Below are 70339 nucleotides of genomic sequence, written 5' to 3' on the forward strand. Positions count from 1 at the left end.
ACCTGCTCCTAACCCCCACACTGCTGATTCACCTTATTTCTATCCCTCAGCACCCTGTGCTATTCCAACCCTGGGACCCCCACAGCCCCATCCCAGCTCTGCCAATAACCCTATCCTGACCCACAGCCCCCAGCTATCCTAGCCTTGGGCTCCCCATCTTAACTCAGTCCTGACCCATGCCCTCCTGCTATCCCAGCCCTGGGCTTCCCACATACCCAGCTCTGGTGATGCCCCTCAGTCCTGACCTGCAGCCCCGCTGCTACTCCAGTTTTGGATCTCTGCACACAGTCAACTCTGCCACTACCCTTCAGTCCAGCCCTGCAGCCCACCCTCCACACCTGCACTGATCCAGTCCTGGGCCTCAACCCATGCATGCAGCTTCCACTTCCCTTGGGCTTTGGGTGTTGGAGAGAGGGGAAGTTTGGGTTTGTCTGAGCTATCTTGACCTGCACGAGCTGCCCTGCATTTCCTCAGGTCACTAGGAGCAGGACGTGGAGCTGAGTTCAGTGGATGGTGGTCCGTGCCTGCCATCCTAAAGAGTCTTCCAACGTGTGTGTTTTGGGGAGAACTAAACCACCTTTACTTGTAGCACCTAGAGAACAAGCAGCCTGTAGAGAGGAAAGGTGGACTTGGAGTTAACACACTGGCCAAAGACTCGGGGGACCTAGGTCCGCTGCCTAGGTTTGCCACAGATAGTGCAGGATTTGGGTGTGTTGCATAGTTTCTTTGTGCCTTGCTTCCCTTTCTATAAAACGGAAATAGTGAAAGAATGCTTCCTTTTACTTCTCTCTTATCTATTGTGCCTAGTACACTGGGTGCCTCTAGTTGCTCCTGTGAGGATAATAGCTTTCATTTAGTCAGTCATTTGCTTGCATGTGACAGATCCCTACACTTCATAACACAGAAGCCGTGGCAGCTGATAGGGCCATTGCCCCTTTTCTGCCAAGTGGCTAGTCAAAGTTTGGAGCCCTCTGGGCCTAGAAATTGGTGCTAGCCAGGTGTTTCTTTGATGCAGCTTTGTTTCTTTACAAGGAATGTTCGAAGTCCTGTGTCTCTGAACGCACAGGGAAGCAAATAGCAAGAAACAGCTTCTTTTGCTCACAGCAGCAAGGACACTCTTTTAGTCTGCTCCCTGACCCAAAAAAACCTCTTTTCTGGTGTCTGCCAGGGTCAGCCACCACGCGTTCCGCTGCTCCTTCAGGCTGTCTGCCTCTCTCTCAGGGTATGTCTACACTACAGCAGCACTACAGTGGCACTGTACTCCTGTAGCGCCATAATGTAGATGCTTCCTACATTGACGGAAGGGGTTTTTCCATTAATGTAGGCCAGTGGTTTTCAACCTTTTTTCATTTGCGAGCCCCTAAAAACTTTCAAATGGAGGTGCAGCCCCCTTTGGAAATCTTAGATGTAGTCTGCGGACCCCCAGGAGTTTGGGAACCACAGGTTGAAAACCACTGATGTAGGTAATCCACCTCTCTGAGAGGGTTGGTCTTCTGCCAACCTAGCTACATCTACACTGGGGGTACACCTAACTATAGTACTTAGGGCATGACATTTTCCACAGTTCTGAGTGATGTAGTTAGTTCAACCTAAGATTTAAGTGTAGACCAGGCCTCAGTCTATTCTTGTCTGACCTCAGTTTCTGTGTGATCCCTTTCTTGCTTACACACACAAACATGCACAAAACAATACTCAGCCAAAAGCTGTGGAGCGGCTTCATATACACCTTTTGTCTTAGGTGGGGCTTATACTTAGAGTTATGTTAACTGAAGGGTGAGTTCACACCTACCACTCTCGATGTGGTTTTAACTCTATCCAGCACAAGGTTTCACCCAGCTCATAACAGTATGTATTAGCAGATGCAGGAAGACAGATACCAAGGGTGTGGGAAATGGGAATGCAGGACAGACTCCCAGGAGAAGTAGCCTATACCAACATGAATATGAGGTGTATGCAAAAATATGCTGATGTAAATAAGCACCTGCACTGTTATCTCCTCCAGCCTCCTGTCCCTCAGTGCTGCCGAGATTAGAGGGGGGTAGAAACTGGTTCCCAGTCTCTAGCATTTGGACTCCCTACATCCTATCTCTGTCAAAAATGCTCCAATTCTTAGCAAGAAGGCTGCCCTCAGCAAGCGTCTCAGAAACACTGAGGGTATCCCTCCTGTGTCTCCATGTGGCCCTGTGCCAAAAAATTAAAAATTCTGTGCCAAAAAATTAAAAATTCTGCACACAATATTTTACAATTCTGCAAAATTTTGCATATTTTATTTGTCAAAATAACACAATATAATCATGCCAGTTTCAATTATTCTGGTAATGTATTTCAAAATACCTGTCAATGAGTGTCTGTAATAATAATACAAACAACAAAAAAGATTCAGGAAATGTTTTTTGACAAATAGATAAATAGGCATATTACTACAGAATTTTGAGTAATAATTCATTTAAACTACAATACACAAAAGCCATCCCTGAAGGGGATTGGATTCAAGGAGCTAAGGAGGAAGTAACTTTCTGTCCAGGCTGAGACTTGATTATGCAAGTCATCTCTTCTCCCCATCCTGCCGGTATTCATCAGTGGTGCAACATCCTGCTAGAGCAGGCCTTGGGGCAAATACATCTCCTCTCTTCCCTGACTGATGTGTGGTCCTCCCTCCACCACAGTCCTGAGAAGTGAGTTTCAGTGGGAGTCCGAACCAGCTCTCCCCCATGGCACTAAGCAGACCGGTGGTCCCATGCCCCAAGAAACAGAAGTATGAAGATCAAGACCAAGTCGCACTCCAGCCTTCCTAGTGCTCCCTACCACCATCAACCTGGGCAATGATATGGAGGCAGGAGGTTGGGTTCTGGTCTCTCCTATGGCAACTTCTTGCTGCCAAGGTATAAAGCCCCCAACATGGCACTGATTCCTCTTCTTGCATTTCCTGAAATTGCCAGTGGATAGAACCAAGCCTGATCCTCCTGGATTTAATGAGATACTGCAGCGTTTAGTTTGGAAACAGCCCTTAGGGTCTGATCCAGAGCCTATTAAAGTCAATGGAAGGACTCCTATTGACTCCAGGGCCTTCTGGCCAAGATTTTCAAAGATGAGTAGTGATTTGGGATACCCAACTTGAGACAGCTGATTTTCAGAAGGTGGGTCTTCAGCACTTTCTGATCAGGCCCCTTTAAGGCATCACAAGCTGGATACCCCAAAACCACTAGTCAGCCTTGGTCCAACATCCTTATTCCCATATTCACACCCTCACCACAGACCCACACGATGGCAGGAGAAGGGTTCCTCTCCAACCATCAATGTTTGTTAATGAGAGAGGGGCTAATAAGCGATACAGGACAGGGGAAGTGTGGTTCATAAGGAATCAAAGCACTCACTCGGTTAAATACTCTTTTGAAGCTGCACAAGCCAGCCACAGGATCGTGTTGCAGCACTGACAGGAAGCTGAAAGCCAAGATGTGGTTGTGCTTGACTTTGTTACAGTTACACCCCTGAAGGCTTTGGCCCATACAGGTTGACAGTCAGTTCCCATTGCACTTTTTGCAAGCGTCAGGGTGTGAAACCCACAGCAACGTTTTTGTCTTGTTGCAATCACAGCTAGAGTCACTCTGTCCAGACCTGAGTGGTTCACAAAGGCTTAGTGGCCGAACACAGCCAAATGTAAACAAGCCTGTTCTGGTATCCAGGACAAATTCCAATTAGAGCTACGCTCTACCCTCTGTGCAAGAAATTATTCTTCACTTCTCCTCCTAAAAACAATTGCATGATGTTGTAGTGCGCTGTTAAACAGCTACCATGATCCAGCCCAGAGGTGGCTACATTTCAGTACTGGGTTCTGCATTATGGGGCACAGGGTGCTTGCGAGAATCATCTGGGGATATCTCACTAAAGCAATTCTCTGCCATTGCTGGGGCCTTGGGCATTGGTACATCTCGGTTCTCCTTTCTGTTCTCTGCCCGTGTGGCATACAATAGTTTAGTCTCCTGCGGGCTGTAATGCTTTGGTCTAATTCTGGCTGTTGGGGGGGGGGGGCAGCGGTGACTGGTGGTGTTGGTATCATGTAATATACAGTAAATAAGATTAAATATCCCTTCTAGCCTTCAACTCTGAGTGATAACTTGGATTTTGTGGTGTGTTTAAAGCTCTATAAAAATTACAAGTTCTCACTTTAGATCCTAAGGGGTTTCCTGGTCCTGCTTGCAAGCTAGGGGCCTCTGTAGGGACCTGTGAGAGTCAGTCCACAAAGAGCCAGCCTAGAGCAAGGTGGATGTGTTGTGCTTCACTGCATGGGCGTCAGGTATAAGAGGCCTGGGGAGACTAAGCATCCCCTGGTCATGCAACAAGGCAAATACTGCGGATGTGGTGTGGTCACCTCCTTTTGGAGGCGTGCCGGCCCACCACCTTTGGAGCACCGGAAGCAAAGCTCCCTAGAAGTGGGGTGGCCACTGGGTCCCAGACCATGGCCCTGCTCATGCTCTGTCCAGAGGCCCCACCCTCGCTTGGCCTCTTCCCCTGAGGATCCCCCACCCGCCACTCACTCCTCTCTATTGTGGGGAGGAGCGAGCAGTGGGCAAGTGGGGGCACCTCAGGGGAAGAGGTGGAGAGAAGCAGGCGGGTGGGGGGTTCAGGGGAGGGGCAGAGTGGGGGTGGGAAGAGATGGAATGAGGCCTTGGTGGAAGAGGCAGAGTGGGGGCGGGGTCTCCGAGACAGGGCCATGGTCCGGGCGCCAGTGGCCCCCCACACCTCTACGGAGCTTCTGGCCCTCGCGTGTAAGCTTATCCAAATGGAAGACTTAAGTACCACCTATGCATCACTGCCTTATGGAGCAGTCTGCTTTGTTTCACTCTGGTTTTGGTTCTTGTGTGTTAGGATTCTGGAGACTAGGAAATAATAAGTCATGTTACATTCATAGGTGCTGAAAAATTAGTGGGTGCTCTGCAGCCAAGCTCCCCTCCCCCCCCACCTCCTCCTCCTTCTCCTCCCCGTCCCCTGGGCACTCCACATCCCCGTTCCTCCACCTACCTCCCAGCGCTTTCTCCTGGCCGCCGCCAAACAACTGTTTGTTGTGCTGGTGTGCTGGGGGGTGGAGGAGGAACAGGAACGTGGAGCACTCAGGGGAAGAGGGGGGGCCAGGACAGGGATTTGGGGAAGGAGTTGGAATAGGGGCAGGGAGGAGGTGGAGTTGGGGCGGGGACTTTGGGGAAGAGGTTGAAATGAGGGCGGGGCAGGGGTGGGAAGGGATGGGGCAGGGGCGGGGCCGCATGGAAGGGGTAGAGTGGGGGCGGGGCTGGGGGAAGAGGAGGGTTGAGCACCCAGGGGAAAGCGGGGAAGTCGGCACCTATGGTTACATTGCAACCTTCCAGCAAGAGTATTTTATGTTTTTAGCTAATTTGCCTGTGTGTATGCTGTGAAACACATTTGGAACAGGCACAGAGACACAGACAGCGAAGGGGGAGAGAGAACAGACAGAGACACACAGGGTATGGCACCTCTGCAACCATGGGCAGTGATTCCAGTTACTGTAGACATACCTGAGTTAGCTTTAGCCTAGCTAGCTTGGGTACTGGAGCAGTGAAGCCATGGCAGACCCACGAGTTATTACCCAGGGTTCCAAGCAGGCACTGCTGCAGCTTCCCACCTCCAGTACCCAATCTAGCTAGATTAAAGCTAGCTCAGAGATGGCTTCTCAGAATATGCGTACTCTGCTTGAGGAGCAATTGCACCGCATGACTGCAGTACATAACACAAACAGGCTGGTCAAGATGGAGGGTTGGGCACAGACATAAAGGGAAAGAGAATGTCTCCCAGCAGGCCTGCAGCCTCCAGCCCCCTGAGTGGACTGCTGTCATTATCGCCAAGGTCACTTCAGCCCCATCCTCTTCCCAGGTTATTGTCTCATGTGAGCCTTGCAGCAAGGCCTTTGCCTGCCCAGCCAACTGGCCTCCTTCCCCAAGAGAGCCCTGTGCAAGGCGTCCTTCAGGCAGTAGATCAGGGATTTAGCATGGCAGTCACCACTGTATAGAACACAGAGGCCACTTTGTTGGTGCCCAGCGAGTAGCTGGAAGTGGGGCGCATGTACATGAAGGCTAGGGTGCTGTACAGCAACCCCACAGCTGTCAGGTGGGCAGCACAGGTAGAGATGGCAGGGTGCAGACTCCCAGCTGAGGGGGCAGATCTTTAGCACAGCAGCAGCAATGGAGCCATAGGAAGCCAGGATGGTGGAGATGGTGGCCACCAGGTCGAAGTCCATGAAGAATAAGATGTCAGCCTGAGTGGCCCATTGTTACTTGTGAGAGCTGGGTGGGAAATCGTTTTTCCATCCTGCAAATATTTTTCAAGAGTTAGAAATTTTTCCCCGCCTTGAATCAAGACAAAAAGTTATAATCTCAAAAAAAGTTTGCAAACAGAAAAACTAAAACAGTTCATTGCAATTTCAACTTCTTTTCTTTTCTTTTCTTTTCTTTTCTTTTCAGTCCAGTTAGCTTACATTTAAAAAACAAGTCATTTTGACGTGGAAAACCAGGATTGTTGTGCTGAGATCAACTGCCTATCATGCTGACCAATATTTTCTCATTGTTTCCTTGTGCTTCCCTATCTGTCTGCATCCATCTGTTGTCTCTTGTCGTATACTCACCCTGTCAGCTCTCTGGGGCAGGAACCATCTGTTGTGTTTTGTACTGCGCCTAGCACTATAGCGTCCTGGTCCACAACTGGGGCCCCTACATGCTATTATAATAAAAATAATTTGTGACTTGCGGGCACCTTTATCTGTGATACTTCTGGAATCACATGATGAGCTACCTGCAATTCACAGTGTGTTTGTTATTACAGTGCTACTTGATGTGTTGTGCAACATCTCAATTTTTTTAAATTCAATAGTTGTCCACTAATAATGGAGGATCATTCCCACTTAATTCGAAACGATCTGTACCAATTTTAAACCAAAGGCAATCAGAGATTCCTGTTTCCTCAGCTGACTGCAGATTCCACACTAGGATACCTTATCTTCAAAGGGGCATTCCTGCCTGGCTGCAACATGGCATCTCGGGCTTTGTTCTTATACTTCTCCATACTCAGAAGAGCACTGTGGATAATGCTTAGTATTTGTGATCTCACGCTGTGTGGCATCATAACAATGATGTCCTTTGGACAGAATCCCATGAGATGCAGAAATTCCATCACTGTATTCCCAATTGGATTTTGTGTTTGGAAGGATCTGGGGTTTTTTACATAGTCCATCCATCTAGAATTACCCTCTCATGTTCTGATAAGATTCAGGCTTTGGCGACACTGGCGCTGTATAGCACTGCAACTTGCTGCGCTCAAGGGTGTGAAAAAACACCCCCCTCAGTGCAGCGAGTACAGCGCTGTGAAGTGCCAGTGTAATCAGTGCCTGCAGCACTGCACGCTCGCTCGCAGTGCTGCAAGCTACTCCCCTCAGAGAGGTGGAGTACATACAGCGCTGCGGGAGCTCTCTTGCAGAGCTGGCGGCGCGACTACACTTGCGATTCACAGCACTGCCACGGCAGCGCTGTGAAGTCCCAAGTGTAGCCAAGCCCACAGTCATTTATCTGTGCCTCTGGGTTACCGAGCTCTGCCCTCAGTTACTCTGAGTCAGAGCAAGGGGTCTTCTTAAAAGTCTCTTTACAAATCACAGACCCTTCTGCCCCTGAATCAATTTTAAATTTAACAATAGTACTGCAGATTTTGAGATTAACAACCCAGCCTGTTCATGAGACAAACACCTACAAGATCTTTATTAAGCATTCTTAAAACTACAATACCCACCTGCTGAAGTGAAGAAACAGATTGACAGAGTGAGACTGGTACCCAGAAATCACCTACTACAGGACAGGCCCAACAAGGAAAATAACAGAACACCACTGGCCATCACGTATAGACCCCAGCTAAAACCTCTCCAGCACATCATCAACAATCTACAACCTATCCTGGAAAACGATCCCTCACTCTCACAGACCTAGGGAGACAGGCCAGTCCTCGCTTACAGACAGCCCCCCAACCTGAAGCAAATACTCACCAGCAACTACACACCACACCACAGAAACACTAACCCAGGAACCAATCCCTGTAACAAATCCTGTTGCCTACTCTGTCCCCATATCTACTCTAGCGACACCATCAGAGGCCCCAGCAACATTAGCCACACCATCAGTGTCTTGTTCACCTGCACATCTACTAATGTGATATATACCATCACGTGTCAGCAATGCCCCTCTGCCATGTACATTGGCCAAATGGGACAGGTTCTACGTAAAAGAATAAATGGACACAAATCAGACATCAGGAATGGTAACATACAAAAGCCAGTAGGAGAACATTTCAATCTCCCTGGACATTCAATAACAGATTTAAAAGTAGCCATACTTCAACAAAAAAACTTCAAAAACAGACTTCAAAGAGAAACTGCGGAGCTACAATTCATTTGCAAATTTAACACCATTAATTTGGGCTTGAATAGGGACTGGGAGTGGCTGGCTCACTACAAAAGCAATTTTCCCTCTCTTGGTATTGATACCTCCTCATCAATTATTGGGAGTGGACCACATCCACCCTGACTGAATTGGCCTTGTCATCACTCATTCTCCACTTGTAAGGTAACTCCCTTCTCTTCATGTGCCAATATATTTATGCCCGCATCTGTAATTGTCATTCCATGCATCTGAAGAAGTGGGTTTTTTACCCACAAAAGCTTATGCCCAAATAAATGTTAGTCTTTAAGGTGCCACCGGACTCTTTGTTGTTTTTGTGCATACAGACTAACATGGTACCCCTCTGATACCTGTTCATGATGCTTTCTCTGGACACAGATCTCTGGAAAAAAAAACAAGGGAAGGTGAGTGAAGTCATCTCCTTAATTCTTTTGTTGTACAAACATGTTTTCATTGTCATTGTTTCTTGGTTTTCTTGCACGTTTCTACTAGCTGAGCAGACCTCACTTGCTCTGAGTCTGCCTTTGCCTCACCTACCCCCTTTTTCCCATGGGAACTCAGCGCTCTTAAGATAATGCTTCCCTTTTCCCCATGGGAATGTTTTCTTTCCTTCTTCTCACATCTGCTTCCACTATTTTCTTGCTGGGTGATTTGCATTCACTTATTGTGGCACCACCCTGACTGAGCCATTTCTAGTGACTATTGCCAGTTCCAGGAGGGCAGAGTTAAGGTTGGGGGGGGTATCATGTACCATAACTCTTAATTTCTTAGTTTTCAGAGGTTTAAATTTAATCTCTCTCCATGATCTTGAAGGGCACGAGGCACTACTGAGCAACCTTAACACTGCAATAGCAAAGTTTTTTGGCAGTTAATTTTCACTAGCTCAGGTTGCTGTGCTGGTTGGATTTGCCTGGTCCAGTGTTAGCTCAGATATTGGCTATGTTTGTTCTGAAAGCTCCTTGCTGAAAACCCCAGCTACTAGACAATCTCTGCTGCACAATGTCCTTGATCATGGATACCAAAGCCACAATGCTCTGCTTGTTTATGTAGAGCTTGGGCAAAGGCTTCCATGTTTTCTCTGCACCCTATTGTGAAAGCTCGTCTGTTTGCGTACAGCGTTCCTTTAGAGAATGAAATGCTTGTCAGGCTTTTGAAGAAGGATGTGACACATTCTTATTTCCTTCCTTGGCAAATGCAAATGATTTTCAGTCCCCATTGCATAAGCTAAAACAGATCTTAGTGTTACCCTTCTGTGATGCATGGCTAGAAAGGGTTAAACATCCTGCAAAATAAATAACCCTCAAAAGACACTGGGGAGATAATGTTTGTGTTTTTACATATGTATGAGTAGGGTCCGACAATGTAATCAACAGTCCCTGTCTATGCTGTATTCTGATAATTCAGAGGTCAAAAAAAGATCCTTGCATTTAAATTAATTGTAAACAGGGGATATGTGGGTATTCATCTCTCTTTGAAATGTCCTGTGAATGGTGGAGGAAAAAGCAAATGGCCTTATGTTAATTTGTATAGCTAAGTACCGGTGATGGACCTCTTTCAAAGTCATCCTATTGACCTTTTGTTCCCTGAGGAAATCCCAACTTGTTAAAAGACATGAAACTGTATAAAAGATCCTTGGGTCCTGATTCTGTCATCTCAGATCTGCTTAGACTTCATCAGGGGAAGTTTGAGTCAAAAGACCGAGGTCCCAGTTATGCTGGTACGCCCTGAATATGCGATTTGGACATTGGACTATGACCTATGAACTGAATTCTAAAGGAACTCTTTGCAACTACAAAGCTCACCATCTCTGCTGTGAATCTGAACCTCAATGAATTGAACTCATGTCTGTATATATATTGATCTTTTAACCGTACTCTTTCTCTCTTTTGTTTTTTAATAAATTTTAGTTGAGTTAATAAGAATTGGCTGTAAGTGTGTATTTGGGTAAGATCTGAAACACTCATTAACCTAGGACATAATGTGTCTAATCCTTTGGGATTGGTAGAACCTTTTCTTTTCTATGATGAAATAAGATTTACAAAAATTTTCATCATATTTGACATGCGTATCTGGATGGAGGCCTGAGGCTGGATCACTTTAAAGGAACTGTGTTGTTTGGACTTCTGAGTAACCAGTAAGGTAATAAAGAAGCTGTTTTACGCTGGCTCGGTGAATCTAAGTATTGGAATATCCACCAACTTTTGGGGGTTTGGCTGCCCCATTCTTTGCAGTTCACCCTAATTGAGTGACCATAGCTGGCCCCCACTAGGACCCCGGTCACACCTTCTCTGGGTCGCTGCTCTTTAATGGGGTCTGGAATCCAGGGAAGAGCTCCTTGCACTCATGTCATTCCAGGGACTCATCAAAGTCTGGTGGAGGATTTGCATTTTCATCAACCTCTTCTTTAGGTTGCTTCAAAGTGAGTTTGATATCTGGCACCATGTCATGTGATGAGGGGAAAGAATCCTGGAAAGAGTTGCTTGGTTCAAACACTGAACAAGGAACTTTATTAGAATAAGGGAGGCAATATCATCCCTACAGCTATCCTGTCCCTCCCATTGCTTCACTGCAATGCATCTATGTTCCCTAGCCCCAACTCTCTTGCTAGGCTTCCTCCTGCAGAGTTAAAGAAATAGTACGTGCATCCTCACCTGTCTACCATGAGCCCAGTCATATGACAGGAAGAGGGAAACATCCGTAGATCTAATAGTCTTTCCAAAGAGACCCATGTGGCAATATTGCCGACTTTTAACGACCATGTTGCTTCTTAACCCTGCAAGACATTGCAGCACAGTTGCAGGAGAGGAAACCGCTCTTGAACGTCGTCTTTTTAGATCAGCCCTAATGTGCTCTGATAAATCTTCCTAATTACTCATTTTATTAGTTGATTTAACTGTATTGCTATGGATCGGACTCAGGGCTCTAACCCCACTTTGACAGAGAGAGAAAAATTGACCAAGTTTAACTAGCGAAACCAGAACAAACCCCTAATGCAGATGTAACCCACTGATGAGAGTATTACAGGGTCCCAACGCGGTACCTGATCAACAAAAGTTATGAGCCTCACACAGCCCTAGTGTGAGAGCCTTGCCTTGTTAGCTTAAACTATAGCAGCTGATGTTCTTAATTCTGGAGGTCCCCAGTTCAATCCCCAGCATGTTGGCCAAGCTGGCGGTTGCCACTTGAACCAGTTTAACACTCACATTGGGATTTGCCCATGCAGGTTAACTCAATGTGTTAAAAGCAAAGGATTAAACCAGTTTAAATGCATCTATACAAGCAGATTGCACTGATATGATGAGATTGGTTTGAAATAGATGAAGCTAAGCCAATGCAAGCCACACAGAAATGGGCTCTAAGTGCCTGTAACAGAGTGGAGATGGGCAAATGAAACAGATATCCCTAATGAAAGGCTCATATATTTCCCATCTATAACAGCCTCCACACATCCCTCACTCCCCCTTTTGCGAGAACCCTTGGGACATAGATGAGCCTTCCAGCATGGAAGGATTCCAAATAGATCAACAGATCTGGGGGCTTGAAGATCCAGGAAGGAGGAGCATGTCCCAGAATTAAGGACATATTCTGTGCACACCCCCTTCCCATTTAGACCAGTGGCTAGTGATATCAGAGGGGAAGGTCCCAAACCACATACGGCTTTAGAGGTCAAACACAGCCTCCTAAACTCCCCCTGGAGCCTAGTCAGAAGCCAGTACATCCTGCACACTAGTGCGCTGGGATGCCTGCATGAAACATCACTTGATAAGCAAGCAGCTGCATTCTGCACTAAAATTCAGCTTCTGAATGGTCCCAAGACTCAGGCCCATGTTGCACACATCACAATAGCCCAGTCTTGCCTTGATAAGGGCATTGGTAGCCATTGCCTTCTTCTCACCCAGTGTAGAGAAAGGTTTGTAGACCACAGCTGCTACTCAAGCATCCAGCAGCAGCTAACAGTCCCACAGGTTCCCCCGTGGCCACAATCCTCCAGTCAAGGGGGTGATATAATCTTCACTTCTTCCTACAGCTGCTTTTCCCACCATTTGAGCACGACTTCAGTCTGATCTGGGTCCAGCCTCAGCCAGCAACTGGCTGAGTAACTCAACTGCATCAACTTGCTCAGAAAAAAATAGAGACACAGAGCTTGAGGGTGTCATCAGCATATCCACTGCACCATTGCATCCTCATAACAGCCTTAGGCCTGTCCCCGCTAAGCCCCCACTTCGGACAAGGTACGCAAATTCAGCTACGTTAATAACGTAGCTGAATTCGAAGTACCTTAGTCCGAACTTACCGCTGGTCCAGACGTGGCAGGAAGGCTCCCCCGTCGATGCCGCGTACTCCTCTCGGCGAGCTGGAGTACCGGCGTCGACGGCGAGCACTTCCGGGATCGATCCAGGATCGATTTATCGTGTCTTAACCAGACGCGATAAATCGATCCCAGAACATCGATTGCCTGCCGCCGGACCCTCCGGTAAGTGAAGACGTACCCTTATATACATATCAAACAGAAAGACAGGGGAGAGAAAACTGAAGGACGCCCTACAGGAGAGACCCCTCAAAGCAATGAACTATCAGCTGATAGGATCCACTGGGCACTTCCAAAAAAAGGGGAACAGAGCCACTCCAGTGACTGCTAAGGACCACAGATGCACCACTGGAAACTCATGATCAGTGGCAACAAAGGCATCTGACATATCTCAGAGGATCAGTACAGATCACTGATCATCAGCTATTAGTGCAACTTCTCAGCCTTATATTGGCCTCCAGTCAGAGGAATTGGAGTAATGCAAATGATTAGCATTACTGCATTCCAGAAGCCTCCATAGGCCCCAAACAGGAGCGGGACCCCATTGTGCAAATACCCACCTGAAAACCCAGTCCCTGCTCCACAGAACTGACACTCAAAGGGCCTGGCCCAAAGCCTGTTGAAGTCAGTCGAAGGGCTCCCATTGACCTCCAGAGTCTTCGCATCCAACCCTAAGAAAGCTGAGGACTCCGGGCATTGTCAGAGCTGCCTCACCACAACTTTCTTAGCGAAACCTGATTGTCCACATCACATGGTCGGTGTCTGGAGCAGAGGCCTAACAGTCTTCCAAAGGGCAGCAGCCCAAGGACTTTCTCCCCATGTGCTGGATTTTGCCTGCTGTCCCTCACCAGCCAGGAAACTTGAGTCCAACCCTAGATCATAGCCCAAAGCTCCCCCAGCACAGGCTGAAACTCAAGCAGAGAAGACCTGGCATTTCGTCCCTCCAGACCTTGCTCTGCCCTCATGCCAGGAGACTTCTCAGTCTAGATCTGAGCCAACCTATCCACCACATTACATGGAAAATCCTCTCAGCAGGACACAACTGGATTAGCCCGATGGAGATAACTGAATTAGCCCAGTCCCCATGTCAGGCCCTCCCTCTGGGATTTCCACCATGGCTTGCTGGAGGCAAATAAATCATCCCTGGCCTCTGTTACAGCCCTGGCTGAGTTCCCTTCTAGTGGCTGATCACCAATCAGCTCTATTGGACTCAATGTCAGGATTCCCTGTGCTTTCAAGCCTGCTGGCTCTGAGCAGCCTCCTGATACTGTCTCTAGCTCTGAGCTTTCACGCACACTCCCAGGGTGCAGATGTCTTCTCTGGTGCCCCTTTTGGCATATGAAATCCCACAGTCCTACTGCCCTCCAACCCAAGAGCAGTGCTGAGCCCCCCAGGCCTCCCACCAGTAGCTTATGCATGCTGTCCCCAGAGTTCTGCCCCCATGTACCCTCAGGAGTTTAACTCTTAGAGGACACATGGCAGATAAAGCAAGGAATACAAGCTTTGCAAAGGAACTTCTTAAACACAGACCCTGTAGTCTTAGGGTATGTCTACACTACGAAATTAGTTCGAATTTATAGAAGCCGGTTTTATAGAAATCGGTTGTATACAGCCGATTGTGTGTGTCCCCACATAAAATGCTCTAAGTGCTCTAGTCGGCGGACCGTATCCACAGTACCGAGGCTAGTGTCGACTTCCGGAGCATTGCACTATGGGTAGCTATCCCACAGCTATCCCACAGTTCCCGCAGTCTCCGCCGCCCATTGGAATTCTGGGTTGAGATCCCAATGCCCGGATGATGCAAAACAGTGTCACGGGAGGTTCTGGGTACATGTCGTCAGGCCCCGCCCCCTCCGTCACAGCAACGGCAGACAATAGATTCGCGCCTTTTTACCTGGGTTACCTGTGCAGACAACATACCACGGCAAGCATGGAGCCCGCTCAGCTCACCGTCACCATATGTCATCTGGGTGCCGGCAGACGTGGGACTGCATTGCTACACAGCAGCAGCAGCTAACTGCCTTTTGGCGGTAGACGGTGCAGTAGACTGGTAGCCTTCATCGGTGATCTGGGTGCTGGCAGCTGTGGGGCTGGCAGCTGTGGGGCTGGCAGCCGTAGGGCTGCATTGCACCAGCCCCTTGCCTTTTGGCAGTAGATGGTGTATTACAACTGGTAACCGTCCTATTACAAGTTGGATCATCGCACATTAGCAGAATCTTCCCTGAGCAGCAGATTGTGCAATAGGCCTGAAGGCCATCGTAATACACTAACTGCCAAGCGCCCAGTATTTGCTGCCAAGCACCCAGAAAGATGCCGAGGGCTATCAGTCATGCTGCACCATCGTCTTAAGATGTAAAAAATAGATTTGTTATGTATTCATTTGCTTCCCCCACCCTCCGTCAAATCAACGGCCTGCTAAACCCAGGGTTTTCAGTTTAATCTTTGGGGGGACCATTCTGTGTGACAGTTGTTTGAGTTACTCCCTGATGCACAGCCACCTTTCTTGATTTTAATTCCCTGTACCTGTACGCCATGTCGTCACTCGGCCTGCCCTCCGTCCCGCCCTCCCTCCTTCCCCTGGTCCGTCAGATACTAGTTTCGCGCCTTTTTTCAGACCAGGCGCCGTAGCTAGCACTGGGATCATGGAGCCCGTTCAGATCACCGTGGCAATTATGAGCACTATGAACACCACGCGCATTGTCCTGGAGTATATGCAGAGCCAGGACATGCCAGGGTGAAACCTAGACCAGCCGAGGAGGCGATTGCAGCGCGGCGAAGAGAGTGATGAGGAAATTGACATGGACATAGACCTCTCACAAGGCACAGGCCCCAGTAATGTGGAAATCATGGTGTCACTGGGGCAGGTTCATGGCGTGGAACGCCGATTCTGGGCCCAGGAAACAAGCACAGATTGGTGGGACCGCATCGTGCTGCAGGTGTGGGATGATTCCCAGTGGCTGCGAAACTTTCGCATGCGTAAGGGCACTTTCGTGGAACTTTGTGACTTGCTTTCCCCTGCCCTGAAACGCCAGAATACCAGGATGAGAGCAGCCCTCACAATTGAGAAGCGAGTGGCGATTGCCCTGTGGAAGCTTGCAACGCCAGACAGCTACTGGTCAGTCGGGAATCAATTTGGAGTGGGCAAATCTACGGTGGGGGCTGCTGTGATCCAAGTTGCCAGGGCAATGAAAGACCTGGTGATATCAAGGGTAGTGACTCTGGGCAACGTGCAGGCAATAGTGGATGGTTTTGCTGAAATGGGATTCCCAAACTGTGGTGGGGCCATAGACGGAACCCATATCCCTATCTTGGCACCGGAGCACCAAGCCACCGAGTACATATACCGCAAGGAGTACTTTTCAATGCTGCTGCAAGCCCTGGTGGATCACAAGGGACGTTTCACCAACATCAACGTGGGATGGCCGGGAAAGGTACATGATGCTCGCGTCTTCAGGCACTCTGGTCTGTTTCGAAAGCTGGAGGAATGGGACTTTCTTCCCGGACCAGAAAGTAACCGTTGGGGATGTTGAAATGCCTATCGTGATCCTTGGGGACCCAGCCTACCCCTTAATGCTATGGCTCATGAAGCCGTACACAGGCAGCCTGGACAGTAGTCAGGACCTGTTCAAATATAGGCTGAGCAAGTGCCGAATGGTGGTGGAATGTGCATTTGGACGTTTAAAAGCGCGCTGGCGCAGCTTACTGACTCGCTCAGACTTCAGCGAAAAGAATATCCCCATTGTTATTGCTGCTTGCTGTGCGCTCCACAATATCTGTGAGAGTAAGGGGGAGACATTTATGGCGGGGTGGGAGGTTGAGGCAACTCGCCTGGCCGCTGATTACGCGCAGCCAGACACCAGGGCGGTTAGAGGAGCACAGCAGGGCGCGGTGCGCATCAGAGAAGCTTTGAAAACGAGTTTTGTGACTGGCCAGGCTACTGTGTGAAACTTCTGTTTGTTTCTCCTTGATGAACCCTCCAACCCCCCCCCCCAACCTGGTTCACTCTACTTCCCTGTAAACCAACCATCCCACCCTCCCCTCCCCACTTCGAGCACCGCTTGCAGAGGCAATAAAGTCATTGCTTTTTCACATTCATGCATTCTTTATTAATTCCTCACACAAGTAGGGGGATAATTGCCAAGGTAGCCTGGGATGGGTGGGGGAGGAGGGATGGAAAAGGACACACTACATTTTAAAACTTTAACTCTTATTGAAGGCCAGCCTTCTGATGCTTGGGCGATCATCTGGGGTGGAGTGACTGGGTGGCCGGAGGCCCCCCCACTGTGTTCTTGGGCGTCTGGGTGAGGAGGCTATGGAACTTGGGGAGGAGGGCTGTTGGTTAAACAGGGGCTGTAGCGGCGGTCTCTGCTCCTGCTGCCTTTCCTGCAGCTCAACCATACGCTGGAGCATATCAGTTTGATGCTCCAGCAGACGGAGCATTGACTCTTGCCGTCTGTCTGCAAGCTGACGCCACCTATCGTCTTCAGCCCGCCACTTGCTCTTTCATCCCGCCATTCAGCCCGCCACCTCTCCTCTCGTTCATATTGTGCTTTTCTCATGTCTGACATTGACTGCCTCCACGCATTCTGCTGTGCTCTATCAGCGCGGGAGGACATCTGGAGCTCCGTGAACATATCGTCCCGCGTCCTCCGTTTTCTCTTTCTAATGTTCACTAGCCTCTGCGAAGGAGAAACATTTGCAGCTGGTGGAGGAGAAGGGAGAGGTGGTTAAAAAAGACACATTTTAGAGAACAATGGGTACACTCTTTCGTTACAAGGTCGCATTTTTCCTCTGCCTGACGGTTTGGTATGAGAGATCACTCACGTAGTGCCCCAGGCAACATATTTCAGCTTGCAGGCAGCCATGGTAAGCCACCGTCTTTTGGCTTTTTTAACCTTCTTACCATGTGGGAAAGGTTTCAAACAGCAGCGCATTTCCCATATCAAGGATGAATTGGGTTGGCCATTTAAAATGGGTTTCCAATGTAAAAGGAGGGGCTGCGGTTTCCGGGTTAACATGCGGCACAAACCCAAGTAAACCACCCCCCCACACACACACACACGATTCTCTGGGATGATCACTTCACCCCTCCCCCCACCGCGTGGTTAACAGCGGGGAACATTTCTGTTCAGAAGAGCAGGAACGGGCACCTCTGAATGTCCCCTTAATAAAATCACCCCATTTCAACCAGGTGACCGTGAATGATATCACTCTCCTGAGGATAACAAAGAGAGATAAGGAATGGATGAAGGTCACAATGAAGCACTGTGGGATAGCTCCCGGAGGCCAATAACATCGAATTCTGTCCACACTACCCCAATTCTGACCCACAAAGGCCGATTTTATCGCTAATCCCCTCGTCGAAGGTGGTGTAAAGAAACCGGTTTAAAGGGCCCTTTAAGTCGAAAGAAAGGGCTTCGTTGTGTGGACATGTCCAGGCTTAATTTGATTTAACGCTGCTAAAGTCGACCTAAACCCATAGTGTAGACCAGGCCTTAGACAGCACAGGAGAGATTCAGATGTAGACAAAACAATGAACATCTGAATGCAGTTCACCATCTTTACCTCCTTGGAGTTCTCATCCCTCCTGAGAGTCCTTGGGGCTTTGGCCAGGGTCCTAGAGGAATGACAAGGTGCCTCTTCCCCCGATGCCTCCAGCTATGTCTTGTCTTTCTGGCAGTGAACTGGCTCTCCTTCCTTAGAGAGCATGTCTCCTTTAAAAGCAGACTTTTCCTGACACCATGTCAGGTGGTGAGCTGGAGAAAAAGTGCAGCTCTTTAAATCATGGGCCAAGATTGGGGAGTGGGGAGAAGGAAGGAATTCCAGCCTCCTCTCTTCTCCCCCTAAAAGGTCTCTGGGAAGAGGTAAGTCTATTCAAAACCCCATTGTTCAAACAGGGAAAGCCACTCTCTGCTGATGGGGCCAGAGAGCCAACGCAGCCTTGATTGCCCCATTTCCCAAACATAGCTTCCTCCTCACACACCAGATGAAGAACAGGAGTACTTGTGGCACCTTAGAGACTAACAAATTTATTAGAGCATAAGCTTTCGTGGACTACAGCCCACTTCTTCGGATGCATATAGATTCTATATGCATCCAAAGAAGTGGGCTGTAGTCCACGAAAGCTTATGCTCTAATAAATTTGTTAGTCTCTAAGGTGCCACAAGTACTCCTGTTCTTCTTTTTGCGGATACAGACTAACACGGCTGCTACTCTGAAACACACCAGATGGATGATCTAATTCACAAGGACCATTACAGTTACAAATCACGGTCAACACCACAGTGAAAGGTAACTGGACACAGACATATTCCCTAGAGCTGGCTGGAAAATGGAAATCCCTTTCCAGGACAATGTCGCATTTTTGAAAAACTTCCAAATGAGGAGGAAAAGACAAACATGTGACATTGTTTGCAGGGAGGGATCTCAAGTAAAATTTCTTTGGAGTTTTTCAGCTGCCCACCTGGAAAACACTTGTTAGTTTTTGAAAGTGAAACTGACAAGAGCCGTCCTGCCTAGCTGCAACAGATAAAGAGCCCCACCACTCACCCTGGCCCCTGGCTCTGGCAGCCAGAAAGGGATTGAGCCCAGCCACTCAACCTTCCTGATTCCCCCATCTCCGAGAGCCGGAGCAGCAGAAAGCCAGCCAGGACATTCAGCCTCTTCGGCCCCATAGCTGGGGAGGAGGTAGGGAGGCTGAGAGCTGGAACAGCACAGAGTCAAGGCACTATGATTGGGCAGCCCCTCTGCGATGGCTTTTGTCAATTTCACATTCTGAAATTCAGATGAAATTCAGGCAATGAAACTGACATGAATCTTCGAGGCCGGCCAACCTGGGAGCCATCCTGCTGAAAACTCCGGACTATGCAAAAAGGGCATTTTCCCAGGGAAAATTCCCGAGCAGCTTACCCCAAACCCCACAGCTTCTGCAGCAGATTCCGGCCATTGTCAGCCACAGGCCGCTGGTGCCACAGTGCTATGAGGAGATGAGGCTGAGGACAAGGGCATGCAGGGGTCCCGCTCACCCCCAGAGGCAGCTATTCCTTCCAAGGCAGGGCTGAGGCATGTTGCCAGGGCTGTGTGAAGGAAGTGTGCCTGTCACCCAGGGCTGAAAGCATCTCACTACCACCTGCCCTTAGCATGAGGGAGCCTTGTCTGTGCCGGGGGGGGGGGGGGGGGGTCAGCTCCCCAACTCCATTAGCCACAAGCAACACAATCACTCCCCTCTACGCCTTCCAGGTCCTGCAGTCTCTCTACAGGCTAGCAACAGGCACCCTCCAAGCATCCCACTGGAGTGCCCACCCCCTGGTCCTCTAGACATTCACAGACTTCATCAATCTGCTACTTCCAAAGAAGCCATATGGCCCAGCTTACCAGTTCCACCTCAGACCACCACTCTGCTCAATTCACACCACTTCGATTTATTTATAGTGAAACCAAATACAAGTTTATTTACCAAAGCAGAGAGATCATAATAGTAGCAAGTGGAAGCATTGGAAACAAATGGCTACATATAAAACAAAATCATAACATGCATTCTAGAACCTAGACTTAATTCACAAGATACTCTCATGTCTTGTAAAATAGTGCTCGCCTGAAATCCTTCTAGAGTTTTACAGCCAACCTGGTTGGGACCCTCCTTTCATGAGAAGAATGCAGTCAGTTGGCCTCCTTGGTGAAGAATTCAGTGTGTCTCTTGCACACCAAGATATACCAGGTCAATCCTTTATCTTTATTCATCAACAGGCCACCCCCACCCCTGCTGCTTGTTTCTCCTTCTTTTTTGTAGATTTCACAGCCTCTCAATTCACACCTGGCTCAGTTTGCAAATAGACATCTACTGAGAGGTGCACAACACACAAATGGCCAGACAGGGAAATAGGTGTCTATTACCTTCTGTCTGAAAGGAACATCTCCGAGGTATGTCACTGCCTGGTGACCGGCTTTAACTCCAAGACCTTAAGAACGTATTTTTTATTATAGATACATGACTCTTTAAATATTACCTGTACGTACATTGCACAATGACCGTGACAACCAGTAGGCAACTGGCTCTCACTAGAGACTTCACATGCCACCCTTGGGTGAACTATTAGGCAGGTAGCCAGTCCAGGGGATCCCTGTAAAATCCTATGATCCCCTGTGCCCTCTGCCAGCTGGCATCAAGGGCTCCCTGGGTCACAGGGCCAATGTTGTATACAGAAGATATACTGGGGAAACAGAGGGGCCTCCAAGTGCACAGGGCTGTGCTGTGGGCACCACAGATGCATACTTCATGAAAATACAGAGTAATTAACATTATTTTCTCCCTGCGCATGGTCTTTGTCTCCGGTCCATGTTGTCTCTCTTACAGGCACCCAGATCCACAGAGGTGGACTGATCCTCTCTCTCGCCGCCCCCCATTTCCCTCCCCGGCTCTGGGAAACAGGCCAGAATGGGAGACTTGGGAAAGAGGAACCCTCACAAATGTCCACAAACAAACTTCCTGTCTGTGCGGAGCTGCCAGAATGGCAATGAGTTCCTCTGACATGCTCTCTGCATTCCCGCCCACCACTGGACTCTGGCCAACGAGGTGGGGAAAGCTGCCAAGGCAGAGAGAAGCCTGAGGCTTGCACAACACAACACACAGCGTCCTACCAGCCAGACAGCTAGGCAGAGTAAGTGAAGGCAGCGGGTCAGCCCCCTGCATTCCCCCTGACAGACACTTGCTGAGCCAGGGAGACCCTGAGGGTGCGGGGCTGGGGGGAGTGGGAGATCCCCAAGGGGCTGGGGGACGATTGTTAGATTGATGGGGGGAGTGGGAGATCCCCAAGGAACTGGGGGGTGATTGTTAGATTGATGGGGGGGAGTGGGAGATCCCCAAGGAACTGGGGGTGATTGTTAGGTTGTGGGGGGGGCAGGGGAGTAGGAGAGCCCCAAAGAACTGGGGGGTGATTGTTAGATTGGTGGGGGGGTGGGGGAGTGGGAGATCCAGAGCCATCTTTAGGCATACGCAGAATGCAGCCACTAAGAGGTGGACACTAAGACCCAGTGGTGGCCAAAATTTTTAGGTGCCCTACGCAGAATGGCTGCATTCTGCGTAGGGCACCTAAAAATTTTGGCCACCACTGGGTCTTAGTGTCCACCCCTTGGCTCTTCCTATCCCTGTTCTGACCCTTCCTGCAAACTCCCACAGCTGGCTGCTGCAGCCTGGTGACTCTTACTCCGGGAGGAGATCTAGTAGTAAAAAGTGAAAAAGCCTCCAGCCTGCCAGACCTATTAGCACAACACTGAAACTGTTAAAGAGCCATTCAAGTGGTAATGAAGCCATTTAACAGGCACTTGCCAAACCCCAGGTATATACTGTCAGTTTCTGAATTTACTGACAAAAACAGTTGTGAGTTACTGTAATGGTTCTGTTGTAGAGCTGTGATGCATGCCCTGGACTATGGGATGCGGGGCTATTGCAGATTATGTATTCCTTATGCCACCTGATCTTAAACTGAATTTTGCACCCCCTCGATAATCTGTTAACATGTTAGTCTTCAAGACCTTAGTTTAAAATTTGCTTTAAAATATTTCATTAATGAGTTGATGAAGATTATGAAATCACATCTCTAAAAAATCCTTGCATAGACTTTTAGATGAACAATCATCTTTAGCCTTAAATGCTTGGATCTTCAGACATATGATTTTTTAAATAAATCCTTCAAAAACCACCCTTATCTAAAATACACATTTTAATTTTAATTACTATAGTAAAAAAAACTTGCTTCCAAAGTCTTCCTGTCAATCCCTTTCTCCCTCTCCCCCGCCCCCACCCCCGCACCTTGAAGAGAGCCCTTAAAGGGACAACAGCCCTTTCCTTCCAGATAGCTGGACAAAGAGTTTCCCTTTCTTTATTTCTGACTATCTGATGAACTAGTTTTAAGAACCCTCCAGCAAAATCAGTACCTTAGTAAGATATAAAATCCTTTGTTATGCCTAAAATCTTTGGAAACATATTTTTTCAAGTTGGTGAAATTTCATAAACAGGTGTATTGTTATGGAGATCACATAAAGTAAATGAGTGTTCCCTTTTTCTAAAAGCAATGAACATTGTTATGAACACACTAAACCTCTGTGACTGATTAATTTAAAATAATGTCTTTGTTTCAGTGAGTTAAATATGTAGTAATCTGGAATGATTACTTTATGAAGGCTTAAGAGTACATTTAAAATATAAAAGCAATTTAGAAATACTGATTAAGAAAATGTAAAACAGAGAAGAGCTGCATCATGTATTCCATAATATTTAATGTTGTATTCAGCAAGACTGCTGACTCGCCCTTACTACAAAGTTTTTGCAAATAAATGTCTGCAAACTTTAGGGCATATCGAAAAACCTGTGACTGACATTTTTTATTCCCAAGTTTAGTGCTTGTAATTAGGTACCTTCTGCATGTCCATTCTGCGTGAGGAAGAGGGTACGGGGGTCTCTGTGGGGAACTGTGACTCTCTGCCACCGTGAGGTGGACCAGGCATCTCGCTATCCTTTGCTGCCTCATTCCTCCGCCCGCACCCTCCCACCCCCGGGCTGTGAGCCCAGGCTGCCATCGGGCATAGGGGCACCAATTTAATAATACTGCATAGGGCCCCATAAATCCTAAGGACAGCCCTGGGGAGATCCCCAAGGAACTGGGGGGTGATTGTTAGGTTGGGGGGCTGGGGGACTAGGAGATTTCCAAGGAACTGGGGGGAATCGTTAGATTGGCACTTGCATCGTGGTAGTTTTGAATCCATCAAGAGTCCTGAACAGCAGGAGTCAAAATGCGTCTCTGCCGATTTCCCTCTCTCTGTGTCTCTTTGAGTACATCATTTCATTTCTCCTTCCATCCTCCTTATTCCCCTATGTGCTTCTCTCTTCCCCCTCCCTCTTTCTCTCTTATCTTTCCTCCTCCTCCTCTGCATCAGTCACTCTATCCCTCCCTCCCATAGGGAGCTCGCCTGGAGATCCCCATGGTGAGCACAGCCTTGGGATCTGGTCTCCCAAATACTTTGTCCCTCCTCCTCATTTTTTGTCCTTCCCTTTGTTTCCTTCTCCCTCCCTATAGCTCTTCTACTGTATCTTCCCCTTCACACCAATTCTGTTTTTCCCTCTCACTCTCTCTCTTCCTGTTGTTTCATTTCTCACCCCCACCCCCACCCATCTCTGTTTGGTTCTGTTGTTCCCCAGGCCCTGCTTTCTCCCAGCAAATGGGGAGTGTCCTCCTTCCCTGCTTTGGCCTCCTCTCTCTAACCCCACCCACTCACTTATCCTTATCCCCTGGGATTTCTTCTCCCTTTGCTAGGGCATTCCACCCACGTGTTTGGCATGAAGCAATCTTTGAGTATGTCCATGGTTCTCTCAGAGGTCTGACTGCAGCACTGTGACATACCCGCACTAGCTTTCATCGAGCTAGTGTGGAACAAAATTGCAGTGAAGATGTGGCAGGTTTCAATGTGAGCTGTCCAAGCCCGCCCTGGATCCTGGGGACCTACTCGTATTGCTAGTCCACCAGTCTTCACTGCAGTCTACCCAGAGCGGGGTTACTCATGCCATGACCCCTTCCCCACTCCCCGAAGCCTGCAGCCTCATAACTTCCAGGTGCCTGGGATGTGACAGGGGCCAGGATCTGACCTGCTGTCCCCACAGAATGCAGCCACAGGACTGGCCTCATTAGCCCCTGCACTGCCTTTCAGTGAAGCCTGGGATTCACCCCTCCCCCAGCTCCTTCTGGAAACCCTAAGGGGTAAACCATTGGGATCATTGTACATCAAATATCCATGGGACTTCTCCCTTGGGATCCCATAGCAAGCAGGCCCCTAGGATCTCCCTTGGGATCTCCCTAGTGAGCTCACCCCTGGGATCTCTCCCCTGGGATCCCCTTGGCCAACAGGCCCCCGGGGTCTCTCCTCTGGGATCCCCTTAGAGAGCAGGTCTCTGGGATCTCTCCTCTGGGATCACCTTAGCGAGCAGGCCCCTGGGATGCCCATAGCAAGCTCACCCTTCCCCTATAGGCTATTTGTCTGAAGGGATTCCCCAGCTAGGAAGGAGTCAGCTGTCCCATTCCATTGGCAGGAGGCGGCGGATTCCCCTCTGCCTGACTGCTGCAGTGGGGAGCTGCCATTCCCCTGCCCCTGCCTTGTCCTGCTGCTGACCCCAACTTTCCCGTTCTCTCCACAGCTGGCACCAAAATGGCAACAACAGTGACAGAATCCGGGGGGGTGAAGATCGTCACAGAGGTCGTCCCGCAGACCGACCCCCGGGCTGCACAGCTGGACTCAACGGCACCACAGCCCAGCTCGGCCCAGGTCAAAGGCTTCAGGAAGGCACAGCCCAAGGCGCTGGGGGTGAGGGTCTGACATCTCTGCTGGATGAACGAAGGGGAACTGAGAGTGACCCACACACACACACACAGTGCACTTAGCGAAGGGCAGCTGGGCCCTTCCCCTTGGCTCTCTAGGAGACTAATGGACTCTCCTTCCCTTCACTTGCAAGGATGCTGTGGGTGAAGCCTAGAGAAGCAAGAATTAACCCTTGACTGTGCGTGTGCGTGTGCGTGTGCGTGTGCGTGTGTGTGTGTGTGTGTCTTAGAACTGGAATATGCGCCCTGCACATTCAGCCCTTGCCTGGCTGCTGAGATGGCCCAACAGGGGACCCAGCTAGCGCCAGCTGAACTGTAAGCATTACCCCCTCTCCCCCCACTGGATGGTCACATAGCCCCTCGCATCCCTAAAGATTCCACGCTGCAGCTCCTCCAGCCACTGAAATGCAGCCACCTCTGGGGTGACGCACAACAACTGTGCCGCAGCCATATGCAAGTGAAACAGCAGGAGGGAAATTTGGGGAAGGCAGTGTGTAATTACATGAGCCAGGAGGCCAGATCTAGCCTCCCCCTTTGGCATCTTAAAAGACCATGAGTGACCTCAGTTTTATCTCTGCTCCAAAAGGCAAGTGCCCCACTTTCCCTAGGGAGCAAGTCTGGAGCTAACCCCAAATGAAGAACACCCCTATTGCATCACCAGCCTCCCCTGGTGCTATTAACACAGCCTGAGCCCCATTTAGCTGGCGAGAGCTGGCAAGAGCACACCACAAAGTGCTACAGCTGCAGGGTTTCCTAGCTTAACAGCTCCCTGGCATCCAAAGACATAAACATCTCCCTGTGTGCCCAGAAAAATGCTGGCCAGCCAGCAATGTAAGACAGATAGGATTATCTCCATGGGAGGATTTTGGTGCCTCAACCCAGTTGATTTCCCCCATCTGCTCTCATTCTGCTGATAAGTTTAGGGTCTGGGGCTAACCCAAGGGCTGAAGCTGAGCGTGTGTGTCTCAGATACTGTGGGTCATCAGGAGATGAGCTCCTCCAGGAATGGAGGTCTGAAGTGGTGATGTGACGGAAAGTCACAATTTGTTCCCCAGGCGGGGTGGGGGGAGAAAACAGAAAATAATGACAATGGCAGTAGTGGGGATGCAGCTGCTGTTCATAACGGTACTGGGGATGGTAAAGATGATGGTTAGCATTGATGGTGGGGGTGATGGCGGTGATGATGTTGGCAGGGTGATGGGGCGATGGTGATAATGTTGGTGGGGGTGCTGGGAGTGATGATGATAATTGCAGGGTGATGGAGTTGGCAGGGGTGATGGTGATGATGATGTTAACGGGATGATGGTGCTGATGACATTGGCAGTGTGATGGGGTGATGATATTAGCAGGGTGATGGGATTGGTGGGGCTGAGGGTGGTGCTGATGGCGGGGGTGAGGCAGTTGGTGGTAGTGATGATGTTGGCGAGGGTGATGGGGCTGATAGGGGTGAGGAGGTTGGTGGGGATGATGGCGGTGATGGGGTTGGTGGCAGTGATGGGGTTGGCAGAGTGATGAGGTTGGTGGGGCTGATGACATTGGCATGGTGATGATGTTGGCGAGGGTGATATGGTTGGTGGGACTGATGGAGGTGATAATGGTGGGGATGATAGGGTTCGCAGGGTGATCGGGCTGGTTGGGCTGATGGGGGTTGTCAAAGTTAGACTCAGGACTCAGTTTGTCAGACCACTCTGTTTTATTAGCACAGTGCTCTGCTAATAACACTCAGATAATGTGAGCACCATGCAAGATTCAAACAGTCTTATTTATACAGATAAAAGGGTGCGAACTAAACAAAGGGACAGAGAGAGCAAAATTGTAAAATTTGCCTGGGGCACAATATGCATATCCTGCTTCCTTATTAACTCTTATCGATCTAAGGCTAATGCTTCACCAATCGCCCTTAAGTGGAGCAATTGATTAACAGTTAATGTCTGCTTTCCTGACACCTGGATTGCAGCATTTCTCATTTCTACTTAAAGGTACATACAGCATTCTTTAATTCATTCTATTTCTTTAATATAATTCATTTCACTTTCACAGGGTGATGATGTTGGCAGGGTGATGGGGTTGGTGAGGGTGATAGGGTTGGTGGGGATGATGGTGGTGATGATGGTGGCGGTGATAGGGTTGTCGGGGTGATGGGATGATGGGTTTGGTGGTGCTGATGACATTGGCAGGGTGATGAGATTGGTGAGGCTGATGACGGTGATGATGTTGACAGGGTGATGGGGTTCGCAGGGTCATGGGGTTGGTTGGGTTGATGGGGGTGATGATGATGTCAGGGTGATGGGGTTGGTGGGATGATGATGGTGGTGGTGATGAGGTTGGCAGGGTGATGGGGTGATAGCAAGGTGATGGAGGTAATGATGTCAGTGGTGGTGGCTATGGTGATAACAGTGATGCCATAGATCATGGTAATGCTGCTGCACATATTGTGTATAAGTGACACCAAGCTCCATCTCCTCTTCCCCTCTAGGCCATACAGATCGTATCTGGTTTCATTCAGATCTCCTTTGGGATTGCCTTGATGATAACTGAATCCCCAGCCCCAGCCCTCACTGTGGCCAGCGGAGTCTACTTCTGGATTGGCTTGCTGGTAGGCACAGACAGATCCAGGAGTGAGAAGCTCAGCCCTTTGATCCAGTTTCAGGGGCGGCAGGGGCATGGCTCAACAAATCTGCTCTGGCATATGCCCTGGACTATGGCACAGAAGGCAGTGAGCATAGCCAGGCAGGCTTTCAGAACAACAGGGAGTGTGCTATGCACTGAGCCCTTGGGAGGGGAGGAGAAGATGGTGGTGACCCTGCAAACACTTTGACAGCTCCATCAGGCCCCCCATGGTGCAGGGTCACGGCATGCAGATGTGCACCATCCTGGGCCAGAATGCCATCATCAGTGCTCACACACATCTTGGGTTGCAGGCTCACACATATCTTGGGTTGCAGGCCTGCAAATGAGGCTCATGGAAACATGGGAGAGACCCCTGAATGCTGTGGCAGACTGGCAACCCTACCCCTATGACATTGGTCTACCCCAATCCTGTCCCGGATCAGATCCATTCCCCAGGCTGGTGTGAGGGAGGGGTTCAGTCTGCTAGATTTCACCCCCCAATCACCGCTGCGACAGAGAGGCCCCAGCTCTGGCAGGGAAGAACTCCTCTGGGGTACAATGGAAATTCACCCCTACATTCAATCAGGCTCCACTGCGTATACACCCCAGTCTGGGAGATGGTAGATCTTTCCCCCCTTTCTAGTGGCGGCACCCCATAAGACACTACTGAAACTGATGCAGCCATCAGCAGGGGACTAAATTGGCCCTTATTCTTAGATCAAAAGGCTCATGCAATTCTCTCTCTGAATCCCAAGCTCAGGGTCAGTTACCCGTGCATATAGGCTTTAGAGTCCTGTCCATCTGTCATGGAGGGTATGTATCCAGATGGTGACATGGAGGAAAAGCAAATCCCATCTGGAAAACTTCACAGCCACCTTTCCATAAGGAAACACCCAGCAGATTGCACTGTGGCACCAGACAATGAACCTTTAGCTTCTGAAAACTTGGGACAATCCCAGCTCCTCTGCAATGGGAATCCCATGAGATGGGACTTGAGAGCCTGTGAGACCTCAGTCCCACCATTGAACTCCCCAAACCTGAATTTGGGTCTCTTTACACCTTGATCCTAGTGACAATCATAGAATATCAGGGTTGGAAGGGACCTCAGGAGGTCATCTAGCTCAAAGAAGGACCAATCCCCAGATCCCTAAACGCCCCCTCAAGGATTGAACTTACAACCCTGAATCTAGCAGGCCAATGCTCAAACCACTGATCTATCCCAGTCTTGTGTTTGCTTGTGGGGCAGGGCTTCCATGGCCCATAGTCCTGTGGGGTTCATTCCACCCAGTTCCAACGTGCGTGTGATTTTGAGTGGGATGGGAACCTGCCAATGACTCTTCCCAATTTGCTGTTTCCTGGGCAGCTCGTGTCCTCAGGATCTGTGCTGGTGGAGGCTGAGAGAAGAGAAAGCATCCGGCTGGTAAATATCCTCCAAGCATTTTTGTTCATGGGAGTGGGACTGGTGCAGGGCTGCACTACAGCTAGCCACAGCGGTTGATGGCACCTAGGAGGCCCTACATAGCCTGGATGTAAATTTCAGAAGCCCTGAGCCTACTTTAACTCAGGCCGTTTCTACACTGCAGCTGGGAGGTGGGATTCCCAGCTCAGGCAGACGAACATCTGCTTGCTCTGCAGCATGGCCATGGCGGCATGGGTGGTGGACCCGAGTACAACCCTGTCCAGGATCCTAGGTACATACTCAGGTTACCTGGCTTGTGCCGCTGTGGCCAGCACTGCTAGTTTTAGGCGCTAGCTCGAGTAGAGCTAGCATGTGCACGTTTACCTGAGCTGGGAGTCACATCTTCCAGTTGCTGTGTAGATGGACCCTTACACTAGGGGCTGGGATGTGCAAGGGTGGCTTTAACCATATTTGCCCAACCCTCTCCATTCCTGCATCCACCGGAATGAAGATTTGAGCCCATGGACTTTGCTGGGAGTTGATTGGGCTCCGAGCCTCACAAAATAGAGCCCTAGGACTTTAATATCACAACTGCATAACAATATAGCCCCATCGCCCCCTGCTGGAACAGATACGCTGCATCCTCCAAGTCAACATGCTCAGACTCCGTAGACCAGCACAGGAAGTCCATTCCAGACCCCAGAGCTCCCCAATGTAGGCCACGCAGCCCCAGCTGTTTCAGCCCATGGACTGTTGGCTCAGGTGCCTCAGCTGATTGGCCCGGATGTGGCAGTTGCTCGTCCTCCAAACTGTTACTTGTGTTGTGTGAGAGGAACTGGACACAAACTGGCTGCCTGCCTCTGCAGACAGCAGAGCCTTTAGAGATTACACCCTTATTATAAACGTGCCATGAGGATGGCTTTGTAATTAAGGCTTTGGCCAGGGGATCTGGAGAGCTGGTTTCTTTTCCCAGTCCTGCCACAGATTTGACCTCAGGCAAGGCACCTAACATCTCTGTGCCCCAGTTCCACACCTGTAGAGTGGGAGGCGGGGGACAGGGGTTATAACAGTTCTTTCTGCCTAGTCTGTTTGGACGGTAAGACCTTTGAGGCAGAGACTGCCTGTAGGGCCACCATTGCACTGGGGCGCTAATCTCGGTGAGTGCTGTAATGATGACAGATGTTGTGCCCTGCTCTCCTCTAATTGGCTGTGATTGATCCAGGTGAAAGTCTGCTACATTATCAGCGGCCTGGTCATCCTGGCCACCCTGACAGCTGTGATCATTCACAGCGTGGAGATCGGCCAAGACATCCCGTGGTGCAACATACATGAGGGCGGCAAAATGACCCCGCTGAACTGCTCCCAATCTGTCTACGTGGGTACCTCTTCCATTCCCCCCACTCCTGCAGCAATCCACAGCCTCTTTGCAGGGCCTGACTGGGTCTAGCACTCCAGGAGACCTGGGATCATCCCTCTCAGGACCCACTGGCTCTGCAACATGAGAAAAGAAACTCAGCAAGGGGCAACAAATCCCTCTGTCCACCTGATTGGGGGTGGGGGGTTCAATCAAACAAGAGGGGCGGGAAGCTCTAGTAGTTATTCACTAGACCAGGGTGGGTCAGGAGACCTCAGCTCTGTCACTGACTTGCTCTGCAATCCCACTCTATGCCTCAGTTTCCCCATCTAGGAAATGGGGCTAATAGTGCCTTTCTCAGGTGAGTTGGCCATCATAATGTTTGCGAAGCCCCTTGAGAGGCTCAGATGCAAGCGGTGCTGCCAACTCTTGCAGATTTATTTGAGTTGCACAATATTTGGTGTTTTTCTTAAAGCCCCAGCTCCTGGACTAGGTTGATTAGTTGAGACTCTCAGCTGCCATTTAAAACCAAAAAAAAAAGTAAGGTTCCTCCAGGCTTCTGGCTGTGGGGAACCAAAAGGCAAATAAAATGAACCCCATATTTGGGGGGGGGGTGTTAAATCTCATGATTTTTACACCAAACTTGCAATTCTTTGAGGCTCATGATTTTTGCTTGCTTGAGATTAGCAATAAGTAGGGAGAGGTTAGGAACGGGCTCTTTTGTTAACGGGGTGCCTCCACAACAGCAGCATTGCCCCAGGGCTAGATGGGGCCCACACTGAGAACTGCTTCAACTCAGCACCCTGAGATTTAAAGAGACCAGTTTTTCCTTGGCCCGCTGGTATAATGATACCATCAGTATGTAGCCCGGAATGGGGACTGGATCATTCAGCTGAACAGCCTTATGGGAGGAAGCTCAGGAGTGGGTGTAGGGTCAGTGTGAGGGTGTTATGGGTCCCCATAGCACCTGGTGCACAAGAGCTACTTGTGAGCCTGGCTCTTTAGCTCAACCTGTAAAGACTCAATAGTTTAGTTCTAGAGATTCCCCAGTTCAGTTCCCCCAGCGGCTAGCTAAGTGAGTGCTTGTAATTTTAACACCGTTTCCAATACACCACACTCCAGAGGCTCCAAGCTCAGTTCCTGGTGCGCCAGCCAAGATGGCAGCCATCACAATGGCCGTAGTGAGGGGAACAGTACATAGACTATGCTTTAATACGTGGCCTTTGCGGGGCCCATATTGTGCCATGAGAAGCTGCCCCGCTTCCCCCCTTCCTGCCCTCCACCCTGTTGCCAAACCCTCCTCCCTCAAACACGCTAGGTGGGTCACTGAAATCTACCTGGGACCCCATGGGTGTGACCTGGCCCACGGCCCTGCCAAAGCTATGAGCGTCTCTGGTGAGCTTCACAGAGTGAGTGAGAACAAGGGGCAGGAGAAGAGCCAGAGACGAAGGAGGGGCAGGGCGCTAGACTCTGAAACAAGACAGGCTCTGCCCAGCTCAGCCCTGGGAGGAGAAGGGATTCCCTTTGGTTGTACTGGGAGAGTCACTGCCTAATGCAGCCAATTTGAGTCCTAGTCAGTGCCACGCAGGACCCAACACATAGTATGTCTGGCCACTGGATGGCTGGGCCCCATTGCCATGACCTGCCCCCTATCAGGGCATGTGGCAGAGAGGAGAGCTCAGGCAGTCCTCACCCCCTCGCTGTGTAGTAATGACACCTCCCAGCTGGGGCACAGGCCTCCCCCGGGATGAGGTGGCTCCGTGCAATGGGGTTGCTGGATGACTTCCCCTGGGCTTTCTTCCCCACAGATTCTGAGTCATGGGATTAACTCGATATTCATCCTGCTGTGCCTGCTGGAGCTATGCACGGCCATCGCCGCCTTGGTGTATGGACACAAGGCCTTGAAACAGCAGGACTACACGCAGATGGTGAGGCTAGAGCCCAGACACACTCCCTGCCCTCCAACCCTGGAGCAACCGTGCACACACAGTGCTCCTCATCTCAGGCCTGATCCATAGCCCATTGACATCAGCAGAAAGACTCCCCTTCCCTTAGCCCTTGAGAGAGCTCCTGCCCCATTGCTCTGACAATGGAGCCACTAGCTGAGCCCCGTTGACATCAATGAGGGTTTGTCCAGGGATTTCAGTGGGAGCAAAATCAGATCCCCTTGACCCCTTTCCTTGGGGAAAGGGGAATTCATTTCCCATGTTGGATCAGTCCAGCGCTTTACCTCTATGTTGATCCACCAAAGGATTCTAACCCTCCCCTGGATGAACTACTGTCAGAAAAGGCGGAGGTGGGGAGGGGCCAAATGCTGGTTTTCGATGTGATCCTGATGAGATGGGAAGGTGAATTCTGTTCTCTGATTATTCCCCAGGTGCTGTGATGGAGCAGAGGCCAACTTTGCTCCTCCCACCCCCAGGTGCACTGAGAACATGATGGAGATTTCCTGCATTGGAGCCACAGTGACATGGACCCTTGGCCACTTCTTCACCTTCCCAGGCAGGACGGCAGAGGGAGCAAACTCTGAGCCCCAACATCTCCTGCAGCCCACCCTACCCCCCCCCACTCTTCTGTGTCTAGGGGATAGGGGCAAATGCTGAGCCAGACACCACTATTCCTGAGCCCCCAACTGAGAGATGAGAGCAGCTTTAATGCTCAAAGTATCCGCTGACTTTCCCCACAAACTCTCCTGTCTGTAACCTACTGCAGCCCATGACCTCTCTCAGGACCCTCCTCACAGAATCCCCTCGTGGACTCTGACCCCTGAATTCTCCCCCCCCCCCCGAAATTAGGAGGCAGGAGACTCTGACTTTCTGCACCCCAAAACCCTCCCCTGATTCCTAAACGCTCCAGCCTGTATGGGGACGGTGAAAACAAACTGACCCACACACACCTTCCCTGGCCCCTCAAACTCGCCAGTCAGTAATGGGGGAGGAGCTGGAATGAGACTGAACCCAGGCCTCCCTCTCCCCTCAAATCCTCCTATGATCCCTGGAACTCTCTGCAACCAGAGCACAAGACAGTGAACTCCAAAGCCATCCTTCCGTCCTGCTCACACCTCTCCCCCAATTCCACAAACCCTCCCGTCTGCACAGGCAAACAAGACGGATGGGGAAAACAGCGGGAGTCAACAGGATTATGGAGTAGAAGTTGATCCATCCCTTTTTCTTGGTCTTTGCCCCCTGGTCCCCTCACACAACTTTACTGCACCAAGGCAGACAGTGGGGGTCTGTTTAATTTTTTTTTATTTGTGTTGCAGTAAAGGAGTGCTGTAAGCAATGGGCTGTGGATAGAAGGTAACAGATTCGGTAACCAGATATAAACACTTCTATTACGTGATAGAACATACAGGGCAGCGTGTGATATATTAAAAAAAAAAAAAAAACACTAGAGACATGACATCCTGATTGTCCCAGAACAGAGCAGTGATGCCATGATCTCCATGTAAATGCCACATTCAGCCCTCAGTAACTCCTGATGTCTTGGGCTTCTACCAAGAACTTGGCCCCTCTGTCTCCTGAAAATCCTCACTCGTTCTCCTTTCATGTTGTACTATCCCATCTAGATCACATGTTTTATGGACCAGCCTTTAGCACTTGACTTCTTTGCTGATTTCCAGGTCCTTAGAATGATTTCTTCAGCCATTGCTGATGCTCTCAAACAACATATTTCTGAGGGGAAGTCAAATCCTTAGCAGCTGTCAGGACTTGTAGAATAAAGCGCTTAGGACCACCAGGGTTACTGCTATTTAAAATCACATTCACTCACCTCCTAACTTCTTCCCAATCTTCTTTGGTTTTATGGCAGTGGTCATCCAACTCTTTCACTCTGAGGATCATGTCATAAAAGAAAGATCTTCTCACTGATCTCCCTTCCCTTCCAGTATCCCAGTTGTCTTCCAGTACCCCACCACTCCTATTGCTTGGATCTTAAAATGTCTCATTCTGTAACCCACCAGGAAGGATTTAGTGTGCCACAACGGGAAAGCCACACCTCTAGGGCAATATAAATGTATCAGATTTCCTTGTTCCCTTCACTGCTCCAGCAAGAATCCACCCCTCGTGTGTTGCCAGGTTGATTCTACCGTGCAAATGCTAAAGATGCTTTTTTTTTTTTTTTGCTATATTAGCCTGAGCTTACAGTATTATTATAACAAATGTTCCCACAGAATGTTATGTCTATCTACATCCCTATCTGTTCATTCAAAACCAAGCTTACCTTTCGAATTTGAGAAGTGTTCACTAGAGGTTAGAACCTTACCAGTCCGGATTCTGAGTGATACTGACTAGAGCTAGTCAGGAATTTTTCAGCAAAAAAAAATTTTTTTTTTGGAAATGCCAATTCACTGAAACCAAAACGGTTTGTGAGAAAAGGGTGGTTTTGAGGAAGTTCTTGTTTTGAAAAATTTGAGGACAAAAGAGTTAGAATTTTATTTTTCAAACAAAAAAAATCAATTTTTTCAGTGCAAAACTACTTTTTGTTTAGAAATTTAAGCTAATGATAGCAAAAAAAGGTAATTAAAAAAGGTAAAAATCAAAATGAAATGTTTTGATCGACAGAAACTAAAAAAAAATTCAGATTTTTCAGTTTGCAAAATGTTTTGAGATTTTCACATTTCATCCCGATTTGGGCCAAGAAAAATTTCAAAATCTCAAAAATTTTATCAAGATGGGATCCGTTTTCTACCCAGTTTTATTACTGAGTACTCAGAGTTCTAGTTCACTGCACTGGGCATTGCAGATATTCAGCGCGGCTTAGGGTCAGCTGTTAGACAACGACAGCAGAAAGTGTTATATAGACTGGATCAGAATACTAGAATTTGTCCCCGGATCTTTCCACAGGAAAAATTCTGTTTTTAAATTTTCCGATTGGAAAACGTTGGTTTTCTGTGGGGCATTTCAAAACTAAAGCAAAAAAAAACCCACACTCATTTTGTTTTGAAATGCCACTTTGAAACAAAACGAGATTTATTGTTGCATTTCAAAATGTAGATTTGAAATTAAAAATTTCAGTGTCTTTCAATTTATACTCTTTCATTTCAACTTTTGAAAACTGAAGAAATTGGGATGGTTACCCCCCACTCCCTTTTTTCACTTTTTCCAGTGAAGAAAAATGGGGAACAAGTTGAGAAAAGTAAAAATAAAATGAAATACTTGTTCACACTTTTTTTCAGTTGTAAAAGAAATTACAAATTAAATAAAGTAGCACTTTTAATGACTTTTAAAAAAACTTTTCACATCTTTTCAGTTCAAAAGAGCTTTTCACTGTTTTAACTCTTCCGAGTTGGAAGAAGTTTAAAAAAGAGGGCAGGGAGGATTTCAACCACTTTTTTGCTTCCTCCATTGAAAAAAACAAAGAGGAGAAAGTCACCAAAAGAGGAACTTCCAAAACATCCCCAAACCCAAAGGAAAACTGAACTTTTTCAGTATCTGAAAAAAAACAACATTTTAAGTCAAAAATGAAAGAATAAATGTTCCTTTAGCTGTGGAATGTCAACAAAAAGGCTTGTTGCAAAATGTCACTTCAAAATACCCTGGACATTGATTCCTTAGGAAACGCTTGTTTACATAAGGAAACTAACCAGAATAACTATTTCAGAATAGCTCCCCATCTGGACATTCTATTCCAGAATAAAAGCCACTTTACTCCAGAATGTGCTTCCAAAGTGGAGTAACTTTTCTGGAATGAAATCACTTTTATTCTGGAATACAGCATCCAACTAGTCTGCTCAATATCATGGTGCCGACAAACTGCAACATAAGAGAATCAAGAGATGGTGACAATGTGAACTGCTTAAACAGTTTTACATACACCAATACAGAGGTAACTGGGTGAACCTATCTGGCCTAGGTTATGTAGAAGGTCAGACTAGAATGGTCTAATACAGGGGTCTCCAACGCGGTGCCCGTGGGTGCCATGGCACCCTCCGGGGCGTCTTAAGTGCTCCCGCGTACTGGCGGGCGGACGAGCATCCACCGAAATGCCACCGAAAAGCAGCGTCATCCAGAGGCATCACCACCAAAATGCCACCTAATGACGATGCCGCTTGTCGGCGGATTTTCGGTGGATGCTCGTCCGCCGTCACGGTCCTCTGTGGCTCGTCAGACGAAAAAGGTTGGGGACCACTGGTCTAATGGCTCTTTCTGGCCTTAAAAACTATGAATCTAAATCTTTGGAAAATGAGGTCCGTGGGACACACTGCCTTATTTAAACTGGTGAACGGGCAAGCGTCAGGATTCTGCTTAGAGCTCACACCTTTTATTATGTCAATCTCACAATGAATGTCTTTTCTGCATATAACAGGGGTGGCCAACCTGTGACTCCGGAGCCACATGCGGCTCTTCAGACGTTAATATGTGGCTCCTTACATAGGCACCGACTCCGGGGCTGGAGCTACAGGTGCCAACTTTCCAATGTGCCGAGGGGTGCTCACTGCTCAACCCCTGGCTCTGCCACAGGCCCTGCCCCCACTCCACCCCTTCCTTCCCCCTCCCCTGAGCCTACCCCCCCCAAGCCTCCTGCATGCCACAAAACAGCTGATTAGGAGGTGCAGGGAGGGAGGGGGAGGTGCTGATTGGTGGGGCTGCCGGTGGGTGGGAGGCACTGGGAGTGTGGTTGAGGAGCTGATGGGCTGCTGACATATTACTGTGGCCCTTTGGCAATGTACATTGGTAAATTCCGGCTCCTTGTCAGGCTCAGGTTGGCCACCCTGGCATATAATCAGCACATGGCAATATTAGCATTAGCGCTGAAGAGAATAACCGCATAATGCTGCTGTTCTGAACAACTGTGTTATCATTTCAGTATATACCAGCCTCTTCCCGTGCAATTGCCTTTTCAGATTAAAAGTGCTATTATTTTGTGAAATGCTTTGTTCCTCATTTTGCTCCCTGATCATCACCTAGAGCCTGCACCCTTGACCTCCTCCAGCGCCCCAACACCCAGCCCCAGCCCTGAACTCCTCCTACACCTCAACTCCCTCCTGGAGCCAGTACCCCACACCCCCACCCCCACCCAACCCAACTCCTTGCCCCAGCCCCGAGCCCCCTCTTGTCCTACAAACCTCTTGGCCCCATCCCAAAGACCCCTCCTGCACCCCAAACCCCTCATCCCCAGCCCCACCCCAGAACCCCCAGCCCCACCCCAGTGCCCCCAGCCAGAGCCTTCACCCACCATGCTCCAACCCCCTGCCTCAGCTGAGCCCCCTCCTCCACCCCAAACCCCTCATCCCAGCCCCACCCCAGAGCCCACCCCCCCCCAATGAAAATGGAAAAGTGAGCAAGGGAGGGAGCGGGGCCTCAGAGCAGTGGTGGATAGGTGCAGGACTTCAGGGCCGGGGCAAGGCTGTTCAGGTTTCTGCCATTAGAAAGTTGGCAACCCTACCTTTCCTTCTGATGCCCCTCACCAACATGGCGGACGGGGTGGGCTCTTGAATGGTTCCCCTCACAAACATGGCGGACAGGGGGGCGGGCTCTTCGATGGTGCCCCTCACAAACATGGCACCTTACGTTGGTGTGCTTTGATTCTGAGTACGCGTAGATTCGGGAACGGTTCCTGTCGCTCGCGCCAATGACGTCGCTGGCACGCTGAGAGGGACGCGGCGGGAGGCTGGAGCTGGACACGTGGGGATGGAGCCGGCTCGGGGCTTCAGGGCCAGGAGGCGGCTGCGGAGGAGCCGGAGGCTGCAGGCGCTGGGGCTAGAGCCGGCGCCCGAGCGACGCCGGGAGGAGCCTCTGGCTCCGCCGCTCGGCCCCGAGGACGGGCAAGCAGGTGCCCCCGGGGAGCCCGGCCGCGGCGAGACCCTGGGGGTGGCATCGGCACCGGCCCTGGCCCTGCAGCGGCGGAATCCGGCCAAGGAGGCGCCGGCGGTTCCCAAGGGAAAACCTAAATCCGGGCGGGTGTGGAAGGATCCCGGCAAGAAGCGGTGAGGGGGGAGGCCGGGCGCGAAGGTGGGGTACGGGAGTGGGGAGCCTGAGGTGCGGGGGGGGCAGGAGTAAGACCATGGAGTGTGGGGGAGGGGGAAGACTAGGGTAGAGTTGGGGGTGATATAAGGAGGCTTATGGCGCTGGCATCTAGGAAGGCTTGTGACTTTCCCCATGATGTATTACAAACAGAGGGAATTGGAGATGGGCACTAATGCTAAATTGGCACCCAGGATAACGCCTTTCCCCTTTGTAAAAGTGCTTTGGAGTCTGTTCCGTGTGAAGCTGTCTTAATGTAAATGCTCCCCTCTGTGTGTTGGTGGCTAATGGGAATTCTTTCTCTCCTCTCTTCTTCTTTAGGTTTTCCCATATGATTCAGGACAAGCCCCTCCGCACCTCCTGGGAGCGAAAGATGAAAGAGCGCCAGGAGAAGAAAATAGTCAAGGATTTTGCCCAGCATCTTCAGGAAGAAAAACAGAGGGCGCGTGAGGTAATGGGACGGGATGGTGCAACACAGCTCATTGCCCAATTATCCCAACCCCGTGTGTGTGTGTCTCTCCCCTCCCCTGTACCCACATGTTATCACAGCAGTAAACTAGGCTGCAAGAGGAGGCCTGCAAGGGTTAATGAACCCCAAAATTTGATGGTATCCTGACCTTGGAATTGCCATCCCTCTGCCTGTTGTGATCAAGTAACCTTGCTGTACTGTCTCAGTTCTTTCACCTCTAAGTCTCCAGGGCAGAAATGCCTCTCTCAGGCTATAGAAGTCTCCCCCATACACCCCAGCTCTAGTTCCCACCTCAGCTTGCCTTTTGTTTGCCTCTAACTTAAGTGTCATTCTTGAGCCTGACCTCTCTCCTTTCCACCTCCCTCCTGTCCAGCGTCTGGGACCTTCCTTGTTGCCTCCATTGCAGCATTGCTTGTGCATGCTGCTGCTTCGGCTCCACCCCGATCTTTGGCTCTCCTTCCTATGATTTCCCTGTGTTTCAGCTCTCCACATTAATGATAAATACGAGGGGATACAAATCTGAGGTGCCAAGCCTGCTATGTCAGGATCTAAGCTGACCACTAGGAACAGCCTGGGCTCCAGGAGAAACTTCTGTTTGGGGAGGTTGTTCCATATGTGGTGTGAGGGTTGTTTGCACCTTCCTCTACAGCATCTGGTGCGGGCTGCTGTCAGAGACCGGATATTGGGCTGGATGGATCTCACCTCTGATCTGGGGTGGCAGTTTGCATGTGCAGACACCTACTGCCATGTGCCGATCCCCTCACTTCTGTCCTGAAACAATTCCACTGGTTTTCTGTTCCATTCCTGATCCAGTTTTGTTTAAAAACCTGCCACATCCTAGCTCCAGGCTATCTCATGGACTGTCTCCTCTTTGCTCTAGCCACCTTCTCTCTTCCTTCACACCATGCAACTTAATTGTATTGCCTTTTCTTCTGACACCAGCGTCGCTCCTCTGTTGGATGGTAGCAAATGTTTGGGGCCTTGCTGGTTATTTTTCCAGTAGAGGAGAAATCAGTGACATAGACTGGGTATAATCTAAGTTTGACTTTGATGTAGTTATGCTATACGTAGGTTTGGCAGAATTCAATTTTTATTTTTTTTATCATTTTGATGGATAATATGAATGTTTATTTTTAAACATTTTTTTGTTTTTTTATTTAAATGTTCACAATTGTATGAAATTATAGGGGGGGGGGGTCAGACAATAATTATTTAGTGACAGTCAAACACCGAGATTCAAAGAGCTAAAGCTTTATGGCTGTTAAAACACAAATTATCAACATTGTGTCAAAATATGCAACGTAAATAGCTTTAAATCAAACCCTAATAAGTTCTCAAGCAGCACTTTTCTTACTTTGCCCATCTGTATCTTTCAATTACTATCGCGAGAAATATTTTTCATCAATTTCAGCGTGTATGATGAAATCAACATTTACTGATAAATATCTAATACTTCCAAGCTTACCCATACACCAGTTCTGGAACAGAGGTGGTCAAACAGCATACAGGGCAAATTTATTCTTCTGGGAATTTCTGAACAGCACTAGAGCCTGGTTCCCAGAGAGCAACTCTGCCCCCAGAATTGGCTGATCAGAGAAGTGAGCAAACTCATAGACTCTAAGGTCAGAAGGGACCATTATGATCATCTAGTCTGACCTCCTGCATGATGCGGGCCACAAAAGCTGACCCACCCACTCCTGGAATAATTCTCTCCCTTGACTCAGCTGTTGAAGTCCCCAAATCGTGATTTAAAGACTTCAAATCGCTGAGAATCCTCCAGTAAGCGACCCCTGCCCCATGCTGCGGAGGAAGGCGAAAAACCTCCAGGGCCTCTGCCAATCTACCCTAGAGGAAAATTCCTTCCCGACCCCAAATATGGCGATTAGCTGAACCCCAAGCATGTGGGCAAGATTCTCTAGCCAGACCCTCTGGAAAAAGTTCTCTGTAGTAACTTAATATCCCATCATTGACCATTGTTACTAATTACCAGCGATGGCACGTTATTGACCTATTGACTAAAATCACGTTATCCCATCAAACCATCCCCTCCATAACTTATCAAGCTTAATCTTAAAGCCAGAGAGGTCTTTTGCCCCCACTGTTTCCCTCGGAAGGCTGTTCCAAAACTTCACCCCTCTGATGGTTAGAAACCTTCGTCTAATTTCAAGCCTAAACTTCCCGACGGCCAGTTTATATCCATTTGTTCTCGTGTCCACATTAGTACTGAGCTGAAATAATTCCTCTCCCTCCCTGGTATTTATCACTCTGATATATTTAAAGAGAGCAAGCATATCCCCCCTCAGCCTTCTTTTGGTTAAGGTAAACAAACTGAGCTCCTCGAGTCTCCTTTCATACGACAGATTTTCCATTCCTCGGATCATCCTAGTGGCCCTTCTTTGTACCCATTCCAGTTTGATTTCATCCTTTTTAAACATGGGAGACCAGAACTGCGCACACGACTCCAAATGAGGTCTCACCAGTGCCTTGTATAACGGAACCAGCACCTCCTTATCCCTACTAGAAATACCTCGCCTAATGCATCCCAAGACCGCATTAGCTTTTTTTCACTGCCACGTCACATTGCCGACTCATAGTTATCCTGCGATCAACCAGGACTCCGAGGTCCTTCTCCTCTTCCATTACTTCCAACTGATGTGTCCCCAGCTTATAACTAAAATTCTTGTTAGTCATCCCTAAATGCATAACCTTACACTTCTCACTATTACATTTCATCCTATTACTATTACTCCAGTTTACAAGGTCATCCAAATCTCCCTGCAGGATATCCCGATCCTTCTCCGAATTGGCAATACCGCCCAACTTTGTGTCATCCGCAAACTTTATCAGCCCACTCCTACATTTGGTTCCGAGGTCAGTAATGAATAGATTAAATAAAATCGGACCCAAAACCGAATCTTGAGGAACTCCACTGGTAACCTCCCTCCAACCTGACAGTTCACCTTTCAGTACGACCCGCTACAGTCTCCCCTTTAACCAGTTCTTTATCCACCTCTGGATTTTCATATCGATCCCCATCTTTTCCAATTTAACCAATAATTCCTCATGCGGTACCGTATCAAATGCTTTACTGAAATCGAGGTATATTAGATCCACCACATTTCCTTTATCTAAAAAATCTGTTACTTTCTCAAAGAAGGAGATCAGGTTGGTTTGGCACAATCTACCTTTCGTAAAACCGTGTTGTAATTTGTCCCAATTTGCATTGACCTCAAGGTCCTTAACTACTTTCTCCTTCAACATTTTTTCCAAGAGCTTGCATATTACAGATGTTAAACTAACAGGCCTGTAGTTACCCGGGTCACTTTTTTTCCCCTTCTTGAAAATAGGAACCACATTAGCTATTCTCCAGTCAAATGGTACCACCCCCGAGTTTACAGATTCATTAAAAATTATCACTAATGGGCTTGCAATTTCTCGCACCAGTTCTTTTAATATTCTTGGCTGAAGATCATCCGGTCCGCCCGATTTAGTCCCGTTAAGCTGTTCGAGTTTGGCTTCTACCTCGGATACGGTAATGTCAACCCCCACTCCTTTATTCCTATCCGTCTCACTTCCACTATTCCTCAGCCCTTCATTAGCCTCATTAAATACTGATGCAAAATATTCATTTAGATATTGTGCCATGCCTAGATTATCCTTAATCTCCACTCCATCTACAGTCTTAAGCGGTCCCACTTCTTCTTTCTTTGTTTTCTTCCTATTTATATGGCTATAAAAGCTCTTACTATTGGTTTTAATTCCCCTTGCAAGGTCCAACTCTACACAGCTTTTGGCTTTTCTCACTCCATCTCTACATGCTCTGACCTCAATAAGGTAGGTTTCTTTGCTGATCCCTCCCATCTTCCACTCCCTGTACGCTTTCTGTTTTTTCTTAATGACCCCTCTGAGACGCTTGCTCATCCAGCTTGGTCTAAATCTCCTGCCTACGAACCGTTTTCCCTTTCTCGGGATACAGGCCTCCGACAGCTCCTGCAACTTCAACTTGAAATAATCCCAGGCACCTTCCACCTTTAGATCCCTAAATATGTTAGTCCAATCCACTTCCCTAACTAGTCCCCTTAATTTATTAAAGTTAGCCCTTTTGAAATCGTAAACCTTAGTCTCAGATTTAATTCTGTTAATCTTTCCATTTAGTTTAAACCGAATTAGCTCATGATCACTCGAGCCAAAGTTGTCCCCTACAACCATTTCCTCAACGAGGTCCTCACTACTCACCAAAACTAAATCTAAAATGGCATCCCCCCTCGTCGGTTCAGCAGCTACTTGATGAAGGAATTCATCAGCTATCACGTCTAGGAAAATCTGAGCCCTATTATTGTTACTAGCATTTGTTCCCCAGTCTATATCCGGGAAGTTAAAGTCTCCCATGATTACACAGTTCCTATTAGTATTTACTTCCCTAAAAACGTTAAAGAGTTCTCTGTCCATATCCAGGCTAGATCCCGGCGGTCTATAGCACACCCCAAGCACTATCCCCATTGATGTGGCTTCCTCCTTCCCAGGATCACTGCTCCCAGAACCTTGCATAACCCAAAACTAAATGACCCAGCATGTCTGTCTAAGAGTCACACTGTTTAAAGGGACGGTCTCCAATTCCAATATGCTATACTTCAAGCCACTCCTTGATCTTCTCTTTATCAGTCTGTAGGTACCTACATAAGGAACAGAAATTTGATAATAGAGGGCTCTTTAATCTAGCAGACAAAGGCATAACAAGATCCAATGACTGGAAATTGAAGCTAGATAAATGCAGACTTGAAATAAAGTGCAAATTTAAGCTCAGACTAGATGATCACAATGGTCTTGTCTGGCTTTTAAATCTATAACACTTGTGCACTAAGAAAAAGAATTTGGGAAAGGTATAGAACAGTGCCACCTGCTGGAACCACTCCAAGGAATTAAGCCCAACAGCTGGTGCATAAGCCCCCTCTGGTACATAACACAGTAGCCCAACTGCTCAGTGGCACAGGTCCCCACACACTCGTCACCCCAGTTTCCTGACATTTACTGTCTTTTCTGGCCCCCCCATTGGATACAGAGTGCAAAGCAAGGGGTGTGTCCTGCTATTCAAAGCCCTGTGTAAGAGTGTCTCTGGCCACCTGAGATCGCCTCTCCTTCCTGCAACTCCGATCCCAGCATTCCACTGAAGCAGTGAAACACCCCCCCTCCCCCCACCAGTGGGAGAGGCTTATGAAGGGAGGCAGAACTTCCATAGCAGAGGTCCCTAGATTATGGAGCTCTCACCCACTCATTGTGTTGATTCCCCTGTCCTCCTGGAAGGATCTCTAAGCACAGACACACAACTAATTATTAAAGTACCTAGAGAGAACCTCACTGGGCCTGGTGCAAGAGCCTTCTCCTCTGCATCTCTTGCCCTCCCTGTACTCTCTTGCCTCGCTGATTCCATCTCTCTTACGATCTTTGCTGTGGACCTCTCTCACCTTTTCTGCCTCTTCCCCCTCTGCTCCCGTTCCTGAGCATGACTCTAGAATGCAGTTTCCCTGAATGGCAGGATATAAAATCAAAGCTTCACTCTACTGTTTCTGCAGGAGAAAAAGCAGCGCCGGGAAGAGAACTTGAAACGACGCCTGGAGAACGAGCGGAAGGCAGAGATCGTACAAGTGGTGAGTATCCTGGCTTTTTAGCATCTCCTGCAGGGAGACCCAGAACCCACCTTTCCAACATGGGATGGATTCATTTGGGGGGCTTCTCCTCCCGTACTCACTGTGTCCTGGTTGCTGCTCAGAAAACCATATTTGTGTTGAGGCCTGACACATGCTCATGTCAGATTTTTGTGAATTGCTGGGGTCAACCCAGTTTTTCTCCCTGCAGAGAATGGTTCTTGTTGAGTGCCCATGGCAGGGACAAGAGAGTGAAAATGAACAGAGAGAGAGAGAGAAATCCAGATGAATAGTTGGAAAAACAGCCTCACACTGGAATCTATGAGTCTCTGGAATAGTCTTTTGTTGCATGTGGAGCCCATTACTAAAACTGTTCAGAGCTAGACTAGGCAGAGCCCTGCTGGCCATACTTTAGGGAACAGCACCACTTTGGGCCCCAAGATGCATGACTTGCCCTAGTGCAGTGGTTCCCAAACTTTAACAGCCCGCGAATGCCTTTCACTAAACTGTGAAATCTCATGAACCCCCTCCTAAAAATGAATATTTTCAGGGATTTAAGTTTAAATTTCCTCAGTGTGATGGATGCCCCAACTGCCTGGCCCCGCTCTTCCTGGGGCTCGGGCTGCCAGCCCCGGGCGGAGCGCTGGGGTTTGGGCTGCCAGCTCCCTCATTGACAGGGGCAGGGCTCGGGCTGCCGGCCCCAACTGCCCGGCCCCGCTCTCCCTGGGGCTCGGGCTGCCAGCCCTGCATGGGTAATGCTAGGGTTTGGGCTGCCGGCTCCCCCACTGACGGGGGCAGGGCTCGGGCTGCCAGCCCCAACTGCCCGGCTCCGCTCTCCCTCAGGCTCGGGCTGCCAGCCCCCCGCAGAGTGCTGGGGTTCGTGCTGCCGGCTCCCCCACTGACCACTGGGACTCGGGCTGCCAGCCCCAACTGCCCGGCCCCATCCTCCCTGGGGCTCGGGCTGCCAGCCCTGCACGGAGCGCTGGGGTTCGGGCTGCCAGCTCCCCCGCTGACGGGGGCAGGGCTCGGGCTGCTGGCCCCAACTGCCCGGCCCCGCTCTCCCTGGGGCTTGGGTGGTCAGCCCCGCGCGGAGCGCTGGGGTTCGGGCTGCCGGCTTCCCCGCTGACGGGGGCAGGGCTCGGGCTGCCAGCCCCAACTGCCCGGCCCCGCTCTCCGTGGGGCTTGGGTTGTCAGCCCCGCACGGAGTGCTGGGGTTCGGGCTGCCAGCTCCCCTGCTGACCGCCGGGACTTGGGCTGCCAGCCCCAGTTGCCCGGCCCCGCTCTCCCTGGGGCTCGGGGTGTCTGCCCTGCAACCGGGTCCCACCTGCTGTCTCCAATGCCCAGGGTCCTCTGTCCGCCATTAGTGAAATTTTTCTGGCGAACCCCAGTTTGGGAACCACTGCCCCAGTGCTATGGGTGGCTGAAAACTTTCCACTGAAACTGTTTTTGACTGAAAATTGGAGGATTAACTTTTTGTTTTGTTTTGTTTTTTGGGGGGTGAGAACTGTCTTTTTTTTCATTTGAAAAACTGAAATGTTTCCATTTGGAAAAGGTGCCATGGTGCCTCCTAGGAGTTGTAGTTGAGTTACCTCATGCTCCCATTCTTCTCTATGGGCTGGACTCCCCAACCAGACTACATTTCCCATGATGCACCACAGGCACGACTACCCATTATATACAGTTTCACGAAGGGACAGTGTGATGCATCATGGGAGATGTAGTCTGACCAGGCAGCCCAGCCTATAGAGGGGAAGTGGGATTATGAGGCACTTGAAATACAACTCTCATGAGATACCTCATGAGATACCAGCAGCATTTTTTTCTGACCAGCTGTCCCCAAGAGGTGTTTTGTCCTTGGTCTGTGTTGTTCCATGGCTGAGGTTCACAGCTTTTCTCTCTTGTTCCACCCCTACAGATCCGGAATCCGCTCAAGCTGAAGCGTGCCAAGAAGAAGCAGCTACGCCGGATCGAGAAGCGGGATACGCTGGCATTACTGCAGAAACGCCAGGCGCAGCGCAAAGAGGCCAAGGAGTGAGGCTGCAGCAGGGAAGGGGAATAAAGCCTCGGGGCAGCTGATTCTTTGGGGTCCATCTGTCCTGACACTGCTTTTCCAGCTATCCTGCCCACCGCCTCCTTATGCCTCTGCTGGGGACTCCCCATCACCTCTCCTCCCTGCTGTGGGCTGATCAGCCACACTGAGTACACGCTGCTGGCTCACACGCAAGAGGCAGGGGGTTATACAAACCCACAGTCTGCACGGCTGCTCTTAAATGGAAACCTGCATAGTCTTCTCTTGCACCAGTGAGGCAGGATGCTGCAGTCCACGGCGCTGGGAAGTGTCATAAGCCCCGATGGGACAGGGATGAGGTGTCCTCATACTGCCTGACTTGGGGCAAAAAAAACAAAGACCGTGGCAGCTGAGCCAATGTGTGAACTAGAGCCCCTGGTGTTAAAGGCCCTGAATCCTCTTAAGCAGCACACACTCACTTGCTTGTGGAGCTGGTGGGAGCAGGGCTGGAGCAGGGAGCTGCTTCTGGTGTCTGTCTTGGCCTGTGCCTCAATAATTTGATCTTCTGTTAGGAGGAACAACGTGGAAAAAGATTTGGGTTTGTAGGGACCTGGGTTGTGGGCTGGGTGCTGTGTCTGTTGCTATCTTATATTTTTAATGGGCTGTTGCCTTGGTCTGCGGTAAAGGACAGAAGTCCCAGCTGCCCAGAGTAGGCCAAGCTTCTCTCCCATCAATCTGCCTCTTCCCCAGGTTTGAGGTGGGTGTTCGTCCTTCTTGCCTTAGCCAATTGTTGGCCTTTCTGCTGAGACTAACAATGGGAGAGTGGGTTTTTATTTTGCTGGACTCCCATTGGAAGTCAGCCTGAGGTGACCCACTAACTCTCTGAAGAGGTTCCTGGCAACAGCTAGGAGAGGATGATGAGGGTGGATTGCTCCCAACCACGTCATGGCTGTATGTGAGAAGGGATTTGTTGATCCATGCAGAAATATTGCTCTGGCCAAAGAAATGAAACCGAAAATACCAGCCAAGCCTGTGTCCTGTTCTCTCCTTTTCATCCAGAGGAATGTAAGGCGCAGGGAGTGTCCACAACAAACTAGTGGGGATGGCGGGAGGGAGCCAGACACGCTGTGCAGGAGCCATTCAGCATGGGGAGAAGGTTTGCGGCCCTGGGAGGAGCAGCGGGTATCTGTGCACTGCCCATGCCCACAAGTGCCATCCATGCAGCTCCCATTAGTTGCAGTTCCCAGCCAATGGCAGCTGTGGAGTCAGTGCAGAGGAGCAGGGGCAACGCGCAGAGCTGCCTGCCTGTCTACTGGCAGGGAGCCTGCTGTAGCCCTGCTGTGCTGCCGGCAGGGAGCCACCTGTGGTAAGCGCCTTCTGGCCAGAGCCTACACCTCGCACCCCCTCCTGCACCCCAAACCCCAGTCCAGAGTCTGCACCCCAAGCTCCTGCCTCAGTCCTGAGCCCACACCCAAACTCCCTGCCAGAGCTTGCACTCCTCACCCCCTCCTGCACCCCAACCCCCTGCCCCAGGCTCATCCCAGAGACCCCTCCAAACCCCTCAGGCCAGACCCTGCACCTTTACCTCAGCCCAGTGAAATTGAGTGGGGGGAGGGGATGGAGTGAGAGGGGCAGGGTAGATCCTGGGTTGATCTTAAATTCAGAAAGTGAACTTGTGCGTAAAAAAAAAAAAAAAAAATGGACACCACTGCTCTAAGTAAATTCTAAGGGGACACAAGGAAGCAGGGGGGCTAGAGAAGAATGGGGGAACCTGTGTAAAGTGAATTGCTGGGAGGGGGCGGCATGGAGTTGAGTGGGGGGTAGATCTGTAAAAAGAAAGGAATAGAGTGGTGAGGTGGGCCTGAGGTGAAAGGAAAGGGGATGGTAGTGAGGATTAAGGCTGGGCATGAGGGACACTTAGAGGGGTGGCCAGACGTGTATGTGATAACAGGGCCTTTGATTGATCCCTCCTGCCAGGCCGATGCCTGTAGCAATAGATCACCCTGTCACCTGCAGTTGGCAGCTTTCAGCGGCTGGACTTCTGCCTCCAGCCCTGCCGAGAACATCCTGTCACCTCGATGCACCAGCGGGCCTAGCAACCCGCTGAGCTGCTGCATCCATCCCACAAGGTGAGTCTTGCAATTGCTGTAATAACAGGCCTGTGTGGAAGAGCCTGCCTGGCCAGGTTCACTATGGTTAATGATGGAGCCCATAGCAGAGGGGCAGGATGCCCACTGAGGCTGAGCTGCTCCTTCTCCAGTGGGCGTAGGGTGGATGTGGCAGCAGCCGCGGAGTTCTGCCCAGCCATGCCAGTAACCAGGGTTTGCGTCAGTCCCTCTCTCATCAGGCATTTACGTGATAGCAGGGTGTGTTTGGCAATTGCATGGGTGCCTCTGTCCCCAGTAGATGCTGCACTGCCAGGGATCTGACTCCCCTGCCCTTGGGTAGGAATGGACGGGCAGGAGCATTGGGGTGCTCTCTGGGAATGAATATGGGGCAGGAAGCACCAGAGCTGGGTTTTATTCCCAGTCCTGCCACTGGGATGCTCATTATCTCCCTGTGCCTGGAAGGTATGTAAAACAAGCCACCTCCAAGGCCCAGGAGGGGTTAATGAGGTGATGCTCTGACAGTCTAGAAGGGCTGAGTGGGAGTGATACACGAGACAACCCCGAGAAGTTCCCTCATGGACCTTGCGCCATGGAACAAATTAGGGTATTGGGCAAGTCCACAGGTCCTCTAACTAGGAGTACAATATCCAGTTGGTTGGCTAAAATGTCTGATATACCTGGGACAACAGGAACAGATGTCTCAACTGTGGTTGCAAAAGAACTAAATAACGCTTGCATATCTGAGTTGAGGAATCTAAAAGGTTAGAAGATTCCTGAGACCAGGTTCAGCAGTTGCTCCAGTAGCAACTGGAATTTTGACTTAGGGAGAAGGTTCAGCTTGAGAACTCCACATTACAAGAGAAAAGTTTAAAGGATGAGCTGAAGATTAAAAAGTTGTAATGCACTTGTGATAAGCAATGGCTTGAAATATTAAGGGAGCAAGATTGCTGTTTAAGGAAAATGGCCACAAAGGCAGCAGGCAGTAAATGTGGTTCTGAACCATGCATATTGCCAATAGGAAACAGCTTGCTTATAGGAAGAGCTGCAGGCTCTGAAGGTAGTAAATAGTGCAGCTCAGGGAAGCAGTGCTGTAGTGAGCATTAAGAAAGTTGTGTGCAGAAAATTAGAGGAAAAGAACAGAGTTAGCTCTCATACAAGTTCAGCAAACTTTTCTGGACTTTCCTATGGAAGTAATATTGAAAAGAAGTGACGTTTTTCTGATTCTGTAGAGAAACAATGGGTAATAGAAAAACCAGAGACATGTATGACTTGGAAATTAGTGCATGGAAATCCTGAATTGACTCGGGATGGGAAGGTACCGTAGAGTGTGATATAACACAGCTTATGCTCCCAATACTTCTGTTAGTCTCAAAGGTGCCACAGGACCCTCTGTTGCTTTTTACAATTTGGCTTAACAGTGAAAACAGCAGAATGTTTAATAATTCATATACTGCTTTAAACGGTCTAGGAAAAGTTGTAGGTGAAATACAGAAAGGATGGCCACCCACAAAGAAAAAAACCTCAAGGGGCATTGCTGATAACTTTCCCCAACAATGGGCCACAAGGAAAAAAGGAACCAGCAAAATAAAGGGGAACCAAGGAAAGAAGACGGCAAAGATAAAAACCTTGCCCCTTGTGAAAAGAAGAGAATTTCTGATCTGGGTAGAAATTGGCTTTGGAGAAAATAGCTACAGTATGAGCCTAGGGATCAGATTGATAGGCTACCCACTGAAGAATTGCTTCTGAGATTGGCAAGTCATGAGAAGAGCATACCTACGGCTCCCCCATGCTCCAAAGACCAAGTATAGGCCTCCCTATCTCCCCAGTGTCAGCAAATGATCATGCTGACCTAGTGGCACATTTAAAACGTGATGAATGGGGAAGACCAACAGTATATGTGGTGATTAACACCAGAGCCTTCAAACAAAATATTTTAGTAGACACAAGTGCCACTTTTGGTACTGGTAAAAATAATTTATTTGGACCACCAGTAGCAATAAAAAGATTGCAAGGATTTAATGAAACAGAAAATAAAGTGCCATTTAGCTAGCCAATATGTTTTTGGTTAGGAACAAATCAAAGAATAGGACAATTTGGCCTGATAAATTTGGATGGCAATGGAATAATAGGAATAGATATGTTGAATAATAGTAGCCAACTAGTATTAATGGGCAAAGTGAATGCTCATAGGAGAAACATTGAAAGAGCTCAGTAGAAAAGCAAGGCAGATGAACAGGCTAAGAAAGGAAACAAGGATGAGATAGTATGGCAGCCACAATTCCAATCAACCCCAATGGCAAAAATAGAAGAAGAAAAAAAGATAGAACAAATTGATTTAGTAGTGCTACAGAAAAGGGATCCTGAAATAAGGAAATTGGTAACAAAAGAAAAATATCAGGGATGAAAGATTTGGCAGAATGAAACAGGATTAGTGTTAGCTACCGGATTAGTGTTAGCTACCAAAACAGAAGATGACATGTTTGTATGGGTTGTTCCAACAGAAGTTACATCTAAAATTATAGCCTTAGTTCATAATAATGAAAATTAGGGATAGATAAAACTCTTAGTAGGCTATAGGATGTGGCCAAGTATCAGAACAGATGTGGAAGAATATGTAATGAAGAATATGCGCTGCCAATAATGCAGATACCAAGATAGTAAAAGGGCCATTGGGACATCAAAGAATAGAACGCCAATGGGTCAGGTTACAGATTGATTATATTGGTCTGCTTGCGAAAACTGCAAGAGGAAAACAGTATTGCCTGGTAGTATTGGATCCTTTTATAAAATGTGTAGAGGCTATCCCTATGAGAAATAACAGCTTTAACCACAGCTTAAGTCTTGGTAGATTATGTAATCACTAGGTGGGGTGTCACTAAGAAAATTGATTCAGATCAAGGATCACACTTTATAGGAGAAATTAGGAAGCTGGACATCCTCAGAGTTTGGGACAAGTGGAAAGAACAAACAGAATGCTAAAAACAGCCTTAAGAAAAGTAGTGAATCATCAGAGTAAGGTTTGGGACCAAAAGCTTCCTTTAATATTAATGGCCATCAGAGGAAAAGTAGCTTCACATGGAGTAACTCTGTTTAAAGCTATGACTGGGCAAAACATGAGATTGCCTGAACAACGATGGGTGGTTGGAATGCCTCCAGATGAATTACAACCTAGGGTATTAACAGATCAGTGGATGCAACAGTTATTAAAATACATTGCTGAAACACATAAACAGGAAGCAATTGCTCTTAAGGCAAATATCGAACAAATGGATAAGAAGATGGGACCAATCCTGCACCCACAGAAATAGCAACTAGGTGATATGGTTATGTACAGACATATTACTGAAAAGGGCCACATATATAGTCCAATATGGATGGGACCAGTAAGAAATGTGGACAAGGCCAATCCTACAATATACCAACTAGATATTTGTCAAGGAAAGAGAAAAGTAACAAAGTGGTTCCATTCATCTCAACTAAAGAAATGGAGGGGAGAGGCTGTAAAATAAAGTTTAAATTCCTGCATAATTAGTCATTTGTTTTACTTTGTTTGATAGGGAGAGAGAGTTTTTATAAATTATAATTAAAATGCAACCAGTGCAGCAAGAAAGAGAATGGTACAAATTTCTGCCAGAACTAAAGTCACAGGATGTAGTCAAGGTTTTTGTCATTAGTAGCAGTACAGGTGGAGGATCCATTTCAGCCAATGGACCAAAGCCCCACAGAGTATAAAAAAACTATTAAACAACAGCCAGGAGAGACCCCTAACTGATGTCAGTATAGACAGGGAGAGAATTTGACGGGTTTGTTATGTGGATACTGGATCCACATGCTCCATCTTGAATACCATTGGAAATCCCATAGAATTTATACCATATATTTCATCTGACAAAAAAGTGATTCGAGGCATTCACAGAACAGAGGGTTCAATCCCATTAAGCATCCCTGTAATGGTGGAAATAGGAAACAGAATAGCAGGAATTAGATTGGTACTCATGGAAATAGGACTAATCAGTTCTGGAATAATAATTTCTTGCATAAATGCAATGCATAGTTGATTTTGTCAATGGAGTTGTATGGGCCATTAATTGAAAAATAATTGTTGCAAATAGTTAAAAATGATCATATAATAAAAAGCATTTATAATTGTTAGTGTTTATTGTATATAGTTAATGATTAAATTGTTTTAAAATAATATATTTTAATACAATTATTTAATAAAGATTGTTAGAATTAAAACACTCATCAGAGAGAAAAATAGTCTTCTGTTGTTCTGTTTTGCAGAAAGAAAGAGTCCAGAAGGTGAATGATGCAGTTCTATTCATCTTGGCTCTTCTGGGTATCAGTGGTTACTGGTTTCTGCTATGGTGGTATGAATTCAGAAATTGTGAAAACAGCAAAGATCCAGTGGAGTAAACCTAACCAAACTGCTGTCACTGACAGTAATGTGAGCTGCCTCTTTATATTTCCAAAACTAAATAACAAAAATGTTGAGAATTGGGTAATTTTGGGTCACTATGGGACCAGTAGGAGATATAATGATGCAAAACTCACACAAATGTCTTATTTCATTTGTCCATGCCAATGGTCAGGGTATTGTGAGTCCCCACAATTTTCCCTTACCAGGACCAGCAGGATATAAATGGACAGCCGAGGAAAGGAGAGGAATAACATGGAGAAGGGTGGTTAAAATTGAACAATGGCAATGTACTCTAGTAAATGGATCTGGAGTATTTGCATGGTCCAACAGTCTCCTAGTAGCTCCGAAAATATCCCAAACATCCCTCCTCTTTCAGAGTAACAGCCGTGTTAGTCTGTATCCGCAAAAAGAAGAACAGGAGTACTTGTGGCACCTTAGAGACTAACAAATTTATTAGAGCATAAGCTTTCGTGGACTACAGCCCACTTCTTCGGATGCATATAGAATGGAACATATAATGAGGAGATATATATACACACATACAGAGAGAGCATAAACAGGTGGGAGTTGTCTTACCAACTCTGAGAGGCCAATTAATTAAGAGAAAAAAAAAAAAAAAAAAAAAACGTTTGAAGTGATAATCAAGCTAGCCGAGTACAGACAGTGTGATAAGAAGTGTGAGAGTACTTACAAGGGGAGATAGTCAACGTTTGTAATGGCTCAGCCATTCCCAGTCCTTATTCAAACCGGAGTTGATTGTGTCTAGTTTGCATATCAATTCTAGCTCTGTAGTCTCTCTTTGGAGTCTGTTTTTGAAGTTTTTCTGTTGTAATATAGCCACCCGCAGGTCTGTCACTGAATGACCAGACAGGTTAAAGTGTTCTCCCACTGGTTTTTGAGTATTTTGATTCCTGATGTCAGATTTGTGTCCATTAATTCTTTTGCGTAGAGACTGTCCGGTTTGGCCAATGTACATGGCAGAGGGGCATTGCTGGCACATGATGGCATAGATCACATTGGTAGATGTGCAGGTGAACGAGCCCCTGATGGTATGGCTGATGTGATTAGGTCCTATGATGATGTCACTTGAATAGATATGTGGACAGAGTTGGCATCGGGGTTTGTTACAAGGATAGGTTCCTGGGTTAGTGGTTTTGTTCAGTGATGTGTGGTTGCTGGTGAGTATTTGCTTTAGGTTGGGGGGTTGTCTGTAAGCGAGGACAGGTCTGTCTCCCAAGATCTGTGAGAGTAAAGGATCATCTTTCAGGATAGGTTGTAGATCTCTGATGATGCGCTGGAGAGGTTTTAGTTGGGGGCTGAAGGTGACAGCTAGTGGTGTTCTGTTATTTTTTTTTTTGGGCCTGTCTTGTAGGAGGTGACTTCTGGGTACTCGTCTGGCTCTGTCAATCTGTTTTTTCACTTCAGCAGGTGGGTATTGTAGTTTTAAGAATGCTTGATAGAGATCTTGTAGGTGCTTGTCTCTATCCGAGGGATTGGAGCAAATGCGGTTATATCTTAGAGCTTGGCTGTAGACAATGGATCGTGTGGTGTGTCCTGGATGGAAGCTGGAGGCATGTAGGTAAGTGTAGCGGTCAGTAGGTTTCCGGTATAGGGTGGTATTGATGTGACCATCGCTTATTAGCACAGTAGTGTCCAGGAAATGGACCGCTTGTGTGGATTGATCTAGGCTGAGGTTGATGGTGGGATGGAAATTATTGAAATCATGGTGAAATTCCTCAAGGGCTTCTTTTGTAGCCCTCCTCTTGTAGCTGCAACACCAATCAGTAGTATCCAGGCAACAGAAGAAAAGAATAATATCACAATGATTTGTAAATGGTTCATCGGCATGAATAAGGAAGGATGGCATGTAATCCACCAAACTGAGGTAATAAATATGAAAGGTAGCCAGTGATAAGACACTCCATAGGTAACTCCACCCAACCCATGGGATGAAGGAGAGAGCATACAGATCTCTGTAATCTTAAATGGGCAAAAATGTAAATGGGTCTGGATACAAAGGGAAGACAGATGGGCACACGTAACTGACATAACATCACCGGGTGAAATATGATTATAAATAATGGAAAAGATAAGCCTATGTTATGTTTAGAGGAGGTGGGGTCTGCATCTGGAAATACAGTAGATTAAGTAACTGTACATCATTCCAAGGGGAAAACCCTCATGTGCTTTTATAGCATGATATGCCCCTAAATGGAAAAAGAAGAAAGGGAAACCATAGTGTTAAAATGGGCCCATAACAATGTTGAAATAAACAACATCTTATTTAATATTATTGATCCATAATGAGGGCACAATGGAATAATGATTCAGTGTGTGCCTCAACAGGAAATCATATCAAGAGATCAGTTAAGTTTGCAAGCACCCTAGTACAAACAGAGCAGAATAATGGATGTAGAAAGGTTAAGAAGAGTCAAGTCCTGTTTTCCTATTAGTGTGAAAGTAGCAGACATATAACAAGAAAACATGGAAGTGGAACATGGAGGATTGTTGGCCCTAACAATTTCAGTAACATCTTCACCATATTATGGTATCCATGCCTGAGAAAGTTAGAATTGGTCCTTGCATAATAAAAGAGGATGTTAGAAGGCAATTGATCATAAATCCCCCCTACTCCTTGAAAACGGTGGTAGTAGATTTAACTCCCATGAATATCTCATTTATACAACCACAGTGTGCTAGATACATAGAACCCCTGTTTATAGGATTGAAGAGATGGCTGGGAACCAACTTTTAACAGGAATCCCTGCTAACACAGTAAAAAGAGATCTGCTAGACAGAGCTCTAGGAGGGGCAGGAACAGGTCTTGGCGTGTTAATTAAATGCAGTAGGACAGCAAGGAGAAGCTTTGTCTAAATCCCTTAAAATAATTTTAAATGAGATAAGCACTAGCCATCAGCTGATAGCTAGTTTGCTCCCTGGATGGGAGAAGCTACAAGAAGTGGATCACTTAGCAGTATTACAAACAGTGGAGGTATTACAGAGCAATGTATCTATGGCATTAGCTTGTATACAAGCACAAACATGGACTAATGATGTGGTAAAGGACATCATAAGGGATGGAATGAGTGGGATTTTGCCTTTAGAAATAAGAAGCATTATGTGGAAATATGCTACTATAGCTGAACAAAAATTGTATTCTTAGTGGAAAATGATAAATTTTACATATGATGTACAATTAAATCAAATTACCACCTATATAGTGATGTCTGATGCTCAGATAGAACTGAGTGTGGCATTAGGATTAAATGTTAATGATAGTGTAATGCAGCCAGTAGAACATATATTGTGGGGCATGAAACAAAGCTCTGTATGGAAAACTGTGGAATTTGAAGCCTGCATGGAAATATATGCTATACAACCATATATCATATCATATAGTTGTATAGCATCATAACTGCAAACATATCCAATATGGTATTGGATATGTTTGCAGTTATGATGCTATACAACCATATGATATATGTTTAAATTCAGAAAAGAGAAGATGTCATTACCAACTAGATCCTTTTTCACTTAATGGATCTGTAGTTGTGTATATAGGAAATAAATGTGTATGGTTTTGAAGTTGGTGTAACTGGTTTGAAGTTAATCGTTTGTTTATCGTAACACATGATCCTCAGGAAAACCAATGTCTATGTAAACAACAAAGAGTCTGGTGGCACCTTAAAGACTAACAGATTTATTTGGGCATAAGCTTTCGTGAGTAAAAACCTCACTTCTTCTCACGAAAGCTTATGCCCAAATAAATCTGTTAGTCTTTAAGGTGCCACCAGACTCCTTGTTGTTTTTGTAGATACAGACTAACACGGCTACCCCCTGATACTTGACAACATGCAATGTCTATGTAATATAACTACAGTATGTAAGCAAAATCAGTACTTGGTCCTGCTAGGGAAGGGAGGGGGCTGGACTTGATGACCTTTCAAGGTCCCTTCCAGTTCTAGGAGATGGGATATCTCCATTATTAAAAATATATATATATTATTAATAGGATGTGATTTTAATTTTTCATTGTCTGAAATAAAAAGTGAAGTTAAGGATCAGTTTCAGATATATAGCAAGGTTAGCCCAGTACCATTGGGAATGAACATACGTTTAGTTAGGCAGCTCTTAAGGCATCCTGACTTACAAAAACAATTACAGAAAGCTCAGGAAAGTACACAAAAAGTCATGATCATTGTACACCACTCTAATGATGAAATTGAACAAGTTATGGAACAAATACAAAAAGATACGTGGTGGTGGAGGATATTTTTGGAATGGTCTCCCACAGCAACAGGATTCTTTAATGCTATTCTAGGGGACTGATACATGAGATTTTTCTGGCTGCTCTATTCTGTGTGGAAATACAGCGCCAGAAGCACTGTAAGATTTGAGCTTGTTTGAATTAATGAAATTGGCGTGGTGACAGTGAAACATAATGTTAAGATACAGATAAGTGTATAATTTGTTTAATAATCATAACGATTTAAATAGTTAATAAAGATGGTTTTAAGTGGTTACAGCTAGGGAAAACGATGGCGGCTGCAAGAAATCAAAGCTGGGAAAACCAAACTGGAGGCCTTAAAATGATCTGGCCAATGGCAAGCAGGCAGGTTGGGGGTGAAATAAAGGTCAGTCAAAAACCTGAGGAGAGAACACAGGTTTTCAACCAGATCCAGCTTTGATTGACAGGTGACGGTCTTGAAGCTGATTGGCTGATAATGATAGGGATTGAAAAGAGAATCAATCAGGATAAGCTACATCTGTATATAAGGCAGAGAGCTAATAGGCTTTAGTTAGTCTGTCAGTCTTAGGCTACATCTTCTCTACCCGCCTGAATCAGCGGGTAGAAATCGATCTCTCGGGGATCGAATTATCGCGTCTCGTCGGGACGCGACAATTGATCCCTGAATCAATGCTTGTACTCCACCAGTGCAGGTAGGAGTAAACGCCGTCGACGGGGGAGCCCCGGAGGTCGATTTGCCACCATCCTCACAGCGGGGTAAGTCCGCTCGGATACCTCAAATTCGTAGCTGAATTTGTGTATCTTAAATCGACCCCTCCCCCCAGTGAAGACATAGTCTTAGTGTGAGTAGAAGGAGCTAGGATGAGTGGGAGAAGTAGAAGAAGAAGAAGAAAGGCAACTAAAAGAGTTGAAATCATATGAAGAAAGAGGGTAGAAGCAAAGAAGAAGTAGCAGTGACAACATTAGGTCTGACAGATCAGAAGGACCTAGAGTAGAGGGAAGGAAGTTAACAGGAAAGGAAGCTAATAATAAGAAATAAAGTGAGTGAATGGGTGTGTATGGGATAATAAAGTTGGATATTTGTGTATGTATGTTGATTATTTTAATGTTTAAGAACTTGCTGTCAGCATCCTATATCCAATTAGCCATTGCATATAGAATGTAACCACTTAAAGCTATCTTCCAGTTGTAGGATATTGCAATTTTGAGTACTTTAATGTGCATCTGTGCTAATAAAGTCACATTTTCTTTAAAAAGGCATAACATTCTATTTCTTTTAATAGATTTTAGATTTGCTGTTTTCTGAATATTATGTTTTTTAAATTTACTGTATTAGGAAATATTGTGTTTAAATAAGCAGTAATTCAACAACAAAAATCTTTGAGTGTCAATCCTTTGAGCAGAAGGCTATATCCATATCCTCCCAAGGGCTAACAAAATTAGTCTGTTCTCCACAGGTTGGAGGGAAGCCCCCTGGTAAAACCCTGGCAGTTCCTCTATACCCCCTTTCACTTCTCAATTTGTCTGGTTTTGGTATTAAGTTGTGAATATAGGCAGGCCCTTATAGGGATGCCTGGAGTCCTATTTTTGGGGTAATAGGAACAGTTGGCTGATAAATAAGGGGTTCTGTGGGTCCCAGGACAATTACCTACCTTCCAGGTGTAGAAAAAGACATAATTTTTAAAATAAAAAGCTAATTTCTGTCTGTCTTCTTGCAGAGAAACTGGCACTTGATTTCTGCCTCTTGGGCTCAGTGGGAAAAGTCATTTTCACACATCTGGGAATTCAGACCGGTTCCTTGTCTCCCCACCCCTGCTTCCTCATCAGGCTGAACACTGCAACTATCAGACCCTGTTCCCTGCTGGGGGCCAACTCAGGGGTCTTTAACCCTTCCCATATTGCCACTGTCCAGACAGGCAAAAAGCATAGGCCAGAGGAGGTGGGGCATCCATTGCTGCAGACTCTAGGGCAGCCACTGTGGCTTATCAGGAACAGGCTGTGGAGCCACCAGTGATTTATTATGGGTTTATATAGATTTAGATGTATAGATTGTAGAAGGAAAGTTCCCCTCGTAGGTTCTAGGCACCTGGGCATAGTTTAAAAGCCCAGCCATACAGCGAGACCAAAGTAGCACCACCCAGCCAGCAGTAACAATTGGAAGTTTAAGCCAAAGGACAGCTGAAGTGGGAAGGAAGTGAAGGTTGAACAACTGGGAAGGTTTAGAGAAGCTGTTTAGAGTCTGGGCTTTGTTTGCTGCTGTTAATGCTGAACTCTGACAACTAACAAATGTTTTGGAGAAAAGTCTTGTGAAGGCCTCAGCCCTGAATAACCTGCAGCTGCTCCAATCCCTGCATTGGCTCTGCAATGGGCAGTGAATCAAGTCTCTGGTAATATAGGGTTACCATATTTTGAGTGTCCCAAAAGAGGACACTCCACGGGGCCCTGGCCCCGCCCACGCCCCCGCCCCTACTCCGCCCCCTCCCCTGCTTCCCGCGAACATTTGATTCGCGTGAAGCCTGAAGCAGGCAGCAGGTAAGCTGGGGAGGTAGGGCGAGGAGGTGCAGCCCAGTCTGGCCCCCTCCGGCGACCGGCCCCAGCGTCTCCAGCCTGGCTCGGCTCGGGCCCTGGGGTGCCGGCCCCGGGCCAGCACCGCCCGCCCCAGCCCCCGGCCCAGCGCACCCCTGGCCGCCCAGCACCGCCGGCCCCCGGTGGCCTGGCGCACCGGCCCGGCGCCCCCCCCGGCCGTCCAACACCGCCAGCCCCTGGTGGCCCCCGGCGGCCCGGCGCACCCCCCGGCCGTCCAACACCGCCGGCCCCTGGTGGCCCCCGGCGGCCCGGCGCACCCCCCGGCCGCCCAGCACCGCCGGTCCCCGGTGGCCTGGCGCACCCCCCCGGCCGCCCAGCACTACCGGCCCCGGCGGCCCAGCGCACCCCCTGGCCGCCCAGCACTGCCGGTCCCCAGCGCACCCCCTGGCCGCCCAGCACCGCCGGCCCGGCGCACCCCCCGGCCGCCCAGCACCCCCGGCCCCCGGCGGCCCACGCACCCCCCGGCCGCCCAGCACCGCCGGCCCCCGGCCCTGGGCCAGCCCCCGGCCCAGCGGCGCTGGATTTTCCCGGACATGTTCGGCTTTTTGGGATTTCCCCCCGGACGGGGATTTGAGTCCCAAAAAGCCGGACATGTCCGGGAAAATCCGGACGTATGGTAACCCTAGGTAATAGACCTGGGGTAAAAAACTTCAACTCTGTTAAAGTCAATGAGGGTTTTGCCATTGATCTTGCTAGAGTCAGGATTTCACCCCGATCTTCAGTGCTCGTGGCAAGCCAGGCCCAAGGCTGTGCTTGGCAGGAACAATGGAGCTGCCTGTAACAAGAGGCAGGTGGGCTAGAGGCAGGGCTTTCTCAGGAACCAGCCTGTGGTCATGTAGCTCCCTGCCTGGGATGATCACCACTTTCAGTTCATGCCGCTCCAGATCCACTGTCAGCACAGTAGCCTATAGGGATCCTGCCTGAGATCAGGGTACACACAAGAGACGACAGTCCCTGCTGTGAAAAGCTAGTGTGGCCAAGTCAATAGCTCACTAGACTAGGACTCGAGACCTGGAGTCCATTCTTGGCTCTGCTACTGGCCTGTTGCGTGACCTTGGGTAAGTCACTTCACTGCCTCGTGCCTCACTTTCTCCAGCTGTAAAATGGGCGTGATGATACTGACCATCTTTGTGTGTGCTATAAGAGCTCGGTATTATCACACAGACAAAAAGTGGGAGGGAGAACTGGGGAACAAGGCAAGGGCCTTGGCTGAAATCACACCGCAGGTCAATTGCAGTGGTGGGAATAGAAGCATGAGTCTTGGTCTGATGCCCAGTCCTGTGCTCTGTCTGCTAGGCCACACTACCTTGCAACACAGCACCTTCTTCTCTGCCCTTGCTTTCCCTCAGTAAGGAAACTCTTGCCTACTAATGAGCTCTAGGAACCGGGACAGACAGGGCCCTGCAACAGTGCAGCAGACTTTATTGCCTTCCCATGGTGCTCAGATCCCATGGAGATAAGCACAGTATAAAGTACCTGGATGGATAGAGAGATTAGATAGAGGAGTGCTGGGTTATAAATGCTTCAGGCCAGGCTGGGGCGGGGGAGAGCGGCAGGCTCTGAAGTAGCCAGGTCCTTCCACCATTAGGGCCTTGAACTTCACCCTGGAGCTGGCTGGTTGCAGAGCACAGATGTGATTGCTCTCAGCCTAACCCCTTCGTGGTGGGCTCAAGGGGTTAGGTGGGGCAAGCGGGTTTTGCCAATCCCACCAAATGCCTGGCTGCAATTGTAAGCACCTAAGACCCTGGAAAATGTGGTGCCTAATTCATCTTTATTTTTGGATAAGGGTAGCCGTTAAATGCCACAACATGCTGGGTGCTGGATACGCACCTAGTGGGAGACAGAGCCTGCCCTGAACAGCCAGAGAAAGGATGAGACCAGAATGGCAGGAGGCACTGAGGGGCTGTGAGCTGGGATTGAGAGGCATTGGTGGCCAAGCCCAGGGGCAGCAGGGGATTGGGGGTGGGGGGTAACCCCACGCTGAGATAGCAGGTAGCTGTGGGTCAGGATTGAGGGGCACTGGCAGTGCTGAGTGTGGGCAGTCCAGGGCTGGGACAGCAGCAGGGGCTATAGGTTGGGATTAAGGAGTGTTGGCAGAGCTGGGGGGAACACAGGGCTGGGATTGGAGGGGGCCAAGAGGGGCAAGTTTGAGGTTCATTGGCCCCTCAGTCACACTGCAGTGCCCTCTGAGTCAGGAAAGTATCTCCAGCTTTGATTGTTCCTCTGGGTTAATGATTATCTCCACTATTGAGCACAAAGGGCATCCCAGGAGGGCGGGGAGATATAAAGCAAGAACAAGAGGTTTGTGGGGTCAGATGAAGAGCAAAGGCCTGGATCTCTCACACCCTTCTCTCTCCTGCCACTCTGGCTCATTGCAGACACACCAGGGGGGAACCCTGAAAACTGCTCCATCTCAGTGGGAGCCCTGGAGATTTCCAGCAGACTCAAGGAGCTCACCTTCATTCCTTCCTGTCTGGTAAAAAGACCTTGATTTTCCTCCTGGGCTCAGGAAATGCTCTTACCCGGGGCTAGCTTCTGGAGCCCATCACAGCGGTATCTGAGCTGTCTGGCAGATGGAGATCTCAAGCAGTGGGGAGCATCCATTCCCTTGAGTTGGGCTGGGAAGGGAGCAGGCTGAATTTGGATGGGATCATGGGCCTCCCACAGCAGATTTCCCTCCCTACTTCCCCAGAGGTGCCCAAACAATTTGTGTAGTGAATGTGCTGCTGAGAGCCTTGAACCAAACTGTAAAACCTGTATATGATGGAAACCACTTCCAGCCATGGACTGCGGTAGTACCCCTAATTCCAGCACCTATGTACTGCCCTCCCTGTCTTCTGAGTTTAGACTCTGGGGAAGTGGTGGAGGTGGGTGTGAGGGAGAGAGAGCTGAGGAAGGCGGGAGTCACGGGGGGCGGGGGATGACATGCGCTGGCTTAGCACAGGGAATCGGGTCTCCTTTAGCAGCTGTGATAGCCGATTACTTAGTGACAATCTGCAGAGTTGGTCCTTTGGTTCAGGTGGGGAGTATATGAGGGTTTTTTTTAGACACCTAAGTCTCTTTGTGAATCCAGCACTTAGCCTCACTGTGCCTCAGTTTCCCCATCTGTATTATGGGGATAATGGTACAATAAAGACTGTGAGGTGCTCCGATACTACAGCAATAGAAGCAATGTAAGTACCTAAGATAGATCCACCTGTGCCTATGTTCAGGGTTAGCACAGTGCCATTGGGCAGAAGCAAGGGGGCCTCAGGGCTGCAGGTGACCGTCACTCAGCTCTCCAGGCTCCATGCCAACCAGTGGAGCCTGATTTCACCCTAGACGGGGGCAGGGGAACAGGAACTGCCAGACTGGAATGGATCAGAGGCAAGGGGATCCATCTAGCCCAGTAGCCCGATGGGGGACAGGCCAGCACCTGATGCTTCAGGGGAAGGTAACCCTGCAGTAACAGATATGAGATAATCTCCCCTGCCCCATCCCTAGTAGCTCTTACCCAGCGCTTCCCATCAGCGGATCTCAAAGCGCTTCACAAAGGAGGGTGAGTAGCTAGAAAGGAGTTTGAAGCCAGAGTGGAGGCAGGGGGTTGTGAGGACTGTGCCTCACCCGCTCAGTACTGGAAGGGCAGGAAATAGCCCTGCTTTGCCCCGTGTCACTCGGGATCCCCGTATTGAGAGGGGCAGGGGAACAGCCCAGCGCCGGGCTGGGGGGAGGATCACGCACATTGGGCGGAGGGGCGGGTCACATGACAGAGGCTGTCTGCGCAGCTGGGAGCTCTGGGGGGCCTGGCCAGCCATGGGGGGAGAGGCGGGGGCACTGAGGGGCCCCAGGGCTGGAGGAAGAGGTGGGGACACTGAAGGGACTCGTGGGGGGACAGGGAGCCTAGTTTTTAGGCTGACCCGAGTGCCCGGGTGCGGGACTCAAAGCTCCTGTAATGACGCCAGCCTTGGAAAGTCAGACCCTGTGCATTTTGGGGGAGTCAGGGAGCTAGGGGCAGGGATGTGAGGGTGCTGGCTTTAACTACTCCCTGCCAGTGTCACTGGGGGAGATTCTGGTCTTGCAATCAGTTCCCCGCCCCAAGCTCAGCCACCCCATTTTCACTGCCCCCGGGAGGCAGGGAAACCAGGGCACAGAGAAGGGACAGCTTAGTGCTGCTGGTATTTTCCCTGCCCCCCTCAAACCTTTCCTAGCTTCTCCCATTGATAACAGTCCATTTCCCCATTTCCCTTTCCTCTGTTTTCCTCCCCACTCTCTGCTCCCCAGACTCCCCCTTTCCCAGGTTCCAAGCCCAGCACCCATCAGCCATGATCCAGCTCCGGGTCACCCCTGAGTCGTCGCTGGCTGACATGCCGGTGAGGATCCACGTCTCCGGCCTAGCGCCCACCCAGCTGGTGACCCTACAGTTGTCGCTGACGGACGAGAGGGGGGTGCACTTCCAGGCCCGAGCCTTCTACCGGGCAGACGAGGCTGGGGAGGTGGACGTGGAGCGGGCGGCTGCCACGGGGGGCGACTATGTGGGTGTCTGGCCCATGGGCCTCTTCTGGTTCCTCAAGCCGGAGAAGCTCTTCCACAGGCTGATGAAACGGGATGTGATGAGCGGCCCCTTTTGCTTCCAACTCGACCTCTTTGACTCCTGCCAGCTTCTTCCCTCACCTCAGGTGGTGCCCCTGGCCACTTGCACCGTGGAGAGGTGGTACGTGGGCCCCGGAGTGGAGCGTGTCCCGATCAAGGAGGGCCGGATCCGAGGGGCCCTATTCCTGCCCCCTGGTGAGGAAACTGGCTCATCGCATCCCTGCCTCTTGCATCCCTTATCCCTGTTCTCCCTTGCCAGCCCAGCCTGGTGTCCCCTTCCCACCTCTCTCTGGTGCTTGTCTTGCCCTGTTTGCCATGCACAAGATCCTCTTGTACCCCCCACCCCAAAGGGTCAGTCTCCCTGCAATAGGGCATGACCATCAGGTAAGCTCATTGCAGACTCTGTCCTCCTCCCCGGTGTCCCAACAGGGCCAACAGCTTGTCCCCCTTCCCTCTGTCACAGCACCCCCTGCTGGAGAGGGCGGGGTGGGACAGCTGCAGGCTCCCTCCCCTCCATGGTGTCACAGAAATGCCATCCACTGACATATCAACATTTGTATTCAGCATAAAGCCAGACTCTCCCTGTTCTCTTCCTAAATCACCCTGATTCCCTGCCATAGTGAATAACAAGCCCTTCCTGGTTGCTGAAGCAGATGTCTGGGGTCCCACTGCAACAAGCTCATCTGGAGGTCGTCCATTCCGCAGGCCTGGTTGGGGGAGTATATCGTTGCTTTTAGCTCAGCTAGTTTGGCTGCACAGCCCTGGCTGCAGCGATCACAGGCTGTTGGTTTCCCTGGACCAAAGATTGGGTTTAGGTGGAGCTTATAAATGCATTTAGCTTTTTATCGGTAAACATCAATAAACATTGATTTCACCAGACACATACAAACTGACAGAAAATTATTTCCATCGATAATAATCCAAGTTTGCTGATAAACAAAGTAAGACAAATGCTGGCTGAGAACAGTAGAGTTTGATTAAAGGATAGCGACTGTATATTCTGATGTCATGTTGATAGTTTGTATTTTAACGGTTGTAAAATTTTAACTTTTTAAATCTCAATATCTGCTACCGTTAAATAATTATTGTCTGACCCCTCTCCCCATAATTTTCCACAACAGTGAACATTTTGATCGATAAAATTTTTTAAACATGCTTGAAATCCATAATTTTTGCACAACTGTGAAAATTTAAATCAATAAAAATAGAAAAAATGCTTAAAAATAAACATCAATATTATCTATTGAAATTATAAAAAAGAATTCTCCCCTCCACCCTGCCACTTATAACAGCTTCGAGGCTCATCAAGAAGTTAATTCTCTTTAGAGCCAATTCTCAGAGGATCAAATACAACGAAAACTTCCAAACTAATCACTCGGCCCCTCAGAAAAAACAGAGGTTGCCAACTCCAGGTGTTCAAAAATCACCAGATTGGCTTAAAAATCTTGAGATTTGAAAAATAATAACTATAGGGTTCTTTCTGTTGGGCATCTGCTTTCTGAGCATCTATGGGTCACATTTAACATTTCTCCAACAATGGGAGCTAGAAACTATTTTTTAAAGAAAATGAAAGCTGAGATCCTCAGGAGTATTAAAGAAAATCCCCAAATCTCACGAGACCTCAAGATGAAATGGTGAGAGTTGGCAATAGTCCTGTGGTGTTGGCTTCAACACATGAACGACAGGAATATGGAGTTCCTTAAGAGGCAGTGGCCCAGATCAACAAAGGTATTTAGGCCTCTAACTTCCATTGATATCCAGTTCAATGGAAGACTTTTGCACAAGTGAAATAGATTCCTGTTCCTGTGATCCTCCCTCTCTATTGAGCCCTAGTTTGCCTTGGAAAACAAGCTAAGCCCTTAGCCCTGGGGTCGCCATAACTAACTGCTGTGTTTTTCCCTTTCTCCACAATGCTTCTCTCCCCCGTTCTCTGCAGGGCCAGGCCCCTTTCCGGGGGTGATCGACATGTTTGGTGGGGCCGGCGGGCTCATTGAGTTCCGAGCCAGCCTGCTCGCCAGCCGGGGCTACGCCGTACTGGCGCTGGCGTTCTTTGGCTATGACGACCTGCCACGGGTGCTGGCAGAGGTAGACCTGGAGTATTTCGAGGAAGCAGCCAACCTGCTCTTGAAACACCCCAAGGTATGTCCCACTCTTTCACTAGGGTCCCTTCACAGCCACTGGATCAGGGGCTCCAGCCTAGATATCGGACATGTAGCAGGTCCTGGCTACGACTCTCACCCATGGGATCTACCCCTCCCTGGTGTCACAGCGCCCCCTGCTGGGGAGGATGGAGCTGGGCAGTGCAGGCTCCTCCCTCAGGGTCATATTGCCCCTTGCTAAGGAAGGCGGGGCTGGGCAGTGCAGGCTCCTCCCCCTCCATGGTGTCACAGCACCCCCTGCTGGGGAGGATGGGGCTAGGCAATATAGGTTCCTGCCCCACCCTGGTGTCCCAGCACCACCACTGGGGAGGACAGGGCTGGGCAGTGCAGGTTCCTGCCCCAGGGTCATAGTGCCGGGATTGGCTAGTGCAGGCTCCATCTTCTTCTGTGTCACAGCGCCTCCTGCAGGCTCCTCCTGGTCCCATCCTGTGCTGGCTCCAAATTGCCGATTCCCAGGCTGTTGGCATGATTGTTCCAATGTGGCTCCTCATGGGTTTTTCAGGTGAGAGGCCCAGGCCTCGGAGTGATCGGGGTGTCCAAAGGGGCCGAGGTCACGCTGGCCATGGCTGCCTTCTTAGAGCAGGTGGTGGCTGCCGTCTGGATCAATGGCACAGGATTCCTGAATGGCACACCACTGCGTTACAAAGGGGTCCACATCCCCCACATCCCCTACTGCCCTGAGCGGCTGCTCATCACAGAGATGGGGGTCCTGGACAACTACCACGTCTTCAAGGACCCCCGGGACCCGGCCCACGCAGCTGCCGCCATCCCTGTGGAGAAGGCTAAAGGGGAGGTGCTCTTCGTGGTGGGAGAAGCCGACCGCAATTTTAACAGCAAACTGTTTGCTGAGATGGCCATAGAGAGGATGAAGAGCCACGGGAAGAAGAACTACACCCTGCTCTCGTACCCCGGAGCTGGGCACCTGATCGAACCGCCGGGGTCCCCACTGTGCAGCATCTCAGTGATCCGGGGGAGCCCCAAACCTGTGCACTGGGGGGGTGAGCCAGAGCCCCATGCCAAAGCTCAGGAGCATTCCTGGCAGGAGATCCTGAACTTCCTTGACCGCTGTCTCGTACCCACCAGCAACCTGTAACAGTCAAGGGAGTGGGAGGCCAGGGGGACCCCCTCCTGCCAGGCTGGGGGAGCTCCTCCCATCCCCCCAGCCTGATCAACATAATAAATACTGAGAACATAGAAAGAATCTGTGAGAAGCTTCCAGGGGAGCACTGGGGATGGGGGTGGGGGCAAGGGCAAGTGCCCACACAAGGAAGCAGGCTGGCCTGCTGCTTAAGTCACTGCCCTGGATTTGGGAGACCTAGGCTCAAGTCTCAGCCCTGCTGCTGACACCGTGGGTGGGTCACTGAATCTTTCTAAGCCTCTGTTCCCTGTCTGTAAAATGGGGATAATGCTTCTCCCATGTCTGCGTACACAGCAAGCTCATCGATGGAATGAGCAGCTCTTAGTGTGTGTGTGGTGCCCAGCTCACGGAGCCTGGCTCAGAGTCTGAAGTGCTACTGGAATCTTAGCTGGTAAAGAGGGCTATGTAGGGGAGGGCACAACTTTGAAGGGAGAAGGGGACACCCTGCATTTATAGGCAGGGGAATCCACAGGAGATAATTAGTTTAGATACAAGAGAACAGGTATCCCTCATTAGGTTATAACTAAGGCTAAGATTTTTTCACAGATATTTTTAGTAAAAATCACAGCCCGGTCACAGGCAATAAAGAAAAATTCACAGAAGCCTGTGACCTGTCCCTGACTTTTACTAAAATTATCCATCACAAAATGGGGAGCCGCTACACAGCTGCAGGGGCCTGGCGGGGAGCTCTGGGGGCCCCCCACCATCCATGGGGGCTCAGAGTTCCAGGGTCCCCCTCCTCCACACCTCTGAGCTGTGGGGTTCCCCATTGCCAGAGGCTGAGAGCTGTGGGGGCCAGCCAGAAGCTGCAGGGTCCCCACTCACTCATTTGGAGCTCCCCTGCGCCCATGGTGGCGAGGAGCTGCAGGGTACCCTGTGCCCAGTGGCAGGCGGGTGTTGCAGGGAGCTGTGAGGGTCCCCCCACCGCCCACGACAGCCAGTAGCTGCAGGGACACAGCCTCCCACGGTGGCTGGGAGCAGCTGGGTCTCCCCTGCCACCTGTGGTGGCCGGGAGCTGCGGGGTCCCCCACAACCCACAGCAGCTGGACGCTGCAGGGTCCCCCCACTGCCTCGGAGCTCTGGGGCCCCGCTGCCTTTGGTGGCGGGGGTACCCTGCAGCTCCTTGCCACTCTGGGTGGCGGTGGGACTAGTCAGCTCCCCAGCCACTTTGGGCTAAAGTCACGGAGGTCTTCGTAGCCTTAGTTATAACAAGTTCAAAGTGAATTAAACTGCAGCCATTGCACCAGATATTACGTTGGATCTTCTGATGTCCTCACCCTGCCCTCTTAGCTCCCAGAGAAAAGCTTGGTTACTGCACATCCACGGCTGCTTGGTTTCCAAGGTGATTCACTGAAAATGACGTTAAAGTGAGACGGCCCCATTGTGTCATGATAATTTACAGAAAACAATCTCATCATTATGGCTGTGAATTAACTACCATACTAGCCTGGGGAACAGCCATCATTCTCTCCTGCGGCTAAACGCCGGCCCTGCAGAGCTAAGAGCAGGAGCCTGAATGGCTTGAGTTCCTTGCTGTAACTGAGATGGAGCCTCAGACAATCAAGCACAAAGAGGGGTGCGGGGGTGTCATACTCAGTGAATAATGGGCTATGTCTAGGCTGAGGGGGCCATATACCCTTGTACAAAGGGGCAGCCTTTCTCGTTGCCCTTCTTCATATCCGTAACCCATGAGCTTTCGCTGCAACATAAATCCACGAGACACAGACTGTGCTCCAGGTTGGGCGTGATACTGATTGAGGAGGATTAGGGGAATAATCCTTGTGTTTTAAAGGCCCCAGCCCAGGCTTTCACCATAGAAGGGTGACACAGACTGTTCATGTCACTTCGCCCTTCGCTAAGTAGCACCTAACATTACTCCTTACATCCAGATGTGCCCCTGGGCTGGATTAGGCTCAAACAGTGATGAGCTATTCTGCTGTGGGGGGAGCAAATCAATGAGCCTTGGGGCTGATTAGAAAGGAGCATTTGTTAAAGGGGCATTGTCCTGTTGAAAAAAATCCTACCTGAAAAGCCACACAAATATCCTTCGCTATGTTCACGTTAGTTCTTCTGACAGAAATTTTTTTTAAGCATTTAACTGATTCAGCAACAGGACGTTAACTTACTTACTTTTTCTGTCCTTTTGCTAAATGACAATAGGCTCATCAGCTTCAGGGCTGTGGGTTGTCAGTGTCTGGTCAATTTCATCTCCCTCTCTTGTGCTAGCACAAAGTCTGACTCAGTTATAACTGCAAAAGTCGGGGGACCAGCACCATTAACATTTAAATGTGACCTTGGATCTGGGCTGATGATAGTACAGTCCCAGGGTTTAACCCAGTTCCAGGGGCACAGAGCTGTGCATGACACAGCTGAGAAGAGGGTGGGGCAAACTGGCTTTAAGCCACCTTTGCATTCTGCCAGCCCTCAGAGCTGCCAAGGGCAGATTTGACCCCTAGCATAATTTGGAGAAATCTCAGGACAGCTCTTAAATTCTGCTGGCTTGGTATGATCCCCAAGGGCCTGCTATGCCAGCCATGGATTGT

The 70339-nt window shown here is 49.0% G+C and overlaps 3 protein-coding genes across 4 annotated transcripts; all 3 read left to right on the forward strand.

Annotated features, from left to right (window-relative positions):
- Nucleotides 1-21303: 21303 nt before the first annotated feature.
- On the forward strand, nucleotides 21304-37354 carry LOC128836231 (uncharacterized). Of its 2 annotated transcripts, XM_054026292.1 has the most exons (7): nucleotides 21304-21413; nucleotides 24941-25107; nucleotides 27598-27717; nucleotides 29095-29151; nucleotides 30353-30505; nucleotides 32293-32412; nucleotides 32862-37354. In XM_054026292.1, exons 2-7 carry the CDS (start codon nucleotides 24952-24954, stop codon nucleotides 32868-32870), a joined length of 615 nt encoding a protein of 204 aa, XP_053882267.1. In that variant the 5' UTR covers nucleotides 21304-21413; nucleotides 24941-24951; the 3' UTR covers nucleotides 32871-37354. The 2 variants fall into 2 exon arrangements, with proteins under 2 accessions (XP_053882267.1, XP_053882268.1); XM_054026293.1 differs by lacking the exon at nucleotides 32293-32412.
- Nucleotides 37355-37955: 601 nt separating this feature from the next.
- CCDC86 (coiled-coil domain containing 86) lies at nucleotides 37956-47595 on the forward strand. The gene is made up of 4 exons (XM_054026187.1): nucleotides 37956-38411; nucleotides 38770-38899; nucleotides 44488-44562; nucleotides 46475-47595. The coding sequence occupies exons 1-4, from the start codon at nucleotides 38116-38118 to the stop codon at nucleotides 46592-46594; spliced, it is 621 nt and encodes a 206-aa protein (XP_053882162.1). The 5' UTR covers nucleotides 37956-38115; the 3' UTR covers nucleotides 46595-47595.
- A 14658-nt stretch (nucleotides 47596-62253) lies between these two features.
- LOC128836511 (bile acid-CoA:amino acid N-acyltransferase-like) lies at nucleotides 62254-67853 on the forward strand. Its single transcript, XM_054026858.1, has 4 exons — nucleotides 62254-62406; nucleotides 64191-64694; nucleotides 66436-66638; nucleotides 67161-67853. Exons 2-4 carry the CDS (start codon nucleotides 64232-64234, stop codon nucleotides 67749-67751), a joined length of 1257 nt encoding a protein of 418 aa, XP_053882833.1. The 5' UTR covers nucleotides 62254-62406; nucleotides 64191-64231; the 3' UTR covers nucleotides 67752-67853.
- Nucleotides 67854-70339: the final 2486 nt, after the last annotated feature.

This window comes from Malaclemys terrapin, chromosome 4 (assembly GCF_027887155.1).
Source record: "Malaclemys terrapin pileata isolate rMalTer1 chromosome 4, rMalTer1.hap1, whole genome shotgun sequence".
Taxonomy (NCBI): Eukaryota; Metazoa; Chordata; order Testudines; family Emydidae; genus Malaclemys; species Malaclemys terrapin.

Bases quoted from the DNA above. Each gene is read 5' to 3' on its own strand.
- LOC128836511 (XM_054026858.1), top strand. From the start codon at position 64,232: ATGATCCAGCTCCGGGTCACCCCTGAGTCGTCGCTGGCTGACATGCCG. The intron at 64,695-66,435 runs GTGAGGAAACTG...CGTTCTCTGCAG, and splicing joins GGCCCTATTCCTGCCCCCTG to GGCCAGGCCCCTTTCCGGGG. The intron at 66,639-67,160 runs GTATGTCCCACT...TGGGTTTTTCAG, and splicing joins TGCTCTTGAAACACCCCAAG to GTGAGAGGCCCAGGCCTCGG.
- CCDC86 (XM_054026187.1), top strand. From the start codon at position 38,116: ATGGAGCCGGCTCGGGGCTTCAGGGCCAGGAGGCGGCTGCGGAGGAGC. The intron at 38,412-38,769 runs GTGAGGGGGGAG...CTTCTTCTTTAG, and splicing joins AAGGATCCCGGCAAGAAGCG to GTTTTCCCATATGATTCAGG. The intron at 38,900-44,487 runs GTAATGGGACGG...CTGTTTCTGCAG, and splicing joins AAAAACAGAGGGCGCGTGAG to GAGAAAAAGCAGCGCCGGGA.
- LOC128836231 (XM_054026292.1), top strand. From the start codon at position 24,952: ATGGCAACAACAGTGACAGAATCCGGGGGGGTGAAGATCGTCACAGAG. The intron at 25,108-27,597 runs GTGAGGGTCTGA...CTTCCCCTCTAG, and splicing joins CACAGCCCAAGGCGCTGGGG to GCCATACAGATCGTATCTGG. The intron at 30,506-32,292 runs GTGGGTACCTCT...TCTTCCCCACAG, and splicing joins ACTGCTCCCAATCTGTCTAC to ATTCTGAGTCATGGGATTAA.